The sequence below is a fragment of the Polypterus senegalus genome, chromosome 10, assembly GCF_016835505.1.
Source record: "Polypterus senegalus isolate Bchr_013 chromosome 10, ASM1683550v1, whole genome shotgun sequence".
NCBI lineage: Eukaryota > Metazoa > Chordata > Cladistia > Polypteriformes > Polypteridae > Polypterus > Polypterus senegalus.
The window spans coordinates 172,448,014-172,499,205 of NC_053163.1; the positions used below are offsets into that span (position 1 = coordinate 172,448,014).

Below are 51,192 nucleotides of genomic sequence, written 5' to 3' on the forward strand. Positions count from 1 at the left end.
CAGCGTTCTCCTTTCCAGCATGACGCCTGTGCGGAGTCTGCGCATCTTCACCTAAGAGCGCGCGCGCGCGCGCTTCGGAACTTTAAACTGCCCGTCCGCTGCGCTGTCCACGAGTTTACTTCCCGCCTTGAGCGCTGGAGTTGCTGTGCTGATTGTGTTAAATGCGACGCGCGCGTGGGGCGGGGCGCGGCGCGCTTGACCTAAGTCGCGTTCGGCGCGAGCCGCGGCGTTTCGCTGTTCACATCACCACCCGCGTGCGCACTTTGGAATAGAACGGGCGACGTGCCGCGCAGCTGACAATTCCGGCCGCGGTTCCTTTAAGAGCGCCCTTCTTGGCTGTCTTTCTTGACTGAAGTTTTTCGTTTTTTCCCTTCCTGGTTAGAGACTTACTCCTCCCCTCAGAGAAAGTCGGAACTGAACTTTTTTTTAAGACAAACTGCGGAGACTTCGCACAGTGCCTCGTACGTTCGTGACAAGAAAGTCGAACCCTCGGAGCTCCCCAAGCTGCTCCGTACCGGCTCTGCTCGGCCATGAAGCTCACCTGAGTCCCGCCGCTCCTCCAGACTCCAGCAAGAAGTTACTCGCCGCCCCGCTTGGATCTGCTCGGCTTTTCCAGATGGCCTTAGTCACCCTGCAGCGCTCCCCGTCCGGGAGCTCGTCGCCCAGTCCCGTCGTGCAGGTCAGTGTGGCGCTCTGTCGGCCTCGTCTGGGAGGTGAGGGGGACCTGGCAGTAGCGGGGTGTCCAGCCAAGTCCCCACCGGTTAGCCGTTTCGTGTGGTGTGTGGTCGCTGGGGGTGGGGAGGTTGAGTGACTTCAGTCTTCTGAAGCGCTTTATCGAGAACCAGTCTCAGCTGTAGTGGCAACCTGGAGACACCTCTGTACTGGGAACCAGTTGGTTTGGTCTGTCTGTGTGAACTGGCCTAGCTGCTAACATCAGCCAGGGCACATGCACTGGAAAGCTGTACACTGAAGTAGGCTGGCTAGGTGTAGGTAATGATGCACGGGGCTGCTGGGAACCAGTCTTAACTGGACTGGCTTTCTGGATCCAGTTTATCATTTTCCCTCAACTGGGCTGCTTATTGGGATCAAAAATGCACTAGAAAACAGCTGTTATTAACTGGCGTGGCTACCTGAAACTACACTGGTTTGATGTGTGCCCACTGGTGGAGGAGCATGTAGTGTTTACCATGAACCAGTCTGGACTGGAATCCTCTCCATGTTGGGATCTACTTGGTTTGAGGTGAATCTGGGATTATTGTGATGTCAGCCAGTCAGTCCCTATACAGGTAGGTAAATCTGCAAGTGGCCACTGTGAACCAGTCGTGACTGGACTGGGCATCCTGGCAGCAATTTATCGCTTTCCACATCTGGAAGCCTGCACTGTAGGGCTTTATTGTGTTTAGTGGGATCCAGAATGCAGTCAAAGACAGCTGTTACAAATTGGACTTGTAAACCTGAAACCAGTCTGGTCTGATGTGCGGCTACTGGTGGAGGAGTAGTTTACTCATTCTCTGGGGTAATGAACCAGTCTGAACATGGAGTCCTGTCCATTCTGGAAACCAGTTTATGTGAGGTGTATGGAAGTGGTATGTGTGAATGGGGGAACACGACCCTCAATTTGATATCAAACAGTCCCCAGTGGTCTGGCAACTGTGAACCTGCTCTGGGAGATTTGGATGTTTACTGAGAAGCTACTTGGACGCACTTCCCTCCACCTTAAACTCGGGGCTGGAGGCTCAGGTCTGCTTATTGGGATCCGGAATACCCCGAGAAAATGGCATATTGTGAGCCAGTGTGAACTGGAGTTCTCTCCATACTGGGAGAAACCGCTGGTTTGAGGTGGATGGAAATAAAATGTGCAAACATATGGGGGTCGATCCTCGTTATGATGTCAACCAGTCTCCAATGAAGTGGCTACTGGAAACCTACCCTGGGTGAAGTGGTTTTTGACTGTTTCTGATCTGTAAGCAAATCTCCAAACGGGCTTAACTAGACTGCTGGCCTGAAACCGGTTTGTTTTATTTTTTTTTCTTGTTCTTAACGGGGAGCTCAACTCTGTTTGCCGACATCCAGAATACACTGGCATTACCAACTGGAATGGCTACCTGCAGTGTGCCAGTCTGGATGGAGTGAGAGGTTTGCTGCTGGGAGAATTGGCTCTTGTATTTGGAAATGGTTGCCCTGGTTCTTTGAACTGGAGTGGCTGCCTGAAACTAGTCTGTACCACAGGAAAACTCCTCTATGTGCCAAGCAACCACTGGAAACCAATGTAGTCTAGTGGGAATACTGGGATGCTCCTTTGTGTACTAAGAGCCTGGTTGTAATTGGGGTCTGGCTTAAAGTGGACAGGTCAGCTGATGCGCATCTGCACTGCCAGAACAGTCCTCTCCGTGCTGCTGTGCTTGTGGTGATTGGCTTTCATCTCTTTACTGGTTAAAGTCTCCTTTTCCATCATTTTGAATGGATACTGGGAGTACTGGTCCTCTTGCTTTTGGAGAATCATCTCTGTCTGACAACCATTATGCTGCTGAAGTTTTTTTTTTTTTTTTATTTCCATCACTAGGAACCAGTCTCAACCAGTGTGCGCTGAGGAGAAATCATTTCCTTTTAACTGGGAACAAGTCCTGCGGTGGGTTGGCACCCTGCCCAGGATTGGTTCCTGCCTTGTGCCCTGTGTTGGCTGGGATTGGCTCCAGCAGACCCCCGTGACCCTGTGTTCGGATTTAGCGGGTTAGAAAATGGATGGATGGATGGGAACAAGTCGGTTTGTAGTTGGGTTGTCATGGCTCTTTAGAGTGGGTGCTTATGGGACGACAACCGTGTATGTATAGGAGTGTGAACTTGGTGGTCAACGAACTGTGGGCTGTGCAACAGTGAAACAATTTATAGTGCACGAGAAGTCCTGTCTCTTTAGTGATGTGGTTTGTGCCAGCGTGAGCAATGGGCAGCAGGGTCTGGGGCGGTGCATCTCTGTCCCAAGAGTACATGTGGCACCGTGGCAGTCAGACTGGGTTTGTGATGATAGCTTGGTCATATTGGACACCATAATCTGCCAGTCATTTTCCCTTCCATTGGCTAAGACCTGAGTGCCCACCATATTTTCTTGTGCTCTGCTGTGGATGCCTTTTGCTGGTCACAGTCGATTAAACTGTTCTGGTTGACTGGTTTTTACTGGTTGTATTTGGGAGTGGAACCGTTTCAGTAAGAGAGCATTACAGTCATGGCTGGGGGGAAAAAAAAAGATCTTTTATGTTCCGTGCCACGCCATCTTTTATTCTTTCTTGTTGCATTGTTGGCATTCACTCATATTTTTAGTTTTTAAAGATCATTTTATATTCTTTTTAACAAGTGAGTGCACATATCAGGCCTTAGAATGACAGTCTTAGACGTTGGGCATGTCGCTAGAGACACCTGGGGGAGGGTGATCTTTTGGATGGCACCACCCACTGGCATCCTTTGAAAAGGTAAGATAAGGGTGGCATTTCTCTTGGCATGCTCCTCATCCCCCACAGTTGCAGACATGCTAAAGAGTTCCTGTATGGATGGTACAACCTCATCTCCTGACGACCAAGCACTCCTGTGGCACCTCAAGACAAGCTAAAGATAATCTATAAGAGTGATGCCACCCATAATCGCCTTGCAGCAGGATTACTGAGGTTTCTGCCATTTCTAAGTCATCCTCGCCTTGTCTTTTAGTGCTGCCCAAACGCTTGTCGTCGCTAGGTTTAATGAGCTGCGGTGGTGCTACCAGACAGACTGTGCACCAACACAGTGGGGAAGGTCTATTGGGTTGTGCTGTCTTAGTGCCCCGAGGCTTATTGGGTGGTGCTGTCTTAGTGCCTTAGTGCCCCGAGGCTTATTGGGTGGTGCTGTCTTAGTGCCCCGAGGCTTATTGGGTGGTGCTGTCTTAGTGCCCCGAGCCTTTTGGGTGATGCTGTCTTAGTGCCCCGAGGCTTATTGGGTGGTGCTGTCTTAGTGCCTTAGTGCCCGAGGCTTATTGGGTGGTGCTGTCTTAGTGCCCGAGGCTTATTGGGTGGTTCTTTCTTAGTGCGCCAAGGCTTATTGGGTGGTGCTGTCTTAGTGCTCCGAAGCCTATTGGGTGGTGCTGTCTTAGTGCTCCGAAGCCTATTGGGTGGTGCTGTCTTAGTGCTCCGAAGCCTATTGGGTGGTGCTGTCTTAGTTCCCTGATCCAATGGACGAGCACAGCCTGTCTTGTAGCACTACCCTTGTTTCAAGGTATAGCCACTAAAGGCCTCCCGGCTGACTCCATCTTGGCTGCTGATAACGAGTGAGGAAAGGTGCTCTGGTGTCACCCCAAGATGAGGTGGGGAAGGGCTCTAGAGTGGCATTAACCACATTGCAGTGTGAACGAACTGCCTGCTGGTACCTTTTTGGTTACCAAGACATGGCCTGTGGTGTGGCACAAAATTGGAATATTTTTGTTTGTTGACCCGCTTTCTGTGGCCCCTGACCAAATAATGAGAGCCTTTGTGGTGTCGGCTTTCTAACCCTAATGTTGGGTCCCATCGGCTCCACAGTGAGCCCAGTCTCTTCTCTTTGAGACCAGAGGCATCTGAGGACAGGGGGGCCGAGTGAGGAGAAGCAAGTGAGAGGTGTGCATGTCTGACATGTTTGGCATACTTCGGTCTACATTTGTTCAGCCTCGCAGATGTGACTTTGTGGTGGGTTTTTTTTGTGGTTTAATGTGGAGACTCCAGAGTGCTGCACCGGTAGAGGGGGAAGTCGAATTCCAAGCAGTGAGGGGTTTGAAAAAGGAGGCAAGGCAAGCTGAGGCCTGAAGCTGCAGTGGCACCTTTTTTTCTTTTTTTTTCTTCTTGCTCGTCGGCCATGTCTCAACTTGTTGTGCCGATAAGGTGTAGCCGCCTTGCGCAAAAGGGAAGTGCTGCTGCTCAGTGCTGTTCTTCAGAGCATGGGGTGGCATGGCAGACAGGAATGAGATCAGCTAGACGTGTCAACTTATGCCATCCCTGTAGCTCTGTCCCTCCGTCTGTGGCACCAAGTCTGCCAGCTGCATTGCTTGCTTCACCAGGCAAGTTCTGCAGTGAGGAGTTGCAGGTCCAGGGCCTGTGGAACCAAGCGGTGGATGAGACAAAAAGATTTCTCTCACGACCAGACAAACCGGCTCAAACGGAATAGGAAGGAGCAGAAAATCTCCTGTGATGGAAAGGAAGCCAAGCCTTCCGAAGTCTGAGAAGGAGGAAGAAGAAGAAGGAAACCCAGAGATGGGTGATTGAGGAAGACGGCGACAGGCACATGGCTGCCACGTCTGGTGTTGCTCTTCGGTTAAGAACATGCATGCTATCAAGCTAGTTTGTTTAGCTAGTAACTACAACATCCCGGTATGTCTTCCACAAGGTTGACTGTATCCATTCATCAGTTACCTGGAAGTGCTTTTTCTAGTAGTGGGTCAGTGGTAGGAATCGGGTATGAGACAGGAACATGTCCTGAACCCTGGCATATCACACATCACTCTATGCACTCAAATGTCAGGCTGCTTGTCTTTTGCATGTGGGAGAACACAAACTCTACACAGGGCAAAGTAGAGGAAGAAATTGAATCATGAGGCGGTAACTGTAAACACCGTGCCTTCCTTTTGCGTAAATTTAATCTGTCTTTTTTTCCAAACCAGTTTATGTTCTGAGGTAGTCTCTGGGAACCAACCCTGGAGAGACCTCGCCATTGGGAACGTGCTCTGGCACCAGGTCAGTTTAGTGGAGTCACTTTTAACATAACAACACGATTGGGCTGTGGGAGGACGGAAACCGTGCACATAAGGAGAACATGCAAACTCCACACAGATCATTCAGATCGTGATGTTGTCCTGTAACCTTTGTGCCACTAGGATATCCAGTAGTTTCTAAATCCAGTGAGCAGGGTCATGGAGTTGCTGCAGCCTTTCCCTATCCCTAAACTTGAATGGCTTTGGATTATAGGAGCAGACTTTATCATGACTACACATACATAGGGGAGAACATGCAAACTCCATGCAGGAACTTGAAAAACAGGAGACCGTACAAAGATTATTGGGAAATATGCAGAAAGGGTCAAATTCTAGACGTCCACTTCTACTTTTTAGTTGCAAGCTGCAAAATGGATTATAATTATTGATCTTTTGTGATAGTCTGGCTCCCTGTCATGGGCATTTTTATGCCTTGTGCTCTGTCCCACCACCCTGATGCTGGCCTGGATTGGGTGGGATAGATTATGACATGGCATATTGTTGATCTTTATTCTGATAGCCACCTGTTCATTGGTAACCGGAGTTATAGGGGTCTCTGCCCATCCTGGTAGCACAGGGTATAAGATCCAACACTGTACAGTGCACCAGTCCCTTAGAAAAACATTATAGTCACCAATTGTGACTATCATGTAAAAAAATATGTGCACCTTCTCAAAATCCTCTGTTTGTGCATATTTAACACAACGAATTGCCTCAGACCTTTAAACAAAGTGCAATATTAAGAGAAAGGGGATTGCACTGAACCTCAGTGTTGCTAAGGCTAGCTATCAGTGGGTGCTTACTCTGCGGTCTGTGCGTGGATCCCAATACCCCGGTGCAGTGCCGGGTGCACCGTGCTGAGAGAATTGGGCCTGTTCTTGTGAATGAGATCTAAAACCAAGGTCCTGACTCTCTGTGGTCATAAAAGATCCCCGGGCCTCTTCTGAAAAGAGTAAGGTATACTTCGATGTCCGGGCTAAATTACCCACCTCGGCCTGGTCGTTCTGGCCTGCTAGTCATCCCCCTGTCTCTTAATTGCCTAACTAGCTCTCTCACACGTTCACCACCTCATAGCTAATGTGTGCTAAGAATGTCTGTGGTTGCATCATCCAGGCGGGTGCTACACATTGGTGGGGGTGGAAATGGTTCCTCATTGTCTATAAAGTCTGTAAAGTGTCTGTCTGTCTATCTATCTAACACACAATGCAGTTTTTAAATCATTACTTTCTTAATTCAAGAAACAAAATTGGGCGACAATGCTGTCAACCCATGTTGAAAAAGCAATTGCCTCAGCGGTTTCAATACTTGGTTACCACACCTCTTATCGACAATAATCGCTACTAAGTGCTTGATATAATTTGATATCAGTCTTTTTCATCATCCATTCTTCTTTTGAAGAACTGCTTTAATTCAGACATGTTGGCAAGCGTCAACTGCTGATTTCAGGTCCTTTCACAGTGTGTCCCTCTTTGACCAGGCCATTCCAAATCTTGATTTTTGTTTCTTCAGAGTCAGTTTTTTTTTTTGTTTTGGATTGTTGTCCTGCTGCCTATCCCAGTTACGTTTTCACCTTCAGGTCACAGACAGATGACTGAGCATTCTCCTTAAGTATGTAGCGGTGCTGCTAGAAGTTAAAACTGCAACTCCCAGCAGTCCCTGCAGTGGCTCTGATTGGTCTTCTGTCGAGGGTGCAGGGGTTGTTGGGGTCAAAGGAGGTCAGCGCGGCTTTTAAAAAGGTGCTGGTGACCAAAAAGGAGAGGGGAGGTGGTGTTTGTAATCTGTGTTCCAAGTTCCTCTCTGTCTGCCTTCTGTTGGGTTTTGTGGTTGGGGTCTGGATTGTCTGCTGTCTGCGCACGAGGACTGTAAGTGGATTCATGACCATCCTGCAAGTAAAGGAGCGCTCATGAACCCGTCCACCCGTCTTCACCCATTCAGGAACTACCAGTAGGACTGTCTTTACATTCCCATTCAACGTGCAGATCTCTGGACTATCTATCTTCATCATTACTGTACATTTCATCCGTTACCATTTTTCATGGACTTTGCTGTGTGTGTGTTTTGTTTGTGCTTTGTGTATTTATTGTATAGTCGCCGTGAGGGGAAAAGGGGTGGTATTGTTGTTTTCATTACATTCTTTAATTGCTGTTTGATTACCGGTTTGCTTTGTTTTTGTCTCTGTTTGTGAGTGTGTGTGGGTCGGGCCAAGGCTGGGTGCGTCCCTGGGATCTACACCATAAAAATAAACAAATCGCCGTCTTGATGGTGTGAATCTTCGTAGTACCGGTACAAGTATATTCTAGAAAAACGTAGAATTCATGGTTCCTTTAGGTAATGGCCAGTCTTTCAGGTTCTGAGGCTGCAAAGCTTCTTCACACCATCCCAGTTCTTGCTGTTGAGCGCCAGACATGGTGGAACCTGCCTCATGCAAAGAGTTCTACTTCTCACTTGTTTGACCATTTAAATTATTCCAAGAAGCTTCTAGGGGATTCTTTGCAGGTGCGAGACAAGCACTGATGTTACTGTTGGGTAGCAGGGGTTTCTGCTTTGGTACTCTCCCATGTATCCCATTTTTTTTTTACTTGTGGAGTTGTGAGCATTGATTTTTAGCTGAGGTTAGAGAGGCCTGCAGTTCTCTGGATGTTCTTCTGGCATCTTGAATGAGTCATTGCTGTGTCCCTAGGGTAATTTTTGCAGACTTTCCTGTTCCAAATGTTTTTTTTGATTTGAAGATATTAGCATTTACTGTGATGCAGTGGAGCTGTAGAGCCAAACAAAGTTTGAACAGCACTTTTTTCTCTCTTGGTGTTTCTTTTGATTGAGCCTTGTATTCTTCTCATGGCTATTTCAGTCAGCCGAGTGAGATTATCGGTTAACTTTGGTCAGCTATTTGAGAGAGTAACGTTAGGGGCAATTACCTTTTAACCCAAGTAGTAGTGGTGTTGGACACCTTTTATTATATGTTAAGTAGCAATGTGGAATATGGTGTTATGTTTCATCTGTCTCCTTTTACCTAATATGCTGTCTGTTTGTCCAGGATTTTAAATCACCTGTAGCTCGCAAACCTCCATCCATCCATTTTCCAACTCGCGGCATCTGAACACAGGGTCACGGGGGTCTGCTGGAGCCAATCCCAGCCAACACAGGGCACAAGGCAGGAACCAATCCTGGGCAGGGTGCCAACCCACCGCAGGACACACACAAACACACCCACACACAAAGCACACACTAGGGCCAATTTAGAATCGCCAATCCACCTAACCTGCATGTCTTTGGACTGTGGGAGGAAACCCACACAGACACGGGGAGAACATGCAAACTCCACACAGGGAGGACCCGGGAAGCGAACCCAGGCCTCCTAACTGCGAGGCAGCAGCGCTACCCACTGTGCCACCGTGTCGCCCATGCTCGCAAACCTATTGACCTGAAATTTAGCACACATATACCACATGACATCTACTATTCATTTTCGGGGTGATTGACCTCTAAGGCTATTCCTCTTTTTATTTTATTGTAGAATCAACTCTCGGCCGCGGCCAGCAGGGCGGCGTTCTCACTCCGTACCACCTTCGCCGTCACTTCACCCTACCTCCTCACATCTTAAGTCTTCAAACTGCCTCAAGAATGATTTAAGTGCCAGCTTAAGTGAAAAATGAAGCAAAACGTACTAAGTAATTGCAACACAAACACTGACTTAATCAGTTTTAACGCAAAAAGATTCCGACGGAAGAAGAGAAGAAGCGGACCGCTCGGGTGGAGAAAAGAAGAGCTGCTCAGGAAGCGGCAAGTGCATCAACCTCTGAGCAAATGAATGCTAAACGTACAGAGAAACAGGATGAAGACTAGCAATGCTCAAGTCAAGTGGATTCACTGCACGTTCTAGATAACCAGTAACGGCGCACTGCACGATAATTGTAATGTGAATAGTTGACAACTTATCATTTGAATAAGCTTATATTGGCCTGTTGTTGGTCTCTGGTTTTTTATGACCTTTTTTTTTTTTTTTTCCTTTGTGCCAGTGTTTACTATGAAAGACACTAAATATGATAGTTTGAATGATAACAGTAGTCCTTTCAACCGTTCCTTCTCTAAACCTGCTTATCCCAACAAAAGTTGGGCACAAACAGGAGCAACCTGTGGACAGAGCGCCTGCCCATCACAGGGTAAACACACACACACACACACACATCAAGGACCAATGTAGTAACGCTAAGCTACCTAACATGTATGTGTTTGGGCTTATGGAAGGCAGCTCACACTGACATGGGGAGAACATGCAAGTCCCAAGCAGGAAACCCCCAGCTCTTGAGCCCTGGTCTCCCTTTTGTGAGGTAGCAGCTCTGCCACTGTGCCACCATGCTGCCCTAACAGATATCTGTTCATTCAATCTCCTGGAACTCTTGTAAAGCCCAAGAGCCCGAGTCTGTTCTGACAGTGGCAATGCCACCCCAAATTGGATTCCATATTGTAATATAGTGCCTTCAGAAAGCATCTCGAACCCCTTCTCTTTTTGCACATCATGTCATTGGGTGCTTGTGCTAAAATCATTTAAATTCACATTTTCCCTCATCAAGGAACTCTCAAGACCTCAGAATGACAAAAAAAAAACGAAAACTGAAGTGTAAGCCTTTTTGCAGAGTTACTAAAAATGCCGCTGAACTATTCCATTGACAAAAGTGTTCAGACACCGTACTCCACTGAAGCCCCTTTGGCAGCAATTCCAGCCTGAAGTTGCCTTGGGTCTGATGGCACAAGCTTTACAAATCTGGAGTCGGTGGGTTTTTCTGCCATTATTTTCTGCACATCCTTGTCAGGTTGGACACCTATCTTCGGGTCTGTGTAGAGATGTTCGATTTGGGTTCAAGTCTGGCCGGGGCATTTAAGAACGTTCTCAGAGATGTCCCTAAGTCACTCCGCTCCCTTGTTGTCTTTGCTTTGTGTTTAGGTTCATTGTCATGTTTTAAGGTGAAGCTTTAGCCCAGTCTGAGGTTCTGGGCACTCTGGGTCAAGTTTTCATTTAAGGATATCTGTGAACGTTGCTCCGTTCAGCTTTCCCTCAACCCAGTCCCTGCTGCTGAAAAAGAAGCTTGCACAGCATGATGCTACCACCACCATGGTTCACTGTTGAAATGGCATTATGCAGGTGGTGAGTCGTGCCTGGTTTACTTCAGACCGGACATGACTGATGTTAAAACCGTTCACTCTTGGTTTCATTCCAACCTGAGAATCTTGTTGGTTGCAGTCTCAGAATCCTTTAGGTGTCTTTTTGCAAACTGCAAGCGGACTTTCATGTGTCTTTACTGAGGAGAGCCTTCTGCTTGGCCACTCTGTCATGAAGTCTAGATCGGTGAAGTATTACAATGGTGGGTGTCCTTCTGGAAGTTTCTGCTATCTCCACACAGGTTCTCTGGATCTCTGCCATTTTATTCTTGGTCACATCTCTTAACACTAGAATTACCAGAGCCTACGAAAAAACTCGTAATTCCGTCCCACCTTAAACTGCTTCTTAAATCCCTTCACACCTCTCCGCCAGCGCCCTTTGTCTTCTAAATGTGCTGATAAAGAGAAGCTTGGAGCAGCCGGCTATTCCATCCCCCCACCAATTTAGAATGTGCACGAACTTCTCTCAGCTCATGCCTTGATTGAGTATCTGGGAGTGAAGTGGAGTTTTAGAGTGGAAATAATAGATTGTTGTTTGGAACACATGCATTTCATGTCTGTTCCGTTTCTACAGTAATCTGTGTCAACACATTGTTAAAACAGAAACGTTTTTTATATTCTAGTAGTAGATGACAAAATGTAGGCATAAACTATATAATATATGAAGCCTGAAGTCCAAATAGCAAAGAAACATTTTCACAAGAATAACACAATTGCGCTTTTATTCAAAAACTGCAGAAACTAAAAGCCGCCTTAACATGCGACATTGACATCAGTTTATTGAAACTGCTTCCGTGGATCAATAGACTCAGCCCCCGCTTGGGAATCGAGAGGTCACGAGTTCGATCCTGTGCCTCTCCGTTTTGAGAAGTAAACTGCTCTTAGTCTTACTGTTTTAGAATAAAAGTATACATTTGATTTCAGTCTGTAACAGCCGTGCAATTTATGATCCTCGTAAAGGTTAGCTTTTTTTTTTAATTCACTTTTCATTCTCTCAGTCGCGTTCAGAATCAATCCATACAACCCCATCTGACGCGGCTGTTTTCACTAAAGACGCGCTATAGCTCTGCAGTGTACCACAATGCATACTAACGCCAAACCCCGACCCCAGGACATGCAGAGGAAAGAATGGTAAAGACCAGTAACTTCGGCTATATGCAATCATCAGACACTCCCCATCTGCCCGTGTCGTTCAAACACAGGAACATATATTGGTGTAAAAGTATAACAAAAGTGCACTTTTATTCAAGTGCACTTTTTCCATCGCCTTTTCCTGTAAGAAGCAATGTACACACTTCTCTCTATGCTGTGGTTTCTATTACACACCTGAAAGAAAGAGACAATACATGTGAAAATATAATCGCACTAATGCAATATTATTTGAAAACGAACAGCGTCAGATCGGGTATGAATGCAGGAACTGGAAATTCTCTGATGAGGGACCTTCAGCCAGGGAAGAAAGTACAGTGTCAGGTGCTCATTCAGTGTAATAGAAACCATAGCACAGAGAGGTGTGTACACGGCAACAAGTACACGTGTCGTAAATGTAAGAAGGACGGTCCTTGGGTGTGTGGGAACTGTTAATATTTGAATGTGATGATTTTATATGGCACGGAATGAAAATCTGCACTTTTTAGCATTGCACCATGCAAGATGTCGTATCAATCGCCGACTGTAACTTGCTTTCTTTTTTCTTCGGTTATACAGGTAGTTTTGAATAAAAGTGCACTTGTTTTGTTTGCGAAATGAAGTGTCTGCGTGCACGTTTCGTGGCATTACACGTGTATTTTTTGAGCATGCCCGTTTGAGCGGTATAAAAAGTATTGAAAAGTATAACAAAACAACGGGCAGATGGGAGTGTCTGATGATTGCATATAGCGCCGAACTTACTGCTCTTTACTATTCTCTCCTCTGCATACCCCGGAGTACAAAAGAAACAGAATACAGACGCGCTATAGCTCTGCGTTGTACCACGATGCATACTAACGCCCCCCCACCCGGTTCTGACACACAGACGCTGGCGAAGCTGCCTTCTTCGTATCTCACCGTCACTTGATTTTCTTTTTGTTAAGTTTTATTGAGTGTTCCTGCCAGTCCCGCATGTTGCTGTATGCTGGATATTTTCACATGTATTGTCTCTTTCTTTCAGGTGTGTAATAGAAACCACAGCATAGAGAGACATTGCTTCTTACAGGAAAAGGCGATGGAAAAAGTGCACTTGAATAAAAGTGCACTTTTGTTATACTTTTACACTAATATATGTTCCTGTGTTTGAACGACACGGGCAGATGGGGAGTGTCTGATGATTGCATATAGCGCCGAAGTTACTGGTCTTTACCATTCTTTCCTCTGCATGTCCAGGGGGGGTTTGATGTTAGTATGCATTGTGGTACACTGCAGAGCTATAGCGCGTCTTTAGTGAAAACAGCCGCGTCAGATGGGTTTGTATGGATTGATTCTGAACGCGACTGAGAGAATGAAAAGTGAATTAAAAAAAAAAGTTAACCTTTACGAGGATCATAAATTGCACCGGCTGTTACAGACTGAAATCAAATGTATACTTTTATTCTAAAACAGTAAGACTAAGAGCAGTTTACTTCTCAAAACGGAGAGACACAGGATCGAACTCGTGACCTCCCGCTTCCCAAGCGGGGCTGAGTCTATTGATCCACGGAAGCAGTTTCAATAAACTGATGTCAATGTCGCATGTTAAGGCGGCTTTTAGTTTCTGCAGTTTTTGAATAAAAGCGCAATTGTGTTATTCTTGTGAAAATGTTTCTTTGCTATTTGGACTTCAGGCTTCATACATTATATAGTTTATGCCTACATTTTGTCATCTACTACTAGAATATAAAAAACGTTTCTGTTTTAACAATGTGTTGACACAGATTACTGTAGAAACGGAACAGACATGAAATGCGTGTGTTCCAAACAACAATCTATTATTTCCACTCTAAAACTCCACTTCACTCCCAGATACTCAATCAAGGCATGAGCTGAGAGAAGTTCGTGCACGTTCTAAATTGGTGGGGGGATGGAATAGCCGGCTTCTCTTTATCAGCACATTTAGAAGACAAAGGGCGCTGGCGGAGAGGTGTGAAGGGATTTAAGAAGCAGTTTAAGGTGGGACGGAATTACGAGTTTTTTCGTAGGCTCTGGTAATTCTAGTGTTAACAAGGTCCCGCTCCCTTGATTGCTAAGTTTGGCCAGCTCTAGGAGAAGTCAAGGTTGTTGCACACTTCATCCATTTAAGAATTTAGAAAAGGCCACTGTGCTGTTTTCCACCTTTAGAGTGGTTTGTAGCCTTGCCCAGATCTGTGCCTCAACATGACCCCGTCTCTAAGCTCTACACATATTTCCTTCAACCTCGTGGCACGGCGTTCTCTTAGCTGTTGGGCCTTCCATAGACCGGGATGGGCTTTCCCTAATTTTGTGAAGCCAGTTGAATTGACCACAGGTGGAATCCAAACAAGGTATAGAAAGACTGATAATTGATTGTCTCAGGTGCACCCTGTTTTACGGATTATCATTGAGATCAACTGGCATAGCAAAGGGTCTGAATACTTGTATGGATGTGATGGTTCACTTTTTTTAGTTTTAATACATTTTTCAAAAATGTCTAAATTCCTGTTTTCCCTTTTCTGAAGGCACTTGATATCCCTAACTTTGACATGTGCAGATCTTTGAAGGTGCCTGATATTCGCTTAATATGGGAGTGATCATAATATTTTGGCTCATCTATCTATGTGTGTGTGTGTGTGTGTGGGGTGTACCATGTCATGCAAAAAGTATTGAACCCCTTTTAAAGTCATCCTAATTTTCTGCTTGACAAAAGATTTGTCCACATATTTATCCATTCAACATTTTGAATATAAACTCTTGCGCTGTAACAGTACATTTCCAAAGTCCAAATAAACCATTTTCTGTAAATATTTAACTGAAGAAGGAAAAACTCCAAAATTAGTGTTTGCATAAGTATTTAAAACTCTGTGCTTTAGAAGCACCAGGTTAAACACAAATGAATCACAAACAACACAGAGGTGACGGTCATAATTAAACATAATTGGGTCCTACTTGAGAGTCCTTTCTGTCTCTCTGGATATAAAAAGCCCCCTTTGTGAGGGCCTTGGTCTTTGTTGGATAATCTCTGCAAAAATGAAGACAAAAGGAGCATTCTGCTGATGTGAGAAAAAAAGTCATCAGGAGATGGCTGCAAAAAAAATATCGAAGAGATGGAATGTCCCATTAAGCAATGTTGGATCCATCATCAGAAAGTGGAAGGTTCATTACATCACCAACAATCTCGCTGAAAACTAAACATCAGAGCAAGACGTCAGCTGGTGGGCTAGGCGACTAAAAATGCAATCGTCACTCTCAGAATTCTGTAAAGCTCTTGGGGTGAAGTTGCAGGGGGTCCACAATTTCAAGCGCTCTCCACAAAGCAGGTGTTTGCGGGAGGGTAGCAAGGAAGAAGCCGTTCCTTAAGAAGGGCCGCATAAAAGCATGTATGGCATTTGCTACAAAGCATGAAAAAGGCCCAGTTAAGGTGTGGGAGAAGGTTTTATCGTCAGATGAGACCAAAATAGAACTTTGTTGCCAAACTTCAAAGATGCATTTGTGTCTTAAAACCAACACACTCCCCAGACCTTAAACACCAGAAATATTGTAGTAGCAGCATCATGCCATGGGGATGCTTTTCATGTGCTGGGACTGGGAGTCTTGTAGAGTCTTGTCAGATGGATGGGCTTACATACCACAAAATATTGCAGAAGAACTTGTTCCAGACTGCGAAGAGCCCACAGCTCGGGAAAAGATTAATCTTTCAACATGACACTGACCCTAAGCGTAAGGCCAAAGCGACACTGGAATGGCTCTAAAACAGAAAGGTGAATGTTTTGGAATGGCCAAGTCAAAGCCCTGGTCTTAATGAGAATCTGTGACATGATTTGAAAACTGCTGTCCAGAGGAGCCATCCCACCAACCAAGAGGATGTCTGTAAAGAATGGGGACGAATCAGTCGTGAATGATGTGCAAAACTGGGACAAACTTGCACACCCAAAAGACTGTTATTGCAGCAAAAAGGTTCCTGGCACAGTATGAATGTGTAGCACTTTAACACTTATGCACACACTGACGTTTCAGCTGCTCTTCTTCAGTTAAATATCCACAGAAAATGGTTTATTTTGACATTGGAAGTGTTTTGTTACAGCATAAGAGTTCACATTCAAAACACTGAATGGATCAACACCTGCACAAATTTCTTTCTCGTGCAGAAAATGAGGATGACCTTCAAGGGGACTGAATACCTTTGCATGCCACTGTATATAATCCCCTATATAAACAAGTTGCATGTTTTTTTTTTTTTAATTTAAATTCTTTGTAAAGTGCCTTGGTATAATGCGCACAGTGAGTGGTGCTCTATAGAGTAAAGCTACATCCATGAACTAAATTCCTTTTTTGTAGGGACAGGTGGAAGGACCCAGAAGGACTCCATGAACATGTTGAGGTGCCAGTCAGGTTGCCCCTTTTTATCCTATCAGAGAAAACAAGTGCTCAATGGAAAAGAAAAACCGCAGTAGCAATGGAACTAATGTTGGCCTTCTTGACTCTCAGAATCAGTAGCTTGGTAGAGAGGGTCTTGAGTGAGATCACTGTCCTCTATGAATTTTAGGTCCAGATTGAGACTTCTCTGTCTCTGGGGCATTTAGACTCTTATGTAGCTCTGACCAGAGGAGGTGGACTCGGATGCCTTCAGTGGGTGTTTTCTTGGCACTGCAGGTGAGAAAAGAGATAACATTTAGCGACGGCACCCTCTCCTCGCTGGGGTGATGTTGCTTACCTGTGAAGAGCCCAGAAGGTGATCCACTGATGTGCATGCTTGATTTTATTTTAAAGCTGATTGGGACACGGTGATTTCCATGAGGACGATAGGGCATGCCAAAGTCCACTGGGTATAAGAACCTTGGAGTTGTCATCATAAAGTTCCCTGATCCCCAACATCCTGGGTCTGCCGTTTTGAATTTTGCAGGATTTGGATTGTTTTTTGGATTAGGATGGTGTAGAGTGTGTCCCTTCACGGACTTGCTGCTACTTACTGATTAGATGAAGATACTTCAAGCTACATATCCACAAGCTCTTAATTGTAATTTTCTGTCATTTTAGGATGAAGAACCTCCGAAAAGAGGAAGACTGCAAAAAAGGCAAGTGACACTTCACTTTTTTTTTTAAAGTCTTTCCTTTTTTCTTATCGGTTACCGCAGCTTGTTTCCAACCCCTTGCGTTCAGTGGAGCAGGACTATTATTAAGTTTTTGGAGGAAATGAATGTCTAATTCTAAACTGATGGTGGGGAGAGGAATTAGAAATGCTGACCAAGACTAGTGGAGGTGTAAGTGGGAATTTGGGAAGAGTCTGTTGGAGGGTTTGGCAGGTGATGCTTATCATGTTTGCACCTCACTTCTTCCTTACTTTGTGGTTTTTCACTCAGGGAAAGTTTTGTCCTAGTGAAAGGGGCAGCTCTCCTCCTGCAGGACAACGAGGATGTGGACCACCGCGATGTCTCTCCCACTTTGCTCTCCCTTAAGAGATCAAAGAGCTCGGGTGCCCAGCAGCGCCACCTGCAGTCAATGCTGGAGCTCTTGCGGCCAGAAGATCAAATCCGACTGGTGAGTGGCTGGGAAGGATCAGGGAATTGATGGAGAGACTCGTGTGGTGAACTCTCATAACCCGCCACCTTGTGTCATTGCAGGCTGTGCGTCTGGAGTCGGTGCAGCAGGATCGAATTCGGTATCTAGTCATCGTGTCCACAAGCGCAAATGAGGATGAGAACATCTTGCTCGGCATGGACTTTCCAGACAAAGAGAAGTAATCTTTGTGTTTGTAGTAGTGATGGACATTACAGTTCACTTTACTGATTTGATTTTATTTCAAACTAGCTGTTTAAGAGAATGGATTTGTTTGATTTACTTCTAGGACTTGGAGCCAGGAAGTAATCTTTTTGGTATACCGTATATACTCGCGTATAAGTCGGGTCTTGAAACATGAAAAATTGATCATAAAATCAGATCCGGACTTATACGCCCGTTCAAAAATGTGACACATTTTTTGTTTTCCCTCCAATCTCTTAAGTTTCTCAGACACATTGAATTTTGTTGCATCAGCACAGTTACCAATTTCTTTTGCTACTTCAACAACGTTTAATTTAAAACCAGCTTCATATTTTCTTCTGATCGAACGCTCCATCGTAAATAAGGGATGCTCTTAGGATAAAGGTGTATGAGGGCGTGAGATACAAAAAACACAAATCAGCGCAAACGTCTCTTCGGAATAGTTCGGGTATCACTGTGTGGTCACATAGGCATGAGAGAGAGAGAGAGAGGTTAGGAGCAATTTGCTACACACTCATAGGAAAAAAAGGCTGTGTGCTCTGTGGTTACTGTCTCAGGTGGGAGTTAGCATATCATAATCTCTTGGACCAATAGCGTGAGTTTTCCGCATTCGACTTATACTACCGACATTATAAAATACCAGAAATTCTACAGTAAAATAAAGTCCCAACTTTTCTGCGGGAGAACTTATCAACAAGTATATACAGTAATTAAATAATTCCTATAGCTGCTGTGGTGTGGTCAAGTATGACAACACTGAGGGGAAAAATGCATAATTAAAATAAGACCACGAGGCGACTTTCCTATTCCACGTAAGCTGGCAAAGCAATGTGTGATGCTGGCACGTTTATAAGTCTGGATTTTTGCAGTTGCCGATTGATTTTTCTGAGTCTGCCTGAATTTCAGCCTCACTGGCTATTGTTTCATGTAATTGCAATGCCCATTGCCTTTTATGACTGGGCTGTCGTACGATCAGAAGAATTTCTGTCATGTCAGAAATTTCAGCCAGCTGTCTTCTAGTGTCGACCAATTCATTGTGCAGCGACCATATTGAATGTGCACGTGGCAACAAAAATAACAGACGTGGCACAGAGAGAACACATTCTGTGGAACGGAGAGCATGGACACAAGGTTAACAGAGCCTATATTAATTATAATAGCTGGGCACTGGCATTGCTGTTGTCATGTTGACTTTCATCTTTTTGATATCAAAAAAATAACTATCATATGACAACAGCTAAATGACACATGACACGAGTATCTTATGAAACATTTACTGGAAAAACCTGAAATAAACACACACAGTGGTAAATTGCATAGATTACGTACCTCCAGTTCTCTCTGTAAAAACAGACCATGCCAATTTTACTGCACAGTGTCCCCGTCCACTGCACTGGGATATTGGGATACACACACTGACCATAGGGTAGGCAACCTTGGATGACATCAGCAACACTTCTTCGAGGTGCAACCCTAAGTTTTGCTAGCTGGTCTCCGATCCAAGTACTGGCTAGACCCAAGGACGCTTAATTTCAGATGGACAACCTGGTATGGCAGTTTGGTAGAAAGCTTCACCTCAGGTTGATTGAATAATCCTTTACCTGATAGTCTACAGAATATTTCTTTAATCATTTAAAATTGTAGAATGCTAATATGGGCTGCATAGTAAGACGGTGATTACTGGGCCTCCTCACTATTTTTGAAAGCTGGCATCATACGGAGTGTCGATCTGACGTGCAGATTAGGATGTTGGTAGACTCTGTTCCTGTGACCATGAATGTGAACTTGTCTGAATAAGGGGATTTTTCTTTCTTTTTTTTCCCTTGTATTTTGCGTTTCCTTCTACAGATGTTTGCATAAAGTTAACTTTTAATATTAAATCTGTTTTCTGACACTGTAAACATATGAACTAGTCCAAGTTTCCTATTGGCCTTGTAACTCTACACACCTTTTCAAGGAGTTTTTCAGTTACAGCCTCCATTTACAAGATCTTAGCAAGTCGTGAACAGTGGCGACCACCGTTTCTTTTTATTTGAGAATCCTCAGTGATTCTATCATTGGACTCAAGCAGGTTTTAGGTGCTGGAGCTCTAGGTGTGGGCTTGTAAAATTTGACACCCAATGAGTACTCGGGTCTCATGTCTGTTATACCATGACTGAATTAGGGGGTCGAAGATGGGCTGAAAACACAACCACCAGCATTGTCAGATAGTGCTGTCCAAATGAAGCAAGCTTGAGATATTTTCATGGCACAATAGAATATTTGAAACCGCTAAAACGTGGTGAGGGATTTGGGAAAGCATGACCTCCTGCAATTTGTCATTGTGTAATCTGACATCTGGAAGGTAATGAGATCTAGTAGCTGCAGCCACTAAGTGCGCCTTAACCTCCAACTCGAAGTCCTGTAGCGTTAAGCCATCCTAAATGTAATCTTCTGCCCTTTTAACCTGGGCTGTGGAGTCGAGGAGTTGGAGTTGGCAGAAATGTACCGACTCCAACTCCTAATAAATTTAAATTGGAATGGGAAAAAAAATACAGCAAGTTCAAATGTCCCGTCTCACAAACAATAGATAGACAGATATTTTATGAATCCCCAAGGGGAAATTCACATACTCCAGCAGCAGCATACTGTTAAAAACAATATTAATTAAAGAGTGATAAAAATGCAGTGCAAGTTAAAACATGCAAGGTGGAGAGTGCGAGGCAGGTATAACCGACAATAACATTGTATAGTGTTAACGTTTACCCCCTGGGGTGGAATTTAAGAGTCACATAGTGTGGGGTCTCCTCAGTCTGTCAGTGGAGCAGGACGGTGACAGCAGTCTGTCTCTGAAGCTGCTCCTCTGTCTGGAGATGATCCTGTTCAGTGAATGCAGTGGATTCTCCATGATTGACAGGATTCTGCTCAGTGCCCGTTGCTCTGCCACGAATGTCAAACTGTCCAGCTCCGTGCCTACAATAGAGCCTGCCTTCCTCACCAGTTTGTCCAGGAGTGCGGCATCCCTCTTTATTATGCTGTCCCCCCCAGCACACCACCTCATAATTAACTACTTCTCTGATGTAAGAATAAAGCCCAGTGCATAATTGTGTTGCTACTAGTGTGACGTTCAGATGAGCGATTTATACAACCTGACACTCGCATGTTGTAATCTGGATTATGATACATTACAAAAAGTGTTTTCGTTTTATTTCGGGTATAATGTGTTTAACAAGTTCATGTGAGTGTAAACAAGTGTAATGATGTAGGTGGAGGTGTATGCTATGGCGTGAGGTGTGTTCAGGGGTTCTTGTCATTTGTTTAAACTGGCCAATACAGTAGAGAGTCGGCTTCCTAGCCAGTAGTTCTGTGGTTAAATGACGTGTATGTTGCCTTCCTTCAATCAACATGGAAAATATATTCGCATATTAAATACAGAGGAGTCGGAGTCAGAGTCAGAAGTACCGGAAACTAAGGAGTCGGAGTTGAAGGATTTATCTACCAACTCCACAGCTCTGCTTTTAACCATTCACGTTTCTGTGACCAAAATAATCTGTTGAAACCCCCCAAACTATTATTACCACTACTATTAGATTTACAGTGATTAAGAAAGAGCAAGTCCGTAAATTCATCAAGAAAAAAATAGACTAATTGAGAATATTGAGTGTTGGCCATGAGGCCACCTGTTTCTTATATAGGGGTGGGTGGTGTCAATAAGAATCCTCCATAAATCTGATTTGAGGCACTGAAGACCTGTGTAGCTTAGCTACTTCAGTCTTCTGGTCCACTGTTGGACTGTGGACAAAAGCGCCAAGTTTTAGTCCTGGAAAGTGAACAACTTGTGACGTGTTAAGAGTTAATCGGTCCTCACTTATAATTGTGTCCAGTATACATTTAATGTAGTGAGACCGCGAAAAGAGTGTGACACTCCCAGGACAAAAACCAAGAGAATGATGAATGCTTAAGTAGAGGGGGTCATTACCAATATGGAACTTGTATGCCATATTTAGTAGAGAGCATGATACATTGCACCACCCAATTAGATAATAATCCACATTTTAGCCTAAGTGCTTCCCTGTTGGTGCTTGTTTAAGTTAGTGCTAGTGTTGGGTCAATACTTCAGTATCGTACCTCAGTACCAAAATGATCCCAAAGCAAATAATGGGAAACTCCCCCGACTCCAAGCTGCTTTGTCACCCTAGCCTGCTCACATTCTTGCTGTACGGTTCAGCTGCACTCTGAGGAAACCCAGTTGCCACACTCTACCCCAGTTCTGCCAGGGTCCATCCAAGGCACATGATTTCTTAATCAAGCTTTCCCTCCTGGTGTCTCAAGCATGTCAATACTTGCATATCATAATGCAGAGTGGGTTGGGAACACCATTGAAGTGTCAGGTGTACACAAATACTTGTTCGAAGGGTGGGTGGTTTTTTGGTGGGGTATGAATACCAGGTTCTGGTACTAAGTTTAGCTTAATGGTGGTTAGCAATGTTTAATAAATTGAGTAGTTAGGTAAACTTTTTTTTAGTACTGGCACACCCCACAACACTAGCCAATACTCGAATCCATGTTGTTTGTCTTCAGTGAAGAGCACTAGTTAAGAATGAACTGAATGAAAGGCAGCCACAACCTAAGTGGATTCACCTTACGTTGGCACACTTGTACATTTAACAAATGTGACCTTCAAGACATGAAACTGTGTTTGTCTCTTTCTTTTAGGGACATTTGCACCATTGGACTGGTCCTGCCCATCTGGAGTGACACCCAGGTCTACTTGGACGGTGATGGGTCAGTCTGTGTTTGTATGCGTATATGTACGTGTCCTTTTTTTTTTCTATTAAGAAGCCTCATAGTCTCTTCCTCTCCACAGGGGCTTCAGTGTCACCACTTCTGGACAGACTCTCATCTTCAAGCCGATTTCTGTGCAAACCATGTGGTAATCCTTTTGCCCACTTGTGGTCCATTTTATTCTCACGAAATTTATTCTCACAAATCAGATATGTGACATGTCTCACAGTCGTACATTTCCACATTGTCCAGGTCAGTCCTTCAAGTTCTACACAAGACCTGTCAGTCGGCCTCCAGTAAGGGCTTAGTACCTGGCGGATGCAGCCTGGACTGGGCAAAGATTTACGAAGCAAACATTGAATCTGATCAGGTCTGCATCAACGAGTGGCACATGATGAGAGATCTGGAGTCTGTACGGCCTGATTCTTGCTTCAACAGCACGTCCAGGTAAAGGAGGGGGTGACAGAAGAGGTGTTGGCAGGCAGCTCTTCAGGAAAATCTTTACGATGAGAGAAGGTTCAAGTAAGCAGAGAAACTCTGTATTGTAGGACATTAATATGAGGGAAGATTTTGAATATAGCCAGGGATTTCCAGCTTGACGTTTGGTATAGTGAGACTTTAGGGAGGCACCATGTAATGAGGTCATGAGCTAAGGCATTAGACTCCTGTTATGAGAAAATGTGACCGGCAGGAGATACTTCAGTATGATAAGATCTTGAGTTCAATTTGCAGCATATCGGGACCTCAACATGTGCCTGATTATAAGGCCTTGAAATTGACAAATATGATTTCTAGTATAAGGAGAATTAGGTCGAGTCCAACATGTTTTGTGAAACAAGACCTTAGATTGAGGTTGGCATTTACTGTAGTGGACTTGGAGAAGAGGATGAAACTCCAGAGAATTAATGTGTAACTTAGGGGTGTCGCACAAAATATGCTGCATACAGTATATAGTGGGAATTTTTCTGTGTCTACAGTAGTCTTTTGAACAAGATCCCAGATTAAAGTGAAACATTTATAAAATGAGCCTTGAATCTGAGTGGGATGCACCCAGTCATAATGAACGTTAAGGAAACTGGAGGACATCCACTATCACAAGACTTTGTGAGTTTTCTCACTGCACGGACACCTTGAATTTGAGAATGATTGTACCAGCATAAGACCGTGAGGTGAGGCTTGAGGTTCCTAGAATGACAACACCCTTAGTTGTCACCAACACTCATGATTTTAAGGTACTTTTGAGGTACCAGATGTAGTTGCTTAGAGAAAAGCATGCCACTTGCAGCTTAGAAGCTGTCCTGGTTGCAAGGATGGGGGGGTTTCCTATTCTCTGTGATGCATTTTTGTAACCCACAGATTTCCAGCAGTGCCTGTTAGACTGTTAGACTGAAACAAGGAGATTTATTAAGTTTAATAAGAGAAAGGGACTGTCTGTTTAATGGAATCTTTAGCTGGCAAGGCTTCCCATCCTGTGAGACCTCAAGATGAGGATGATGCTGCCATTATGAAAATCCAGGTGACTGGGAAGAGGACTTCTGCACTCGTGCTATGAGAATGTTTAGAGTCGTTCCTTGTAATGTCTCCCTTTTTTATTGTGTTTTCCGATGAAACTCAGATTGGTGTTTTGAGATAAATGAGAGATGTCTTTTGATTTGCTGATCAGTCTGCACAAAAGTAGCTAAAGATTGATCAGATTAGCTATGTGTGTGAGATATATAGGGGTTTGTTTTTTGCTAAAAATGGTATGTAATCCAAGAATATTAAGCACATATTCTATAGATCCAAATACAAAGCAACCAGAAAAATGCCATTTTTGGCTGATCTAAATTTTTTATTTTGCATTATTGAGGGTGGGAGGTCAGCGTTACAAAGTAGGCTCTTTCTGAGCCATTTTTCTGGTGTTCATGGTTGTGTATACTTGCACTAACTTTAATTAAAGTCTCATGTGTTCAATAAATACAGGATACCTCGGGATGATAGTGTAAAATAACATCGCTGCTAATGGAGTTCTGCCTCAGACGTCCATTTCCCGAAATAAATGAGACCAACTTCCCTTGAGCTGGTTGAATTCTATAATAACCAGCTCTCAGATGTGAAATTTTATTTCCCATGTGAATGCAGCATTTCTAATCTCTGTTAAGAGAAGGAAAACTCCTAGTAGATAGGGAGTTCCAGCAAAGGCTCCGCTAATTTCATGTCTTGTACCCTACAGCCCTTCTGAGAGACAGCAGACTCAACAAATGATCCGGTCTGTACTCCGTAAAATCATGAGCACCAAAGACCTGGAGTGCATCACATCCAAAGAGGTTTGTGTTTTCTACCATTTTATTTTTTTATACGTGTGTGGTGAAATGAAAGAGACTTGTGGTCAGTAATAACAAACCAAGCTTTGACCACGGGCAGTGAACGGCTGAATCTGAGAAACAGCATCCTCATCTTTGCAGATTCGTAGTGAGCTGGAGCATCGGACTGGCAGTGACATGCGGGAGCACCGAGAATTCATTGACAATGAAATGATGATAATTATGGCCCAGATGGACAAACCGTCCAAGATCTTTGACTACCTCTTCCTGGTGAGTAGGTTTTCTTTTTGCCAAGATTTGTTGAATATCTCGAACTAGTTTGGCATCAGTTTTAACTTGGGATTATCATTCTGTTCTGGGTTTGTTTTTCTAGGGCTCTGAATGGAATGCAGCCAACTGGGAGGAACTACAGAGAAACAAGTAATTACTGTCTTTGCTTATAGAGTGGCAAGGGTGCAAAACCAGACCTTCTAGGAGACATATCAAATTTGACCTAACTTTCCGTAACAGCACAGTAGACGGCAGCATAATCCTTCCTTCCATGACTCAGTAGTCCGTCATCATTACAAGAAAGGCTTGGAGAGGCGGGTCCCATTGAAATTCTACTGGCCTTGAGTAGTTCGTAGTTTGCTTTGACTCCCAGAATGTCACCATTCATGAATAGAAATGGTCATTGTGACACAGTTTTGTCAGCCATGAGCTGAATGTCACTTATCATGCATGAGCTGATGGCTCAACTTGCACTGTTTGGCCACTCAAGGGCAAGAAGGTATTATTGACCCACACTGACCTTTGAGCGGACTAAACAGTTGAACGTTGTACACTATGGAAATGTGACAATTAAGACACCTGCCAGTGAGGTCCCATGTATAGACCCCATATTTGCTTTTCATGACTTTCACTGCCAATGAATACACTCAACAGTTGAACTTTACAGTTTGGTGTTCTTCAATTAGCAGTTCTTTTGATGGCGAGTCAGCAATCTGATATCCTTGTGTAGATGGCATATTCACTCCCTTTGTAATACGGTGCTAAGGAGAAGATAATCCATTTGCTCGTCTCTTTGAAAACATGGCACACATGTTCCCTCAGTATTTTAATGTCATTAAGTAGATGGAAAACATTTACTTTTCTGTGTTTTCTATCCATACATCTTAGAACCTTTCCTGCTTAGGGGGGTTGGGGGGTGTTATTTGCTTTTTTCAAGCTTGACTGCCAGTATTCTCCAACTTGCTCTCCAAAGCTGGAGTCATTTTGGCTTCACTGTGAAGTTTTTGTTTTTAATTTCCTTTAAATGTCCTCTTTTGTCCCACAGTGTTGGCCACATTCTGAATGTAACACGAGAAATCGACAACTTCTTTCCAGAATCCATCAAGTATTACAACATCCGCGTCTATGATGATGAAACAACAGATCTGTTATCTCATTGGAATAACACCTACCAATTCATCAAGGATGCCTGGTAGTGTCTCAAGGGTTGAGTGGGCAAAAAAACCATAAAGCATGTGATGCATAAGCGCTTCTGCTTCTTAGCGAATCTACAATTGTAGGTGGGCATAGCGATCAAATTTTCCAAAGGAGTTGTTGAAGTCAAAGCTTGTGTGTGATTTCAGCAGGCTGGCAGTCAGGAGAGAACATGGCGGATTGTCTGGGCTGATGTTGAACACGCTGGAATGTTTGTTTATAGGATACACAGGTTGTGCTGAGTGTGTTGTGGTGTTAGGGACAGTTTTTATACATTCATTATTGTCTCACGGTGGAACAGTGGTTTGCATTATTCCTTCAGTGCATGGAATGACAGGCTGGGTGTGTTGTATGTCAGGTTTTTGGCTGCCCAGGTCTCTGTATTGAACAAAGCAGGTTTAGAAACTCAATAGGGAGATGATACATCCATAGAAAGGAGGAGTTTAGCCCATTAGACAACCTAGAGCATGCAGAGCAGAGCTGGGCAAGGGTTTGTGGAAACCGCTTTGTTGACAGCCTACCTCAAGATCTAGGTGTGTACCATTTGCCAAAGAACATTTATGATCAGTGCCTTGTAACTCCAGGAGGAGGCTGGGTTCAAATTCTGACACCGCTTTCCTCCAGTAACTCGAAGAAATGTAACTTAACTTTTGATTTTTTTAACTCCGCCTTGTAGAAATGAGTGTGCCCTCTGATGGACCAGAATTGATAAATGTATCTTAGCATTTAAAATGGAAGTGATGTAAAATGTCTTCTGAGGTTAATGGAATACTCAACACAAAAATGATTTTGTTACACTGTTTGGATAGAATGATAGAGAAGAAAAAAAATCCAATTTGATCAAGCAGAAGGGAGATAACAAAGTTTGTGTTTGGGCCTCTTGGACGATAGAAAATATTAAAGTCTATGAAAAAATGTCCAGTTACTCGGGTCACGTGACCTACATGTCCGTCGGTCCAGCTGTATACTCAAAATGGCAAAACGCATGCATTTTTTGCTAAAAAAATGTGTTAAATACTTTCGGAATATGCGAGCTGTATATGTAGAGGAAATGTGTTTACGTGAGATTAAGATTTTGAATTGACAACGGGACTCTTGACCTGTGAGTGAGGGGTAGGGAGGGGAAGATGGAAACAAGTTTTAGGAATTTGTGTTGATTGATTGCTTGCTTTATTTGTTGCTCTGTTTTTATTTACTTTTTCAGACTGCATTAAGCTGTCCAGCACTTGAACAGCTATCTACCTGTTTTGTTGCTCTTTGACTGAAGTCTCCATCTTATGCCCTTGATGTGTCAGTGTTTGGGGTGGGAAAAACTATAATTTATTGCATCAGCTTCCAATTGAATTGCTATTGTTGACTTCAGAAAATGGCGAGTTTACACATGGGTCAAATCCTCACTTTCTGCTCGTGTGATTCTCAAGACTTGTTTGTGTCCCACACACCTCTTGCATTTTTCGTTGATTTTCAATTTTAAATGCTGTTGCTTAGAACTTATTTTTAAATGTGTTTGGTGGTGTTATTAGCAGAAGTAGTGTTTTTAAAAATCTATTTTTATTTTTAAACTCTTTACCTATCTACAGTGACATCCATTTCAAAAAATGAGTATAGTATGTAAATTTCACCATGAAACCTACATTTTATCTTCATTTTTAAGCTTACTATTCAAACATGTAATTGTTTAAAACATCAGGTTCGGAAATATCATACATGATCTCTTGTATCTGACACAAATGTACAGTTCATTGAGGGTAGCTAGAATACTACTATTATATGGAGGAACATTTTGGACAAAAAATGTGATAATAAATAAATATGTGTCTGCCTGGGGGGTTGCCAACCGGGATCCTGAGTTGTTTCGTTGCGTACAACGCACTGTACCAGTGCACACTCCCCAACTTGACTTGACACTCATATTTATTTATTTATTTGGGACGATACCAATAACTGATGTAATATTACTAGAACTGGACTATTCTGATATCTATTAAAATGTATTTCCATTATCCTTTTTATTTATTTATATGTTTTACACTAAGCTTCTGCATAAACAGCTGCGTAGAAGGCTTACGTTGTGTGGTAAGTGGTAATTCTACAATTTAAATTGCAGGCCACAGGTACTACTTGTTCGTTTTTTGTTTTTTCAAATTAACAAAATGAAATCCTGTAGGCTTATTGTTCCATGACCATAAAAAAAAAAAATTAATTAAATAAAATCCCGTTAGAATACATCTTCCTAAACTAATAAAATGTATATACAAAGTATTTATCCATAATACACGTGCCATACAAGAAAACAAAATGTTTTATCATAATTAGAAACCACAGTTCTAATAAAATAAGATGTTTATTAAGGCAAAGGCAAATTCTACTTTCAGTTTTTTTTTTGTTTTTTTTTCCCCCTGATTTAAAAATGTGAGCAGATGCAGGAATCACAAGCGTTCGTGCTGTTCACCCTCAAAATGAGGAGTGTCCATTTCAATGACCTGAGACAAAATTAAAATGTCTAAACTCATCCTGTACGTCGGTGGTGGATCGATCAGAATATCACTAATAAAAACACAATGATATGTGAGCATAAATAATTAAATCTCTCGAAATATTTAGTTACTTATTTTCTATGTATTTAATTATTTCTTCATGTATTCATCGAAGTGACACTGCATGCAACATAAAATGTGCCCTGAAATGAAAACAATCACTTTTCCAAAGTTGAGCGGATGGGCTCTGGCGAGTGCCATTATTTTTGATTGGTGAATCCTCAGTAGATGGGACACTCACAATTGCAGCTTTGCACATACCTGTGAGCCACAGGATTCCCAAGGCAAGCAAAAAGCGTATTCATAATCATGACTATACTTGTCTGGTTTGTGGTGTAAAGTGTTCATCAAAGGTACTTAAACCTCTACGGTCCTTTTTTTTTTATTGGTGGATAAGTTAGTACTAGTAATGCCTAAATTATTAGCTTTGATTTATGTGTACACCCCATGACATCCAGTTGTCACTCATATCTTAAGCTCACAAATCAAATCAAGCAGAATGGTCAAGGCTGGTGACCTTCACTTCAAAACGGAGCATGCAAGAATACATTTACAGGGGCCAAGGGATCACTGTCCCAGGCACATCCCCTGAAAGGGCTACACTTCAGAATACTTTAACAAAGGACAGAAACCACTTCAACTGCTGTGCTACTACTGGGACACACCAGATAAACTACCTTTTAAAAGGGCTGCACAAATCAAACAGATCAAAAGAGGCTGGCGACCTTTGTTTCAAAACACCTTAGCAGGATCCAGAGAAATGCCTATATCCTTCAGCTTTCTCGTCGTTACCCCTGAAAAGGCTGCACAATTGTAACAGAATGAGCACGGCTTGCACCTGAACAAACATAAAAGATGAACATATTCAGATCACTACCTTTTGGATAGGCTAAACAAAATAAGAATCAGTTGAAAAAGCATACTAGGTGTAGATGATGTCAATAAACAAGGTAAGTTTCAGTGAGGAAATATTCAAACTTTTTAATCATTACCTAGCAGAGAAACCAGACGTTAAATACTAGAAGTCAAAAGCAGAAGAAAAAGATACAACCTGAACAATTTAAAATGGCAAGCATTGCCTCCGTATACCCAAGAGAAAGAGACATCCATGTAATTTAAAGGATCCATTCTTCTTAATCCAACCAGGGTGCTCCTTAAAAATACCACGCGCCATAGTGAAACAGGCCTGCCCCACTTGCATTTTTATTTTGTAAAATAAATTTTTGGGCGCTTTTCTCCCAGACAGCATGTCGTTTTCAGTTTGTCTTCAAAACTTTCCTTTTCATAACAAATACATGAAAAACCTGCATCATTCCTCTATTTTGAAAGCAGGCACGTTGTCTGCCTCACATCTGTCTCTCTCCTAACTGAAAGAACCTTAGAGGTTTAAGTGCCTTTCCTGGACAATGTGCACCAAAAAAGCATCTGTGGCAGGAAAGAAGTTGGGGAGCAACTACAGTCGACCCTTGACATACGACCAGCCTGACATGCGAACAACTTGATTTACGACCAAAATTTTTGTTTTGATTTACGACCAACATCTTGCGCTACGACCAGAATGCGGTCACGTGTATCCGCTTGTGCAATTGTAAACAAACGGCCGAGAGCGTTCGTAAGCATCAGTCGGAGCCCAGATACATGTGTTTGTGGACGTAATTTCGGTCAGTGCAGTGATTTCTCTCTCTCTCTCTCTCGCTCTCTCGCTCTCTATAAATAATTCACTAAGACCATGGCAAGCAAGACGCATAATTGCTAAGGAAGGAAGAGAAGGTAATGAAGGTAAAGAAAGCGATTGTTAAGGGATGTTAGCTAGTGGGCTGGCGCGACACATGATAATGCCATCAGGCTAAGTCAGCACCGGTCTGCTTTGGAGTGTATTATTACAGCAGTTCACAACACGGCCAGCTTAGAACTGAGTGCTCGACTACTGTCATTATTAACTTGGGAAACAGCAATCACAATCGAAACGAAGAAGGAAATTGTGCGGAAATATTAGAGTGGTGTTCGTGATCGATCTCGCTAATATGTACAGCATGTCTAAATCCACCATCTTGACAATTTTACAAAGAAAAGATTTGCATAAGGAAGCTCCTTCTAAACAATAACCACCTTCCGTTTCATTCTCCTCCTCCTCCCTTCCTGCAGCCCAAAGATGTCAAATTAAATGGTGAGTACAGTATGAAATTATTGTATCTGGTAGGCTAGGCACTTTGTATAACTTTTTGGTTAGTACATTAGAAAAATTATTGGTGTTTTGGTAAATTATGCGCATTATACAACCCTTTTTTATTATGAAAAGGTTAAGTAAGTGTTGCTGTGGGAGGTTCGGAGCGCATTATGGGTATTTCCATTATTTCTTATAGGGAAAAATAGCCTTGACTTACAACCAACTTGAGTTACAACCAGCCCTCGCGAACGAATTGAGTTTGTAAGTCAAAGGTCCACTGTACTTTAATTAGAGAAGCCTGAATTCATGAACCTCTCGGGAGTCTGCAGCTCATGTGTAGTGTCTGTCTATAAATGTAACACATGATGGCCAAGATTTACGCAAACTCTACCGAGGACACGCCAATCAAACTCAGTACTCACTAGAGCCCACCTTCTTAACTTTGACAGGTGAGATTGACAACTTCCATTTCAAGTCATATTTCATTTTTTGTGCGCTGTCGCTGAAGTACATGTTCTCATTATCATTGTTTTTATTTTTTGTAACATTTCACATTGTTTTTGTTTTTCGTTTGCATATCCTATTCATTTGATTTTTATCAGAACTATTTCTCCATTGAATACAACCAGGGTTTAATTGAAGTTAGTGTTTCAGGCCTTAACATTTTTCTGCGGTTGGAGTTGGGGAGACACTTTGGGCAGTGCTGTCTGTATAGAAATAACTCCGGCATTGATAGTGGTTTTGTGTTGCCACATACAGGCATCTGTCTAAAGAGCAAGATTACCGGACCATATAAGAGAACGAGAGGAATTAATGATCTTGCTTTTGATTTCTTGCAGGCAATCCGGCAGTAACGTTTTGGTCCACTGCAAAATGGGAGTGAGTCGGTCTGCGTCCACAGTCATAGCCTTTGCCATGAAGCAGTACAGCTGGTCGCTGGAGCAGGCTTTGAAATACGTGAAGGAGAAGAGAGGGATTATAAAGCCCAATCCTGCCTTCATGAAGCAGCTAGCAACATATGAGGGCATTCTTGATGCCAGGTATGGTGCCTTGCTTTGTTTACCCTTCCTTTCTACCAAGTTATTACTCAAAAAACCTCACTTATTTCCTGGAAAATATATGTTGTAGCAAGCAACGGCACAATCTCTTGTGGAAGCGCAGATCTCAAGAGATGCAGCGAAGGGACAGCGAAGACAGCGGCAGTTTGACTGACACTGATGATGAGGAAGAATCCAAGGGCTTATGTCTAGCAGATTCCACTCAGGGAAGCTTTGTGCCAGTCCAGGAACATTTTTACCCAGAAGACTTGTGGGTCCGTGAGAAGTCCCTGAGGGCACCAGATATCTGTGTTGATGACCTGGAACAGGAGGACTTTGTCCAAGAGCTGGTAAAGCCTGTAAGTAAGCAGATCATGTGTCTGATGAGCTTCACACGAAAGTGTGGCATGTTTGTAGGTTCTAAACACTACAGAATAATCTGATCACTCTTGGAGAAGACGGCTGTGTTTCTAGTTTACCTGTATTGTCCCAATTTGTATGGCTGTTGTTTTGCGTATGGGATCTTCACCCCTTCATATCAGTATCGCCATCCCTCGGAGGTAGTAAGTTATAGCTTAGTTATAGCTATAATTCTCACTATTGTTTCCATTTTGAGTAAGAGAAGGTACATGCATTTCACAATTCTGAGGTATGTTTACGGCAGCAAAGGGAAACTGAAAGTAACGCATTTTATTACTGACACTGTTTTCCTGAGGTCACGATACATTCCTTTTCACAGCCATCATCATGATTGGAGTTTTTGTGTTAATAAGCAGTGAAACAGCCCAAAAGCACACATCTGTGGAGCTGCCTTTCTATTAAAATGGTTTTAAAGTGCAAATCTTTATATATAATACGCTACCGTGGCAGTTTGTTTGTCTGTCCAGGATTATAAATCACCAGTAGCTCGCAAACTGTTTGACCTGTTGACCTGAAATTTGCTACACTTGTACTACGTGACGTCTACTATCCACTTTTGGTGTGATGAGTGACCACCAAGGTTATTCCTCTTTTTATTTTAGTGTAGAATCAACTCTCGGTAGCAGCCAGCAGGGCGGCCGTGTGGTGCATGCGTTTGGGCGCCGTTCTCATTCCCTACCACCTTCTCCGCCATTTTCCCCTACCTCTTCATATCTTAAATCATTCTTGAGGCTGATTGAAGACTTAAGTGCCAGCTTAAGTGAAAAATTAAGGAAAACGTACTAAATAATTGCAACACAAACACTGACTTAATCAGTTTTAACGCAAAAAGATGCCGATGAAAGAAGAGAAGAAGTGGGCCGCTAGGGTGGAGAAAAGAAGAGCTGCTCAGGAAGCAGCAAGCAAACGATTGGTAAACGTACACGGTAACGTAAACAATGGTAACATAAATGTAGTTTGTAGTGATGGTCGAGAAAAAAAATTTAATCTCAACTTTTTGTAGAGAAAGGACATAGCAAAGTCTTCAAAAGACCCAATGCCAGACAACAGCAAACAATATCAAAAACGTCCATTTTTAAAAAAAACAAAAAAAAAAAAAAAATGAATGTGTTGCATCACCCGCATATGAAGTCATCAAGACATATGCCCACAACGTGCAAAACACGTAATTTCTGCTAAAAATCTTGTTAAATAACTAGTAGTCCACAAACAGCAAGGCCCTTCTCAGGGGATTGTGCTTTTCATTTGAAGACCCACATTTCCCCCTCATTCATTGGTCAAGAGTCCTGTCTTTGTTTCATTTTCATTCATGAGAACATTTCCTGGAAGCAAGTTAACAAGATTTTAATCTATACTAATAAAAGGCAAAGCCCTCACTCACTCACTCACTGACTCATCACTAATTCTCCAACTTCCCATGTGGGTGGAAGGCTGAAATTTGGCGGGTTCATTCCTTACAGCTTCCTTACAAAAGTTGGGCAGGTTTTATATCGAAATTCTACGCGTAATGGTCATAACTGGAAGCAGTTTTTCCCCATTTACTGTAATGGAGATGAGCTTCAACGCCGTGGGGGCGGAGTTTCGTGTGACATCATCACGCCTCTCACGTAATCACGCAGTACATAGAAAACCAGGAAGACCTCAAAAAGCGCTGAAGAAAACATGCATTATATAATTGAGAATGCAGCGAAACAATAAGAAGCGAGCAAGTGACATATACAACCATATTCATGAGTTCTGCTACTTCGGAAACAAAGCACGGTAAACCTACACTTTAAATTAAGTTCATAGACAGGCTGCGCTGGCGTTTGTAATTTAGTGCCTGCCCATATAAGGCCGTCCGTCAGCGGCAATCCAATAGCAAACTGCCACTAAATATTCACGGGTGAAGGACTGTGCTTATGGAGAGGAAGATGAGATGGTCAGGGTGGTGTTTGACACAAACTCAGCAAACTGCGAGAGAAAGTTTTAAGTGCCAGGACTAAGGTAACATTAAATACAGCCATGGACATAGCACGAGATGGCACCAGCACAGCTGGGAACCTTCGATGCATGTACACCGCGGCTCACGTGAACTGGCGCAGTGCACAGATAAAGGCAACAGTTCCAAAGCGCTGAACAAAACCGAATTACACAATTGAAAAGGCAGCAAAAATATGAAGCGTCTCATACATACAAGCATATTCATAAATCCAACTACTGCGGAAACAAAGCACACGTTGGAAAAAGTCAATGTCCCGCTAAAGGAAGACAGTGTAAAAAAAACCCGTGCATGCAGTGTGTCAGGTCTCAGATAAAGAAGAAGACGAGCTGTTTATTGATGCAGTAAGAAACGAATCGATGAATGAAACCTGTCATCTTTACAACGATTGACAAACACGGAATGTAACTTGAACACAACACATCCTACAAATACGAACCTGATTGAAAGAAATAATGATAATCAAATCCTTGATGACAGCAACACTCAGTAACACTCACAAAACAAATACTGTATATTGACAGTCATGTTACGTTATTTTTAAAATGTTCCCTTTTCTTTTTCTAGCTTTTTTAACACACTACTTCTCCGCTGCGATACGCGGGTATATATATATGTATATATATATATATATAACCCGATCTACATACTCTAATAATGGATACTTTATTCGCCATCAGTGATTGTTTAGGTAAAGCCATACTCAGTGTATTCATTAGATGAACGGTAAAAAGTAAGGGCAAGGGGAGGATGACTTATTGAGGCATGCAGGCTGTAGTGCGTCAACTCTATCTGAATTGCGCGATCACATTTGAAAAAATATATCTTTTCAAGTTCTATTTAGTCCATATGTGTCAAACTCAAGGGCGCGGGCCACATCCGCCCGGCGTAATTATATCCGCCCCGAGATCATTTTATATACTGTATTACTGTTATTAAAGCCGGGTATATGAAGCGCTGGTAACACAATAAACTACAGATCCCATAATGCAGCGCTTCAGCTGCCTTGCCGAACACTTACAGCGTTAATCAAGTCTACCTTAAGATGCTGCAAGTTATTGCGAAGCTAGCTCACACGATGCTGAAGAGAAAAGTTGATTCTGAAAATAGAGCCTTTAAAAACGATGGGAGGCTGAGTATATGTTTACTGAACCCGTGTGTCTCATTTGTGGAGCTAATGTGGCTGTAATTACAGAATTTAATCTAAGGCGGCACTATAAAACAAAACATCAGGGTAACCTGAAAGACCTGAATGCAATGCAGAAGATACAAAAAGCAGAAGAATTAAATAAGAATCTGACACTTCAGCGGACGTTTTACCGTGCACAATCACAAAGTGATTTCAATTGAGCTGCTTTTATGGGAGACACAACCACTTGCCCCACTTTCCCTATTACCAAGTAATGTTAAACCAAGTCGTCACTACGGTGTTCCCAAATACGCACTTTGCTGATAAACTGGCGCACTGAGTTTGCACGGCGCTTTGGTGACTTTGAAGAACAAAAAGTCCGTCTACATGCGGCTCGAACCTTGTGCATGTTTGGTAGCACATATCTGTGTGAGAAGCTCTTCTCAGTGATAAAGACTAACAAAACAGCACACAGGAGTCGCCTCACTGATGAGCACCTGCAATCCATCCTGAGAATCTCCACAACACAGAACCTCACACAAACAGAAACGAACCTGTGCCAAAAAAGATGCCAGGCGTCCAGCTCTAAAATGACATATGAGCAAAGACAACTGAATGATTTGATTTGTTATTGCTGAAAGGAACACATTTTATTTATATTTCCAGGTTTTGTTATGCAGCATGTTCATATTTGAATTTGTATAATTTTGACAGGATATATTTTTATGGAGAGCAAAATCTTTTGGGATATTTAAAATCTAAGTTTATTTTTATAAAATATAAAATTACATAAGAGTAAAGAAATTTGAATGTTTGTTCTTTTAACATTTACTTTATTTCTAACTTGTATAATTTAGACAGGATATATTTTTATGGAGAGCAAAATATTATAAGTTGTTTAAGGTTTGAGTTGATTTATTCAGGAATAATATTCCTGTCTGTTTTTACCATTCCTACCAAAGATATTTCTGTCGACTAAATAAAAATTCCTTCTATTTAAAATTTAAATAGAACTTGAACAAATACGATAGTTCATAATATCCACGCAGACTTGCACGTAAGAGCGGAGTCATCCGTTTTAACAAACAGCGTATTGCACTGATCTGAAATAGCTGTGTGTGTATATATGTAGATATGTATGTATATGTATATATATGTTTATATATGTGTGTGTGTATATGTATGTGTATATATGTAGATATATATGTATGTATATATGTGTATATGTATAGATATGTATAGATATATGTTTGTGTGTGTGTGTGTGTGTAAATATATATATATATATATATATATATATATGACAACAACACTCATCACTCACAGCAGTGACAAAACAATAACATTGACAATCATGTTACGTTATTTTCAAAATGTTTCCTTTTCTTTTTCATTGCTTCTTTAACACACTACTTCTCCGCTGCGAAGCGCGGGTATTTTGCTAGTAATTAATAATACGTGTTTGGGACGTTGTGAGCATACGACCGTGTGGACTACAATATGCGACAGAAGTAACTTGAGATTTTCTTTGTGGACGTTTTCATTACGTTTGCTGTTGTCCAACATTGGTTACCGTTGACTTGTATCAAATTTTTTTTTTTTATCTGCATTCTGCACTAAATCTCTTATCTTTTGAAACAGACCTCCCCATCCCTTGTGCTGGATTCTGTCTGTGGTATACAGGTTCCTCAATCCCCAAAAAGCACCTCCTGGGACAGTCACCGGATGAACCTTTCAACCCTCATGCGATCAATTAGTGAAATGGAAGAGGAAGAGCAGGTTTCGGCAGTGGTGGAAAGGAAAGCAGCTGAAGATGATAAAGAGGTTTGTTAATCAATTTCTTCTCTTTCCACTGTTTCATTGTGACCCTATCAGTTTTTGTCACTGTACGCTCATTTCTCCTTCTGTACAGAGCTCATCGTTAACAGGCAAACCTCACTCACCGGAAGCTAGGAAGATGGAGCGCATTCGTGCAATTCAGAGAAAGCAACGCCTTGTTCACCAGAAGTCCATTGACCACTCCCCTGAACCGAGGCTCAGTAGAGAGCAGCATATTCAAGGCCAAAGTCCCAAGAACATCAGAAGGCACAAAGGAGGCCCGAGTCCAAGACATAGCCCCTCGACACCTAGAAGGCAGATGGCCGCTGCAGACAGACAGGCTGAACATCGGCACAAGCTCAGTCCCAGAATCTACCAGAGGCAGAAAGGGAAGGAGCATGGAGGTAGCCCAAAGATGTCCAGGCGACACCGACCCAAGACCGGGCGGGGAAGTGCTATGTCTCGTAAGTTATCGTATCAGCCAGAGAGGGGGAAAGTCAGGAGGCAGGCAGAGATCCTGGAGACACATGGTGATGCTGGGGACACACGGGGCCAGATCGGTAGAATGGAAAGGCTACAGTCTGTTCACAAGCTGAAGGAGGCTGGTCTGGTCTCGAAAGTCAGGCAGGAAATCACAGGGCTTTGTGAACGTGATACCTCAAGGTGTGACTTAGGAGATGGGCAGGATATCAAAGAGGAAAGTGAACTGGTAGAAAGAGATGTGCAAAGGCAGGTAGCAGAGGGAGATGAACCTATCTCATCCTCCACCGAGGAAGAGGAAATGATGGAAATGGAGGAACCTACACAGACAGATGGAACAGTGGAGCTACAGGGTAACTGCGGGATGGGGAAGTCAGAGGATGAGGAGTCAGATGCCAGGATGATTGAAAAGTTGAATGAGCTGGGGAGTGCAGAAGGTCCAGAATTGAAACCAAGTCTTGCTGACACAAGTAACGTTGAGGAAATCAATAGGAACACTGAAACAACAGTTGAGGAGAGTCCAACAGTACAGGAGTCAGAGAGTAGGTGTGAAGGATCAGGCTCACAGGTACCACCTCAGGAAACCACAACAGATCTAGCTCCAGACCAAATTATGTGTCCTGTGCCTTCACATCCAAGCTTAGGAAAGGATACAGAAACAAGTGCAGATACAGAACCTTCTACTAATGTAAGCATAGGAGAAGACCAAGAGAATGAAGCTGTGACTGTGAATAAACATGAAGCAGCAGTAGATTGAAGAGGTTAGTGGTGGCCAGTCATACAATCTTCAGACGGTTAGGTTAGCTGGTGACAAGGACATAGTCTGAATGGAGGGATGTGGCTGTCTTACCATACCTGTCTCCTTCTCGTTTACTGTCGCACCACTGCCCGATTATTTTCTTCCCAGCCAGTAAAATGGTGAATAAGGAACACTGCCTTATGCAATTTTTTTATATTTTGTCTATGCAAAAGTATTGTATGTATGTAAACAATAAATATTTAATTTATAAGTCTTCTACTGTATGACATCTGTGCCTGCTCTGCTACACTTACGAGGATCACCTCAGGATTTTCATTTTCCACTTTCAAGTAGAATCTTCCCACCTCCCCAAATTACAACCAACCTCTTTTTATGACTATTTGGGTATCGATTTAATTACCCGTGTTTTTGTCTATGAAGACAGCCAGGGAAAATTTTCAAAGACGAACTACTAGCAGCATCAGCCAGTCATCTTCGTAATCATGGTAAGATTGCCTTGCTGCAGCCTGTGGAATGGAGCTGGGCTTGGATGTCGGCGATGCACGATCACGAGATCAATCGTTTTCACAACCGACTCGTCGTTCACGTGCTATGGTTTGGTCAGCTTGGCACGTGTCCAAAAAAGATCTTGAAGGAGTCCAGGGAGAGCCCAAGAAAGACGGAAAGGCCGTCTGAGTGAATGTGAAGCTTAAAGTGACAAGACACAGGTACAGAGCTTTATTAAACAGTAATTAATGTCAAGGTTTTTTTGATGATAACAATGTTTAATAACACGTTTGTGTATTTTGGTATTACTGGAGCAAAAATGGGGGTAATTTGGACAAGCTTTTTTTATTTTAATATTAAGGATGTGTTTGCATTGCAAAAAGTGAGCAGGAGAAAATGGGCAACCCGAAGCAGGGGGCATCCTGTCATCAAAGTTACCTTTTCTGAAAGCAGATATTACTTTGCTTTATTGTTCATTCTCTCCAAAATGGTTCTGTTTTGTAACCAATTTGAGTTTTAATGTCCTCAAGTTTTTAAATTGTATGAGCTCTTTGTATTTTGTGTGATTTTCAGACAAAATTATGTCACCCAAGCAAAAACAAAAACTGTCCAAGTTCCTACAGCTGCCCTCCCCGGTGACGTTAGAAGGGCAGCATACAGACCTTGGGCTGACTACCAGTGTAGCCACACTAATGGAGGGACTGGTGAAACTTGAAGTGACAGGACACAGTCTAGCATTTCTTTTTCTCCTTTTTTTTTGCCACATGAGTTTCTCCACCCAGTCCTCCCCAAACACATTCCACTATTAAATTGGCAACTTTTGAGTTCACCCAGCAGGTACAGGTGTGTTCCGGCCATGGAGGACTCCTAACCAAAACCGTTTGGACAGGGTGAGGTGCCCGGCAATCCTCTGACATGGAGAGATTCTGCCAGTGGAGAATGTTCTTAGCGTGCTGAAGTGACTGTGACGAGTGCCATTCAAGTCCTAGATGATGATGAACAATAGAGGGCGGCGTTTGAACACAAGTGCCACTGTAGGCCATGTGAGAGATGCTCATACCTGACATTGAATTAAATCAGCCATGAGCATTGCAGTCAAAAGACTAAAATTACTGTACACATGTTGATCGTTTAACTTTATCTTGTGTGTTGTGTTTCCTATACAATGCTAGTTTGAGGATTATTCTTTATGATTTGAGTGCTTGACAAGACTGCTGAGCGACGCTTTGTGCCTCACACATTCCATACCTCAGCTGGTATTACGATGTTAAACCTATGCAGACCAAGAACCTCCGTAATGGGTGTGCTTACTGCTAATGTTGTTGCAGATTTCCTTCACTGCCTCCAGAACTTCACTCTCTAAATGAGGAGAATGCTTGATACACACAACCAATGGTGGCAGAGTCTGGATATCGAGGTCTTTAATGGGGCTCATTGTCAGCAGCTCCCTACTCTGTCAAACTGGTAAGTAGGACAGTTTATGATGGGGTCTAATCTGATTATTATGAAAACATGCAATTATGTGAGTAAAGGTCTCAAACCCAATTTAAAAAAAACAAACCATTATGGCTGTTATTGTCTGGCTAGAGCTGAGGGTAAGATAGGGTGGAGTGGTGGCTCTGAGGCTAAGGATCTGTGCTGGTATCCAGACGGTTGCCGGTTCGAATCCCCGTCACTGTCAAAAGAGATCCTACTCTGCTGGGCCCTTCAGCAAAGCCCTTAACCTGTAGTTGCTCCAGGAACGCTCGCTGTACAATGGCTGACTGTGTGCTCTGACCCCAAGGGGTATGTGAAAACTAACAAATTCCTAATACGAAAAATTGTATAAGGCGAAATAAAGGGGGAAAAAAAAAAAAAAGAAAGCAAGCAATTAATTGTAAACGGCCGCAGATCATCTACTAGAATAAAAGCCACTCTGTGTTAATACCCTCCACAGGACCTGCTTTAAAGCTCGGTTCTGTCACTGATCCTGTTGTGTTTGTGTTTCTGTAGTCCGTCACGGCCAGAACAGGCGTCTCGCTAAGATACTGGAATTCTACAAGCGAACAGCGTCATACATTCCTGTATCTTTATTTTGGGAAAGTGTGGAGTGAGGGCTCATCTGAGCCGCTACTGGACATTACTTAATATTCAGGACTTTATAATTAATCTTATTATTATTATTTTTTTTTAAATAAATAAAACTGCATCGTGGGCTCACCTTTTGATAGCGATGATCAACACACTCATAATAAATGAAAAAGATGCTGATCTGTAATTGTGCAGATATGTGAAGTACCAACATTCATCACTGATAAAGCTGCCTTTTTGTGAATTCTCCTCAAACCCGAATCCAATTGTCTGTAAAAACGGGTGCAAGACAAAAAAATCACCCACGATGCCCTTAGACCAAAATGGCCACTTTAACCAACAAAAAGGCACTTGGAACAAGACCTTGTATAACAATTGGTTTTAATAAATTGTATTTGTTTGACACCTCATACAGCAGGGCAGGCTCCATTTTTTTTTTCTGTACACCCCCCCACCTGAGATAAAAACACATAAGAGGTTGGTGTGACTCAACAAACCTGTCTACAGGTCTCCACTGGTGCTCAGTCCACTCTTCAGATTGTAGTCACACACCTCCACTACATCAAAAGTCACCATTTTAGAAAAGTCTGTGTGCATAGAGCAGATGGTGCAGCGATCACTTGAAAATTCTCCGGGGCTCACTCAGTATGACGCCTCCCTCTTTTACTGCATTACGAAAGCGCTGGATCTGAAAACACAAGAAAAGTGCATTGTGTTATTAAAAAAGAAAGAAAGAAAGAAATGAAACTAAATACATTCCGTATCTCTGGGCCCACCTGGAAAACCAACTCTGTTTCCCACCACTTTGTATGCCGAACCGTCGCTTGCAACTCACCGACTCGCACTTGTACTGCCAGGGGATTGCAGTGAAGGTCATGTGCTGGATTCCAGCTGCGAGGCAGCGCTGGGCCAGCACTCGTCCGATATTTTCACTGGCAGCCACATCCTGCGTCGAGTACAGGTGCCTTTTGATGGGCCACTCCTGGGTAGAGGCTGAGATGACGACAGTCCCAGAAGGCCCATGTTCCACAAAGGCAGTGATGTGATGCTGGGAGCGCTTGTAATGCAGTCTGGGCACAAAACAGAAACAGAAATCAGTCCGTTCTCACCTACCCCTGGAAGTATGCAAACAAGTTGAAATATAATGAGGAGGATGAATAGGAAAAAGAACAACAACCAAGAATTTGGTTTATTCCCTCTCTCTCTCTCTCTGTGCTCTTGAAGCTGTCAAGTTGCACTTCAGACATTTTCCACCAGGTGCCACTGTTGGCACGAGTGTTCAGCATCTATTCATCCAAGTCAGCTCATGCGCTTGAGGATGGGGTCAGGGATGGAGCTCCAAGTGCCAGCCAAACCCTTATTCAGCCCTTTACTTAAAAGAGCAAGTGGGGAGTTGGAATTTCACGAGGGCAATGCCGATTTTCCACAATGGTCCGTTTTAGAGTAATACAATGGATTTACAAAGTCGTCTTCAGAAGACCTGCCTATACAGAATAGAAAAAAAAAAAAATTGGGGTCGAGAGGCTGAGATTGCAGCTCAATGTGCCGTACCCGTTAACCCTTTGTACAGCGCAGACTCCATCACGATGCATGCTAGGGGCAGGCTGGACCGGCCCTTTTAAATTTTCAGGCTCGTAAACTGACAGTTTGGTGACAAAATTAGCAATATGTCTGACACACCCTATCACGAGATGTCACATAATGCGATATTGGCTTTAAAGGACTTCATAATGACTTTCCAGCAGTTTCAGATTTTTCAAGCAAGGCTCATTTTTTCGCAGACGGGGCCGTACGAATGCGTTTCAGAAACTGTGACTTTAGCCAAAGCCTTTATTAAAAAAAAACAAAAAAAACAAAAAAAAAAAATTTTTCTTATTGTGTCTCAGTATGTAAAACCACAACAAAAATTTTGGCCATCTGTTTGTCAGGTTCAAAACACTGGTGCTCTTTGGCACTCGTAGCCGTATTATATGCGCTGTACTGTCAGCCGAGTGCTCACTGGGTAACAAGGCGCACACACAAGCCTGCCCCGCCAACTTACTAAATCAAGACCATTTACCAGAGTTAAGGCGACTCATTAAGATTACATAAATGTCTGCCACTGGAAATCATTGGAAAAGTTGTGTAATTTGACAGGACCTTAACCCTTTACAGCTGCAGGAGAACCCCGACCCAACTCTCGTGCTCAAAGCCAAAAATGCCTACAGACCGTGTTTCCAATGTTTCAAGACTACATTTCTGTGGGAAACTATGGAAGCGTATTAACGCCACAGAAAAGGGGGAACCAAACAATTAAAAGTGGAAATGGCGAGAATAAAGTCGGCATGTTGACTTTATGCTCGACATACATTTATTTTTCTTCACTGTGTCTATTTTTTTTTTCCATTTCTTCTCCATAGCCCTAATACACTTCCATTGAACACTATACACGTTACTAATTTCTCTCTCTATTTTATATATATGTATATATATATAATAATCTCTTGGCAATTGTCTCATCTCAAGATTTTCTTTTAAGTCCCGCCCTACTCTCAACCATTTTCAACCACACCTCGCGGTCCTCTCAGTTTTGTGAATGCTTTTGTCAGACACAGTTCCTGCGCTCTTATAAATTTTTACGTTTTCCTCACTTTAAGTTCCCAGGTAAAGAAGATGTATTATGTCCAAAACTAATTGAAGAATTTCATCCCAAAGGGTTATCAACAGAAGAAATGAGCACACAGGCAATCCTAGCTCCGAGAAACAAGGAAGTCAAACGAATTAACGTGAAAATCAATCTGTTACATGGCAATGACATGTAAAATTTTAACAGGCAACAAGATAATATAGTACATATTCCGTGGATAACCTTAGACACCAAAGGAGATCTACATATGCCATTCATATTAAAACATTTACAGTTTCCCATTAGAATAGCTTTTGCTATGACAATTAAATCACAGGGACAAACATTCGAAAAAGTCAGTTTATTTATTAGGGAGAAAGAAATGATATTCACTCACAGGCAGTTATACGTTGCATTGTCACGATGCAAGTCAAAACACGGAATCAAAATTCAAAGCGATATTGACCAAGTTATTTCAAAAATTCGTTTTTACTGAAGTTTTACAGTAAAAGTGTAAGTTTAAAAAGTATTTGCATGTTAATTTCAAAGTCAAAAAGCACAAACTTTGAACGCAATGAAAATCCCTAATGCAACATGAAACAATTTTCTTTCAATTTACTACGTTTTACTATTTTTTACTACGGTTAATTACTCGCTGTAATGTAAAATTGTTAGGTCTATTATGCATATGTAACAATTCCCATGAAAATAATCTGTTTAAATTGTACATCTGCTCCCACACACAGTGCACCGGAAAGTATTCGCAGCGCATCACTTTTTCCATATTTTGTTGTGTTACAGCCTTATTCCAAAATGGATTAAATTCATTTTTTTCCTCAGAATTCTACACACAACACCCCATAATAACGTGAAAAAAGTTTGAGGTTTTTGCAAATTTATTAAAAATAAAAAAACTGAGAAATCACATGTACATAAGTATTCACAGCCTTTGCTCAATACTTTGTCAATGCACCTTTGGCAGCAATTCCAGCCTCAAGTCTTTTTGAATCTGATGCCACAAGCTTGGCACACCTATCCTTGGCCAGTTTCGTCCATTCCTCTTTGCAGCTCCTCTCAGACTCAATCAGGTTGGATGGGAAGCGTCGGTGCACAGCCATTTTAAGATCTCTCCAGAGATGTTTAATCGGATTCAAGTCTGGGCTCTGGCTGGGCCACTCAAGGACATTCACAGAGTTGTCCTGAAGCCACTCCTTTGATATCTTGGCTGTGTGATTAGGGTCGTTGTCCTGCTGAAAGATGAACCGTCGCCCCAGTCTGAGGTCAAGAGCGCTCTGGAGCAGGTTTTCATCCAGGATGTCTCTGTACATTGCTGCAGTCATCTTTCCCTTTATCCTGACTAGTCTCCCAGTTCCTGATGCTGCCACCACCATGATTCACTGTAGGGATGGTATTGGCCTGGTGATGAGCGGTGCCTGGTTTCCTCCAAACGTGACGCCTGGCATTCACACCAAAGAGTTCAATCTTTGTCTCATCAGACCAGAAAATTTTGTTTCTCATGGTCTGAGAGTCCTTCAGGTGTCTTTTGGCAAACTCCAGGCGGGCTGCCATGTGCCTTTTCCTAAGGAGTGGCTTCCGTCTGGCTACTCTACCATACAGGCCTGATTAGTGGATTGCTGCAGAGATGGTTGTCCTTCTGGAAGGTTCTCCTCTCTCCACAGAGGACCTCTGGAGCTCTGACAGAGTGACCATCGGGTTCTTGGTCACCTCCCTGACTAAGGCCCTTCTCCCCCAATCGCTCAGTTTAGATGGCCGGCCTGCTCTAGTAAGAGTCCTGGGGTTTCGAACTTCTTCCACTTATGAATGATGGAGGCCACTGTGCTCATTGGGACCTTCAAAGCAGCAGAAATTTTTCTGTAACCTTCCCCAGATTTGTGCCTCGAGACAATCCTGTCTCGGAGGTCTACAGACAATTCCTTTGACTTCATGCTTGGTTTGTGCTCTGACATGAACCGTCAACTGTGGGACCTTCTATAGACAGGTGTGTGCCTTTCCAAATCATGTCCAGTCAACTGAATTTACCACAGGTGGACTCCAATGAAGCTGCAGAAACATCTCAAGGATGATCAGGGGAAACAGGATGCACCTGAGCTCAATTTGGAGCGTCATGGCAAAGGCTGTGAATACTTATGTATATGTGATTTCTCAGTTTTTTTTTTATTTTTAATAAATTTGCAAAAATCTCAAGTAAACTTTTTTAACGTTGTCATTATGGGGTGTTGTGTGTAGAATTCTGAGGAAAAAAATGAATTTAATCCATTTTGGAATAAGGCTGTAACATAACAAAATGTGGAAAAAGTGATGCGCTGCGAATACTTTCCAGATCCTAGACCATCGAGAAGTGTGCAAACTGACAACATAAAGAATCGTCTTCATGCCGAACTGGAATCGTCCCCTCATAAATCAAAGTCATCCAGACGATCTGGATCTACATCATTAGAGCTGGACCATCCTGTGTAATATATATACATAAACACACACACACAAAGGATCTGCTGGTGTCACTTTGTGGTAGTGGGCATACTTGACCTACTCAGACATCACCACGTTAGACTGACCTGTGCCAAAACTGATGACTGGGCCAAACTGTCGCCCAGCCCCGGTCTTTGACCGCCAAAGCCAGCCGTTCCAGGTTCCGAGGGTTTCTGTTGATGAAGTTCGGATTTACAACGTAACTGTCATTAGGAGAAGCTTCTTGGCAAGGTTCTGCAGCACTGTGTACAGCAGCCGTGGAAGACAACCGAACATCTGGAAAAAGAAAAAATACAAGAAGTGGTCATGTCAAGGAGGTTGTGGATCAGGCAAATGCACGAGAAGAACAATCCTGCACTCTAGGGAGGGCGAGAGGGACTGAAAATGAAACTGCTGTTATATGGACCCAAGATATTTCTTGATCTCTTCTCAAAACGCCTTACAGACCGAAGATCTGCTCCATACGGACAGGTACAAAGACATTCTCTACACAAACTTTCAAATCCTGGTCTGTTATACCACAATAAAATGAATATAAATTGAGTGTTTTTTCCTTTTCAAAATAAAGCAATTTCGTGAATGTGTGCGCCTCAACGAAACATCTCAGAACAGTTTTTTTTTTTTTTTTCTCTAAACATTTTAGATCTCCTGTACAGAATTTATTTTTATGTTCTGCCCGCCTGTGATCGTTTGTTTTCTCTCCCCGTTTAAAATGTTTATTCATCAAGGGTGCGGGTTTCTTTGGGATGAATGAAGTTTCTATTACCGCGCTAATCCCAGATCACAGCACAGTGCCCTCCATAACGCGTCGGACACGGACACATTTTTCTTTGAATTGTTTGATATTTTATTTCAAACTGCGGGGCAATCAAACGTCGCCATTAAAGTGCACCCTGCAGACTTTCATTTAAGAAGATTTGCAGACATTTTGGTTGCACAACATTTTTCCACTTAGTCCCCCCATTTCAGGGCACCATAATGTTTGGGGTCCCAGGTGTTTGCGATTCCTCAGGTGGGTTTCATGGCTTCATAAGTTACCTTGTCTTGTTTCAACCCTTTGGAGTCTCCACTTGGCATTGTTCAACATGAGGACAAGAGCTGTGTCAAGTCAAAGAAGCCATTATGGAGGCTGAAGAACAAGAACAAAACCATCAGAGACATCAGTAGAACCTGAGGATGACCAAAGTCAACTGTCTGGAATATCATGAAGAAGAAAGAACACACTGGTGGGCTCAGTAATCACAAAGGGACTGGTAGGCCAAGGAAGACCTCCACTGCAGAGGACAGAAGAATCCTCACTGTGGTAAAGAAAAAGACCCCAACGCCTGTCTGACAGATCAGAAACAGTCTTCAGGGGGCCGATGTGTGCGTGTCAGAGACGACCAGCAGAAGACTTCATGGACAGAAACACAGAGGACACACTGCAAGATGAACACCACACAAACAAGATGGCCAGATTACAGTTTGTGAAAAAAGGACTTCAAAGAGCCTGCAGAATTCTGGGAAAAGGTCTTGTGGACAGACGAGACAAAGATGAACCTCATCAGAGTGACGGTGACAGCTAAGTGTGGAGAAGAGGAGGAACTGCCCGAGATCCAAAGCAGACCACCTCACCTGGTGGTCAAAACATGGTAGTGCTGCGGGTGTTATGGCTTGAGCATGTACAGTATGGCTGGCGCAGGTCCTGGCACTCTTCTCTCCACTGATGATGGGACTGCTGACAGCACAATGAATTCTGAGGTGTGGAGAAACATCTCATCTGCTCAAGTCAAGTCCAGTCCAGTAAAAGCCTCCAAACACGCTGGACGGCACTTCATCCTTCAACAAGATCATGAGCCGAACACACTGCTGAGGTGACACAGGAGTTTATCAGGGCTAAAAAATGGAAAATTCTGGAATGGCCAAGTCAGTCATCAGACTTAAATCCAACTTAGCAGGCCTTCCATATACTGGAGAGAAAAACCTAAGGAAACAAGACCTCCGAATAAGCAGGAGCTGAAGATGGCTGCATTAGAGGCTTGGCACAGCATCACCAGAGAAGACCCTGAGCACCTGGTGACGTCTGTGAATCACACACTTCAAGCTGTCATCACATGTGAGAGACACGTGACAAAGTCCTAAATATGACAACGGCTTTAACACACCTGCCAGCGCTGTGGTCCCAAACATTATGGTGCCCTGAAATGGGGGGACTGTGTAGAAAAAGTGATGTGTGACCAAAATACTTGCACATCCCCTTCAATGAAAGTCTGCAATGGTCACTTTAATCAGGTCGGAATGGTTTATACTGTGATTTTAAACCATGGAGCGGAGGAGGAGGAGTGAATTAAGGGAAGATGGGGGGCACTGCCCAACTGTCATTCCAACAGATGGCACATCACAAGCACTTTTAGTAATGAAATGCCTTGCACTTCACATCACAAACATCTTTGCCTGAAGTAGGGGCACGAGTTGCCTGGAAAGCTTGCATATTGTAATCTTTTTAGTTAGCCATTAACCACTGCTTTTAGAAATTCCATATCAAACGGCATATAACAGAGATATACAATACTATACTACGGTATATATACGCATACATATAAATACACACACACACACATATATATATATATATATATATATATATATATATATATATATATTGCAGAACTGACAAAGTTAATTGCATTACTACAAATCTGTGGTGGGTTGGCACCCTGCCCAGGATTGGTTCCTGCCTTGTGCCCTGTGTTGGCTGGGATTGGCTCCAGCGGACCCACGTGACCCTGTGTTCGGATTCAGCGGGTTGGATAATGGATGGATGACTACAAATGTTTGTGGTGCGCCGCCTGTTGGAGCGACAGAGGCACTGCTACACAGACACTTGTCCTTTTATTAAGGTGGATATCTTTGGCGTTTCCTGTATTTTTGAATTACTTCTCCATTCACGCCCTCCCATCTACTATATTTACTTTATTGAATTATGATTCTTGTATTCAATTTCGATGTCCTTAAACACGCATTTTTTCTTTATGTTTTAGTTGTGCCACTTTGAAGGAAGGAGATTGTGGGTTCGCTTCCCGGGTCCTCCGTGCGTGGAGGGCGCTTTGAGTAGCGAGATAAGCGTTACATAAATGTTAAGGATTATTATTATTATTATTATTATATATATCTAACTTTAATTCATTCATTACTAATACTAGGTTGTTGTACCGTGTTAGCCATTATGAATGTAGAGAAAAGCCAAGCAAAATCACACCTTTTATTGGATAACTAAAAAGATTACAGTATGCAAGCTTTTGTGGCAACTCAGGCCCCTTCTTCAGGCAAGCTTCATTACTAATGTTTATCTTAAGCTCTGCTTATCTATTATTACAGTTACAAACGTGATTTAAAAAGAGACTAATATATTTTTTGACAAAACATATTAAAACTATAACTCCATTGGAAAAAAATATTTATAATTAACCTCATTATGATAATGGCTCGTTATTATACACACAAAATGAAAAGGTCTGCAATCTCTCCTGTTTTTATGTTTTAAAATGGGACGTTAGGCGCACCTACCGATTATTTTAGGATGTCAGAACAGAACAGCAATGCGCGCTTTATCCTACTTAAAATCGTTTCAACTTTTTTCCCCATGAAATGTTATTTGGTTTGATCCTTCCACTCCCCTTTTTCTGCTGTTATTGTTTAGAATTTTAATAATTTCAAAAGGACTCAGTGACCGTCAGACTTGGATCTAGCCGCCGACTTGCGCTATTCGCTCGCCCCTCCGGATCTCTCGTTTCTCGGCCTTCCCAGCACGGTACCCTCCGTTCATAATCTCTCTGTGTCATAACCGTCTTCTTGAAGCCAGCAACACCGTGAATGCTCTCGCTATCCACTCCCTCATACTCTGTAGTACAAACCCCACAAAACTGAACTCGACACGCCGGCGAACTCGGTGACTTTTTACCTGCACACCGCGGCGTGTCCTTCAGCAGGAGACCTGCCAGAAATCTGCCCTGTCGAGGAATGCCGCTCAAAGCAGACATCGTCCGTAACCGCTGAAAAGCTTCAAAGAACATCGTCTGTCCTGTTAATAATAAAAACAACAACTTGCAGCGAAGACGAGAATCAATTCCCAGAGTGGATGCTGACATTCATTGTGAACTCCCGGACGTGCAACCCATGAGCGCTGCCATCTTAACTGATGGAAGTGCGGGTGGAGAAAACGGTGGGGCGGAGCCAATGACGAAATTGCCCACGTGACATACTCGCGTTCACCTCCCGCGTCGGCGCTTTTTCTGAGTGGCAGAGCGCGCATCCACACATTCACAAAAAACCACCGCGGAGGAAGGAGCTGCTGGAGGCAAGAGGGGCATTCATTCCTGTGATTCCACCCTTTAGCGGGATTTCAGAATGGTAGAGTATGCTTCCACAAAGTGCAATGATGGGAAATCTTTCAAGATTTTTTTTTAGTTGAGTATATCCGTCCATTCGCTTTCTTAACGTGCGTATCGAGGGCAGGGTCGGTGTGGAGCGGGTAGCTGGAGTCTCTAGGAAAAGAATTTTAACTCCGTTAAGTAATTATAAGTTTTGCTTTATGCATTGTCGGTTATTAAATACTGTACTTTCATAAGTCTCACGCGTTATTTTCCTTACCTTTCACCTGAAGGAGGAGTCTCCAGCCATTAGACGTATTATACGCAAGGTAACTACTGAGAAGTTAATCAAAATGGCACCTTTTACACGATTACATCTTTTAACTGAAGAAGGGGCCAGAGTTGCCTCGAAAACTTGCATATTGTAATCTTTTTAGTTATCCAGTAAAAGGGATCATTTTGCTTAACTTCTCACTACAGCCATAATGGCTAACACGGCGCAGCACCCTAGTCTCACAAGGTAATAATATTAAGAAACAGAATAATACCA

At 42.8% G+C, this 51,192-nt stretch overlaps 2 protein-coding genes across 2 annotated transcripts; one reads left to right on the plus strand and one right to left on the minus strand.

Annotated features, from left to right (window-relative positions):
* Positions 1-221: 221 nt before the first annotated feature.
* si:ch211-203d1.3 (protein phosphatase Slingshot homolog 1) lies at positions 222-38,895 on the plus strand. Its single transcript, XM_039767532.1, has 15 exons — positions 222-679; positions 17,060-17,097; positions 17,383-17,560; positions 17,644-17,759; positions 22,478-22,546; positions 22,629-22,694; positions 22,799-22,993; positions 24,759-24,852; positions 24,991-25,119; positions 25,223-25,269; positions 26,165-26,311; positions 31,857-32,057; positions 32,146-32,413; positions 37,226-37,408; positions 37,497-38,895. The coding sequence occupies exons 1-15, from the start codon at positions 617-619 to the stop codon at positions 38,637-38,639; spliced, it is 2,937 nt and encodes a 978-aa protein (XP_039623466.1). The 5' UTR covers positions 222-616; the 3' UTR covers positions 38,640-38,895.
* A 2,665-nt stretch (positions 38,896-41,560) lies between these two features.
* On the minus strand, positions 41,561-50,493 carry mrpl18 (mitochondrial ribosomal protein L18). The gene is made up of 4 exons (XM_039767533.1): positions 50,234-50,493; positions 46,380-46,569; positions 42,034-42,268; positions 41,561-41,886 (listed from the first exon to the last, which is right to left on the minus strand). Exons 1-4 carry the CDS (start codon positions 50,418-50,420, stop codon positions 41,815-41,817), a joined length of 684 nt encoding a protein of 227 aa, XP_039623467.1. The 5' UTR covers positions 50,421-50,493; the 3' UTR covers positions 41,561-41,814.
* Positions 50,494-51,192: the final 699 nt, after the last annotated feature.

Excerpts from the sequence above, each read along its gene's own strand:
- si:ch211-203d1.3 (XM_039767532.1), top strand. The coding sequence starts at position 617 with ATGGCCTTAGTCACCCTGCAGCGCTCCCCGTCCGGGAGCTCGTCGCCC. Across the intron at positions 22,994-24,758 it reads TGCTTCAACAGCACGTCCAG|CCCTTCTGAGAGACAGCAGA; the intron begins GTAAAGGAGGGG and ends TGTACCCTACAG. Across the intron at positions 32,414-37,225 it reads TCCAAGAGCTGGTAAAGCCT|ACCTCCCCATCCCTTGTGCT; the intron begins GTAAGTAAGCAG and ends CTTTTGAAACAG.
- mrpl18 (XM_039767533.1), bottom strand. The coding sequence starts at position 50,420 with ATGTCAGCATCCACTCTGGGAATTGATTCTCGTCTTCGCTGCAAGTTG. Across the intron at positions 42,269-46,379 it reads AGTCATCAGTTTTGGCACAG|ACTGCATTACAAGCGCTCCC; the intron begins GTCAGTCTAACG and ends TTTTGTGCCCAG. Across the intron at positions 41,887-42,033 it reads GGCAGTACAAGTGCGAGTCG|ATCCAGCGCTTTCGTAATGC; the intron begins GTGAGTTGCAAG and ends TTGTGTTTTCAG.